Raw genomic sequence first — 70,136 nt, 5'->3', positions numbered from 1 at the left:
GCCCCAGGGGAGCAGAGCTCCCCCACCCCCACCTTGGCTAATGCTCCTTTTTATTAGCTCTACCGCCTTTCCTCTCTCACTCTCCTCTCTCTCTCTCTCTCTCTCTCTCTCTCTCTCTCTCTCTCTCATGCTCCCAAGCACACCACCCACACCTACGTCCTGCTCTCGAGTTGTCCTTTTCAGGGATCCTAAACTAAGAAGCCTCTCCAACCTATTCCCACACCTCTGACGTGCGGCATCTCTGGTCTACCAGGCACCTCGAGACAGGTATGTTCCCATGGCACAGGCACAGAGCCCAGGGTCACGTGGGGTAGAGGTGGGGAAGAAGACAGTGCCCCCCACCCCGGAAGCTGACCCTGCTTTTTCTCCAACTTGACCACAGATAGTGAGGTGTGGGGCTCAATGGACAGAGGACAGGGCTCAACACCCACATCGCCCCTTTGACCTTGGACCAGTCGCTGAGCCTCTCCGAGCCCCATTTTCCTGTCCGTGAAGTGAGGATAACACCACAAGGAAGTGGCGTGTGGAAGTGACAGCACTGCTCAGGGAAAAACCATGGATCACTGTTTGTATACATTTTATCTCCCTAAACAGATGGTCAGTTCTTTGAAGGCCAGGCCTCCTCCTCCTCCTCCTCCTCCTCCTCCTCCTCCTCCTCCTTCTCCTTCTTCTCCTTCTTCTCCTTCTTCTTCTTTTCTGTCTACCCCACAGCACCAGCATGGAGCTGGAGACACTCTCTGGGCAGAGTAGGGCCTGGCCCTGGACCCTGGACTCCTCTCAGATGGGCACCACTGAGTATCTGGATGACTGAGCATGCCCTGCACTGCATGGAGCTGGCTCAGCCCCCACCCAGTGCCAGCAGGAAGCACTCCAGGCTGGGAATGGAGGGTGAGCAGGCCAGAGCCTCAGGGAGGTGGCGCTGGCTGGCACAGTCATCCCCACCCTCCCAAGAAATCCAGATGACAGTGCAGGGCACTTTCCTCAGACCTGCGCTCTCTTTGAGTAAAGGAGAAAAAAAATTGGCTTCCACTCCAGGCCCAACCGTACCCGACATCTGGCAGCTCAAAGTGAAGTGACTCATGCAATCCTTAGATACTAAGGAAGGAGGGGAGGCAGGGAAGAGGAAAGATTATACAGGGAGGGCAGGCCGGTCAGCCCCACAGCCCAGACAAAAGGATCAGCAGTGGAGAGCGAAGGCTGGTCCCAGGCCCGGGTGACCAACAGGGATGGCCTAGCCTTTGTTCTGCTCACTCAGCTTTGGGCCTGTACCAGGCACTGCAGACACAGGCTCTGGCCAGACCAGGCAGGATATGAAATGACGCTACAAGTAGTGAGCAGCCTGTCACTTGAGGCCTATAAAAGAAGCTGGATGAGTCCTAGCGTTAAATGCTCTGGTCTAATGACCACATGTATTTGTCTGACCCTGAGACAATCCACTAAGGGCTTGAGAGGGGGCTGACCTAGGTGATGGACAAAGTCATACAGATTAAGGGACACCTAATCTTGTGTCTAAAGCCATTTCTCTGTTCATGAAGGTGACAGGGGCATCCATGAAGGATGGGGTGGAGTGACCCATCTCTGGCTTTCCCTACAGGCCAGGGCTTGGTAGCCTTCTCTTCTCCAGCATGATGTCTCTGGGGGCAGGTTGTGTGTGTAGATGGGTGATTGGAGAGCAACTTGCCACAGGCTCATTGGTGCTCAGAGTATGGCAGGCCTGTGGAAGGACAGAGGAGGAAACCCTGATGTCACACGATCCCATTAATTTCATCAGAAAAGATTCAGGCTGAGAGTTGGGGGGGGGGGTGAGGGGTCAGTGGGTGGGGCAGTCTTGGGAGACTTCTAGGAGGAAGTAGAAGCTGGAGGTGGGCCCAGCCGTATATGAAAGCCCAGCCAATAGAAGGGAGATAAGAGAGGTGGAAAGAAGGTTGGAGGTCATTCGCGGTGCAGGGAGCTGCTGAGCAGAGGCTGGAGTGGGAAGAGGCTGGCCTCCAAGAGGTGAAAATAGCCATCAGGCTGGGGGGGTCAGCCTCTGTCCTTTCTAGGCCTCAGTTTAAGCCACTTTTGCGGATCTATCTTTTCAGGATTCCTCCTGGATAGTTGGAAACATCCTACCTATTGCTCCCCTGGGAGGTAGAAAGGTCCACCCAGGCTGCCTTCCCCTCCTGGACCCCCCATGGACCCCAGCATGCACAAGGCAAGTTGGACCATCTGGCCTATTAAGGTCCTTCTAGCCCAACTATTCCCAAAGTCAGGACAAAGCAAATGTCACCTCTTGGCCAATTAACAGAATGACTACTAGCGTCTCCCCTTAGCATCAGCGAGACAACTTCCATTTGACAATAGTCTGGGGGTCCTCAGCACCGGTCCCTGACCAAACCAGAAATTCCCTTCCAGGCTCCTCTCTAGGAAAATCCCTCCAGTCATCCTCACAGCCAGGCCCCATTGTGCACTATTCCCCAACCTGATAATGCCCTTGCTCCTTATCTCTGACCAAACTACAGGTCCTCAAAGGACTGTCAGGAGACCGACATCATGTTCCTTCATTCAGCCTTCCTGGAGAGCAGAGTTGTGCAGGGCCCTGTGCAGGAGGCAGCCACCTACAGGGGTCTGCTCAACACCCGCCCCTGAATAGCACCCTCCTGTAGGTGCCTTTGCAGAATACCTGTCTATAGGGACCTTGCCCTCTGAGCACCGAGAAACTGACATGCTTGTCTTCCCTCTTTCCTTTTTAATTTTTCCATTGATTTGAAAGAGAGAGAGAGAGAGAGGAAAGGAGGGGAAAAGGGAGAGAAAAAGATAAAGACTCATCAACTCCTTGTTCTACTTAGTTGTTTTATTTAGTTATGCACTCATTGATTGCTTCTCAGGGTGGAGGGTCGAACTCATGACCTCAGTGTGCGAGGCAGACACTTTATCCACTGAGCAACCCCACCAAGGCCCATGCTTTCTTCTTGCTGGTCATAACTTTGCCCTGCTGCTCCCTGTTTATCTCTCAGGAGGACACAATGTGGGTTCCAGGAACCCCAGGCTGTGTGCAAGCTCCCCACCCCTAGTGGGATGATCATGGACAAGTGCGGGAACCTCCCACCCTTGTAAAATGGGACATGACAGAACCTACTCCCTAGGGTTCTCATGTTCAATAAATGGGTGATAGACATGAAGTGCCAAGTATCACATGTAGCATGTCTTAGGGGTTCAATGTCAGGTGCTATGTTCACATGGTACTGTTGTGAGGACCCAGCATCTCTAACTGGGTCACCCACACACCACCCCCACCAGCACACCTCCACCCTGTGATAGCATCTCAGCCGCAGTTAAGAATTTCACATTGCAATTAAAAATTAATTGGAAACTGTGGGTTGTTTATGCCTCTCTGACCTCAGTCATGGTTGGGCTAGGGGGTGGGGAATGAAGGGGAGAGGAAGGGCAGGGGAGAGGAGGAGGCCTTGGCAAAGCAGTGAGCCACAGCAGGAAAGAGCTCTCTGAGCTGGTCTAAGCGGCATAGGAGCAGATTTCCCCTGGAGGCTGGAAGGAATGACCTCAACCAGGTGGTCTTGAATGCCACAGTCCCCAAATTCTTTGAGAGTCCCAGAGCATGGGGGTCTGTGAGTGGGAGAGGAGAGAGAGTGGAAGAAGCTCATGGAAGAGAACTGATAGCAGAGTCAGGCCTGGAGGTGAAGGTCATGGTTGCTTTCTTGGATCCTGGCTACCCCTCCCAGAGGCACTGACAGCCAGTGAGGTGGGCAAGGAATTGGGACCAGGTAGTTTTTTCTCAGAGCCGAAAGAAAGGCGCAGGGTGGGGATGAAACATGGAGACTTCTAGTATCCAGTCTCTGAAATGGGACCCAGGCTCTCTGGACCCAGGTCCTTCTGGCCATGCCCATGGGCAAGGTTCTCTCTGATGTTCTCAGGCAAAGAGATTCTGAATTCATAGTTCTCGTTGGTCCCCCACCAGGGTTCAGTGATATGACTTCTACTTTCAGGTGAAGATGTTCCTCCTGCAGAGTCCCCAGCAGATACAGAAGCCAAAGCCCCATTTGTAGTAAGTGTCATCCTAGCCTCTGCCTTCAGGTGGCCTCTGTCCCACCTAGATGTCTCCTTCTCAGAGCTTGCTGTCCTCAGCTGGCCCTTCCAGGTCCAGGGTTCTTTCCCCCTCCAGAAAGTCCTCTCTAGTTTCTACAGGCCACTACCTTCTGTGAGATCCCAAGCAACTCATGGTTATGGGCCCCAGTGGGCCCAGATCATACCCTGTCTGTACTGATGATCAGCCAGGCTATGTGAGAGCAGGTCCAGAGTTCTCTTCCCCCCCAATGCAGTAATCTGATCTCACAGCACTAGAAGCAAAAATAAAGCAGGTTCTAGAGGCCAGATTCTGGATACGTGCCCCAAAGCCCCAGAAACAGGGAGCCATAGCAACTAAAGCCTGGGGTGGGGAATGAAGGAGACGGTTGGGCTCCCTACTTATAGAATGTCTCTGCTCCTGGCCAGTTGGCTCAGTGGTAGAGTGTTGGCCTGGCATGTGGATGTCCTGGGTTTAATTCCCAGTCAGGGCACACAGGAGAAGCCACCATCTACTTCTCTACCCCTCTCCCTCCCTTTTTCTCTCTTCCCCTTCCACAGCCATGGCTCAATTGGTTCGAGAGCATCAGCCCCAGGTGCTGAAGGTGATTCCAGGAGCCTCTATCTCAGGCACTAAAAATAGCTCGATTATGAGCATGGCACCAGATGAGCAAAACATTGGCCCCAGATGGCATTGCAGGGTGAATCCCAGTCAGGGTGCATGTGGGAGTCTGTCTCTCTGTCTCCCCTCCTCTTGCTTGGAAAAAAAGAAGAAGAAGAAAGAGAAAGAATGTGTCTGCTTCTCCCAGACTGAAGCCATGTGCAAAACAGTGTGTTTGTGTGTGTGTATTTGTGTGTGTGTATACACACATCTGTGCCTGCATTCAGGTGTATGTGCCTGTGGAATGGGGCCCAAAGGGGTTATTGCATTAGGTAAGATTTGCACTCAGCTACTAGTAATAGAAACCCAACTACAGTCAGCTTAAAAAATTAGAGATTTATTCTCCCTCAAAAGAGAAGTCTGGATTTAAGCAGTCCAAGGCAGCATAATAACCCCACGGTTATTAGGGATCTAGGTTCCTTCTATCTTTTGACCCACCATCCTCAGCACACAGCTTTCATCCTTGAGGACCCAAAATGGTTGATTGAGCTCTAGCCATCACATCCACATTCTAGGAAAGAAGTAGAAATCAGGAGGACAGTGCAATAGGGCATATGTCATCTGTCTATTTTCCTCTTAAGGAATATTCTTAAAAGCCCACCCTACAACTTCTGCTTCTATATCATTGGTGATCTCTAGCTGCAGGAAAGGCTGGGAAATATAGTCTTCTAGCTGGATATCTTGCCACCTGGAATAAAGCTGAGGTTCTATTACTAAAAACTTGTGGGGAGACTGAGTGTCAGGCATGTGATAAGTGGGCTATGTCCTAGACAGCAACCCCCACAAGCTGAATAAGTCCTAAGATATTGAGCTTGGCTGGCCTGGATCAAGATATTATCTCTTCCAGGAAGGAGATGGCCTCCACATAGCCCCAGGACCTGAGCCACCACCAACCTGTCCACAGATAGAGGGAGGACAAACGTTTACCTAAGCAGGTGCTCAGGAGAGCTGCCTCTCCGCTGGAGCTGTGGTGATCCAGGAGAGTTGATGGTGGGGGAGTGACCAGGTGAATCCTGGACCAGGAGGTGGAAAGACAGATCGGGGACTTAATTATTTCATTCTTGTATTTGCTGTTTCATCATGTGTCTAAATTGCAGGCTTCCCAATAACTCCCCTAGGAGGTGGTGGGTACCATGACCCCCCCCCCCCCCCCACTTTCCCAACTCTTTTCTAATGAAACACCTTTGCCTGCCTCTGTCTCCTGCCAGGAGAGTCTCAGGATGCTGCCTGGAGTATGCATCCCACCCGCTGTTTTAATTAGGAAAGAGGCACTTTCTGAGGGTGTGCACAGCGAAGGCTGGTGATTAGGGAGCAGACTAACTGCCTGCTCTTTCACAACTGACTGGGTACTCTGGAAGGGGCTGCCTGGCTGTGCTGCTTGGAGGTTCATTAACAAACTGATTTTGAGCACTTAAGATGGGTCAGGCCGGGGCTAGGTAATGGGGAAGGTATACCTCCCACCCCCAGCAAGTAGTTACAAATACAGTATGGGCTGGAAAGAAGAATGCAGGATGGGGCCCTGGCTGGTTAGCTCAGTGGATAGAGCATCAACCTGGCTTGTGAATGTCTTGGGTTTGATCCCCAGTCTGGGCTCACATGAAAAGTAACCATCTGCTTCTCTTCTCCCCCTTCTCCCCCTTCTCTCTCTCTTCTCCTCTTGTAACCAGTGGCTCAGTTGGTTCGATCAGCCCTGGGTGCTAACAAGCTAAGGACGGCTCAGTTGATTCAAGCATCAGCCCCAGATGGGAGTTGCTGGGTGGATCCCACTTGGGGCATATGTGGGAGTCTGTCTCTCTATCTCCTCTCTTCTCAGTTAAAAAAAATCAGGATGGAAGGGGCTGAGAGCATTAATATGTTGAGTTGACCAGTAGGATAGAGGGAGAAGGCTGAGGAGGAGGAGTCCTAGTCCCTCTCCTGGGAGTCTGGGCTAGGGAGAGACAGGGCTCAGCTGCATGGGACAGTAATACATAGATGCACATGTGTTTAACCAGTGTTCACTGACCCCTGCTGTGTGTCAGCTCAGAGGAGGATTGAACAGTGGGTGCACCCAGCACATGCCCTAGGCCCTGACTGCTGAAGGGCCCCACAAAATCCCAACTTTACACTTTTTTCTAATGACACCAAATTTGGTTTTATATGTGCAATTTTAACATTAATAATACATAACATTTTTAAATTTAAAAATATGGTTAACATGTATTTTTATTTTCCCTATCTCTCTCTTTTTTTTTAAGGGGTCCAATATTTTCTTCTGCGCCTGGGGCCTCAACCAACCTTAACCCTTTGAGTAGTACGAATGTTCATGTACGTCCTCATGCCTCCTGACAATCCAGAGTACGATCATAACAAAAATTTTTATTTTAAAAATGTGTAAAGGCCCTGGCCAGTTGGCTCAGAGGTGGAGCGTCGGCCTGGCGTGCGGGGGACCCCGGTTCGATTCCTGGCCAGGGCACATAGGAGAGGCGCCCATTTGCTTCTCCACCCCCCCCTCCTTCCTCTCTGTCTCTCTCTTCCCCTCCCGCAGCCAAGGCTCCATTGGAGCAAAGATGGCCCGGGCGCTGGGGATGGCTCCTTGGCCTCTGCCCCAGGTGCTGGAGTGGCTCTGGTCATGGCAGAGCGACGCCCCGGAGGGGCAGAGCATTGCCCCCTGGTGGGCAGAGCGTAGCCCCTGGTGGGCATGCTGGGTGGATCCCGGTCGGGCGCATGCGGGAGTCTGTCTGACTGTCTCTCCCCATTTCCAGCTTCGGAAAAATACAAAAAATAAATAAATAAATAAATAAATAAATAAAAATGTGTAAGGAAACATTAAAAAAAGGCAAATGCATGTTCTTTTTGTTTCCATATATTGGTTATCAAACAAACATGATTTTAAGTTAATAAAACTAACTGGAAATAATTTCATTTTTTGAAATAAAACTCACTACTTAAAGAGTTAATCTGCCTCTGGTCAGCCTCCATCATAGGCCTGGGAGGCCTCGGGAACACAGCCAAGGTCTGTCTGCCCTTATGGAACTTACCGTCTAGAGAGAGACAATAAATGAGCCATTAAATGCAAGCACCATGGAAAAATAAGGCAGGCTAAAGACAGGGGGAGTGATAAGGGGCTGAGAGGTTGCTATTTGCTGCTGGCTGGCAAGAAAGGTGCCATTTGAGATGAGATGGAGCAATGGTCACAGTGGAAGTCCCAAGGTCTGTCTAGGCCTCAGGGCTGGAAGAGCACAAGGAACAGCAAATACAAAGGCCCAGAGGTAGGGCTGTGCCCTGTATTTGTTGAGAAGCAGTAAGGAGTCCAGCGTGGCTTGAGCAGAATGAGGAAAGAGGAAAGGGACAGGGAAGGTAGTCAAGTTGGTGAGGGAAGGCAAGTCAGTAGTATGAAGAAGAGGCCAAAGAGGGCAAGGGCCCCTGCAGAAAGAACATTAGTCATCACAGGAGGTTGTGCCTGTTTTGGTCAAAACTGTCAAATACTTTATTAGGTTATAAAAACAAAAATAAAAAACCTCAAAATGGCCTAAGTGTGAACAAAGGAATTTACTGGCTCATGTAAAGGAATAAGTTTCAGGTACAGTTGAATCACGGGTCAACTGAGGTCCTCAGGAATCCCTCTGTGTTTCTCTGTAGTATCTCCCTTTGTGGTGGCAAACAGTCCCCCCTAGTCCCCAGTTTACATTCTATCAGCTTAGCTGATAGAGGGCACCTCTTTCCCAGTGGTACTAGCAAAAGTCCCAGAGCAGGACCTCATTGGCCTGAGATGGATCATGTGACCACTACTGTGAGTCTGATTGGCTAGGCCTGGGTGATGTGTCTATTCTTAGACACATTATGTGGTGAGGTTAGCACCTAGACCTCATGGACTGCAATGAGAGAAGGGGAGATTCACAAAAGGAAAAGATGATTATGGTTTCCAGAAGAAGGGGAAGCTGATGCCAGGAGAGCAAAAACAACAGGTACACAACATGGCATGCACAAAACAGAGAATCCAGCGCACAGCCATTATTAGATGAAAGAAAAGGAGGAAAAGAGGAAGAAGGTGGGGAGGGAGGGAAATTCAAACCTAAAAGAATTTGTTTCTCAGCGGTAGAGCGTCGGCCTAGCGTGCGGAGGACCCGGGTTCGATTCCCGGCCAGGGCACATAGGAGAAGCGCCCATTTGCTTCTCCACCCCTCCGCCGCACTTTCCTCTCTGTCTCTCTCTTCCCCTCCCGCAGCCAAGGCTCCATTGGAGCAAAGATGGCCCGGGCGCTGGGCATGGCTCTGTGGCCTCTGCCTCAGGCGCTAGAGTGGCTCTGGTCGCAATATGGCGACGCCCAGGATGGGCAGAGCATCGCCCCCTGGGGGGCAGAGCACCGCCCCTGGTGGGCGTGCCGGGTGGATCCCGGTCGGGCGCATGCGGGAGTCTGTCTGACTGTCTCTCCCTGTTTCCAGCTTCAGAAAAATGAAAAAGAAAAAAAAAAAAAAAAAAAGAATTTGTTCCAAGGGGAGATTATGGAGAACAGAGCCATCAGTGAAGACTTCCTGGAAGAGGAGAGACTGATTCAGAGGCAGAGGAGGATAGTGGACTGGGCAAGGGAAGGTGCAGACAGACCCATTTCACTGGGCAGTCACTTCTTGCAGCATGAAGACAGTAGGAAGGGTGAGTCTGCACGTGCCTACTCCATGCCCTTGAAATATGTTCCCCCAACTGCCTCCCTAGCCACTTTTCTATTTGTGGAGCAGTCATCACGCCCTGTGTTAGCCATGGCTGCCATGCCAAATGGATTATTATGAATGATTTAATCACCCACATTAGCACTCTGCAGCTCCCCACATGGGGGCCCTGAAGCTTCTCCTCTCACATTAGCCCTGGCACATGCTTCCTGAAGGGGCTGCCATCCAAAACACCACAATGTACACAGGCTGCTAGTACAGAATGTGGTTTCTGAAGTGCGGAAGTGCCATGCCTGCCCCTAGCGAGGGCTCTAAAGGATCCACTGGGTGTGGAAAGAAAGTATTAGAACTTCAATTTATGTTTGATTTTTTTTATCTTATCCTCCTATGTTGCTATTTTGTGTAAGTTTTATGACATACAGAATACATTAGAACAGAAATACGTGCACACAAATGAATCAATATCATGAATCAATATCTATATATCTTGGGGGTGTGAGTTGTCAGAAATGTTTGAGATCCACTGGGGTAAATAACAACAGTGGACAATTATGTGAAGTTTGCAGTGTTCTAGGTCCTGTGCCCAGTGATCATTTACTTCTGACAACAGCCCCATTTTACAGGTAAAGAAACTATAGCACAGAGAGTTTGGGTCACTTACCCAAGCCTACAGAGCCTGTAATACGCAGGGTTGGGAATCCATGATGCCTGCCTGATAAGATTGGGGCCCTCTGGACAGGACAGAGGCAGGAGTCTGAGATTATTGAGTTCATCTTTTGTTTCTTGACTAAGAGAATCTTAATCACTTTACAGCACCCCCTCAGAGGCTCAAATCCTACAGCATGGAGCTCCTGGATCCTCCCAGAGATCCGGAACAGGAGAGGAAAGGGCAGAGATGCCACATCCTGCTTCCAGATGAGGCAACTTGTATCTGGAGAGGAGAAGTAGCCCACTTATGTTCCCACCACATTTCTCTAGTAAACCTTTCGGATCCTCTCAGAGATCTCCATCTTTCTCCCTTTGATGGGCCACAGCCAGTGTTTCCCCTTTCACAAGGCCATTGTCTGTTAGTATGACCTCGCAGGCCCAGATGCTGGAGTCGGTGGCTGACTGAATGAATGAATGAGCCAGTGCATTCCTTACTGAGTGGCTGGCTTACCAAATGGATAGGGTCTGTGTCAACATCCCAGATCCAACAACATGGCTTGTGCATCCTCCCCAGGGGCCTGGACTCAGTTCTCCTCTCCCCTTCACTGCAGAGACCAGGCTCATCCCAGCTGCAGTGGAGAGGGTTGTTAAGCCCTGGGTGGCCTCAAACAAGCCATTGGCCTCTCCATGCAGTCCACCTCATAGTTTGCTGCAAGGAGGTACCCAGAGCTGTATGAAAAGCTGCTTATGAGCGAGCGGGATCAAGCAGAGCCCTGGGCACAGTGCCTGGCAGTTAGGGGAAAGTCAATCCAGCAGAGTACCAGTTTCCACCCTCTCCCTACTACTGTCCTAACTGGCAAGAAATGAGCTAGGGTGTCCTTGCTGGGCCAATCCTTTATGCCCACTTAATCTTCAGCCTTCTCTACAACTCACCACCAGTCCATTCCAGCATTTTCCACTCTGTCTTTCTAACCCCACCCTTCTGCTCCTGGAGTTGCTGGCTTAATGTGCACAATACAATTAAGACAAAATGGCTTCCAATCAACCCCCAGCAACTTCCCGTTCCCCAACCCACCCCAGCGTCACCAACCCTATTCCGTCCCTCCCTCCCTTGGGAACTATGGAGTTTAGTTTCAGGAAATAATTCCCCAAATGATTCTCCTCTGGGGAGCCTTGCACACACCCCAGAGAACCCTCAGAAGCCAAGATGGGGTTTTGTTTGACAGGAAGCACCAGGAATCAGGGTCAGTACCCTGTGAGAACAGAAATCATAGAAAAATTTCTACTGTGCAGCTCACTGTCTTAATGAGGGTTTTCTCCAAAACAGACCCTAAGACCAGGATGTGGGGGCAGGAGTTTGAGAGTGGGGGAGCATGCAGCATCCTCGGAGGGCCCCACTGCAGAGACTGGGGCTCTATTTGACCTCGACCTCTGAGAAGCACACAGGTCATCTCCAGAACTGTCCACCTGAAAGGAGGGGCTGGGACATCTACCCACTGGTTTCCATGTCACAACTGACTGAGGGTTGGCCTGGGGGTGTTAGTGTCCCTGCACTTATAGCCTGAGTTTGTTCAGAGCTCCAGCAGACTTCCCTGGTATTGGACAAGACCCTGAGGCAGAAAGCTAGCTGTCTCAGGGATGTGCTGGGGTTGGGGGTAGTAACACCAGCACAGGCTGAAACTGAGCTTACCTGGGACTGTGCACCACAGCTGTGGCTGCAGCTGGCAGCGAGCTGCAATGAGGGGCTGGGCATGGAGAGATTCACTCTGTAGGTGTCACCTTCCTGCTTTGGTTTAAATGCCTGTCTTGTCAAAGACCCTACAAGAGTGGGGAATCATATGTAGTTTCCCTCAACTGGAACCATCCTGCACAGTCACTTATTCATTCTGCAAACATCACTGGAGGCATAATGAACACCAGGCCTGTGCTTGGCACTCAAGTTATGGAGATGACTCAGGCAAGGGTTCTTCCTTCAATGCCTTCCCAGGCTAGGGGAGAAGGCAGAGCTGCATCTAAGGGATGCCACAGAGGTTTGGGAAAGTGGGAACACAAGCAGGTAGTTAGCTTGAAGGAGTCAGGGAGGGCTTCTTTGAGGAGGTGTTTAAATTGGGCCTTAAAAGATGAGTAGGAGCTCACCAAGCTGAGAAGTAGGCAAGGATTGTCTAAATCTAGGGCCTGTCCACAGAGTACCCCATAAGCAGCCAGCAGACCACTTGTTTAAGTTCCTCGTCAGTCACTTGAAGAGTTCCTCCCCAGCTCTCTTTGCTTTTCCACGAACCCTAGCAGGGCCTGTGCTGGGAATGCTTAAGTCAGAATTGGAGGAGGCTGCCTATGGGACCTAAGCCAACAGCTCCAGTCCCTCTCAAACACCTGTGCCAAACCCCACCCCCATGCCTACCAGGCCTCCCTGATTTGCTGTGTTGTGGCTCACAGGTCTCCAATGCCACCAGCCAAAAGGCCTCAAGCTGGAGTCCTGGGTTTGGACTCCACACCTGAACATGGTTATAAGGTCTGGGGCAAAGGACCATTCTCTGTGAGTGTTGTTTCCACAGGCTACAGGGTGAGGGTTGCGAGAGGTAATGCCAATGCACCCAGCAGCTCACAGAGAGGTGGAGGGGGGAAGGTGGAGGCAGCTGTCACTGTCAAGTGTCTGCATGGGGGGACTGGGGAACCTCCCCAGCCCACCAGGGGATTTGCCAGGACTGCTGGGTGTGGGACTGGAAACCCGTGCTGAGGAGGGGGGCCAGGTACTAAGAGACTGTGCTGGAAAGGACCCCAGAGGCAGGGTCTTGTCCCCAGGCCCAGGCACGGGGTGGATTTCCATAATCAGCGATCTCCCCTCAAGCTACTGCCAGCCTCTCTGTGTATTAGCATAAGAATGGGACGCCTGCTGGGACTAAAGGGTTCAAGGGTATTGTATTCCAAAGAGCTCCCTCTGTTCCCTCAAAGTCACTGCTGTTTGACCTGGTAGGCTGGCTGGGATCTAGAGGCTTCTTTGGGGGTGGGCAGGCAGGCAGAAAGAGGCCCCTGCCAGAAGGGGGCTGCTCTGGGCTCTTGCCCTTCTCTGCATTCCCCTGACCTCCCCACCAAGTCCCCTTCCAGACCATGGTCTTGTTGGCTCTAAGGGTCCTCCCAAGCCCGGTCCAAGCTATTCTTCCATTCCCCTCCACACCCCCAGAGCAAGCCTCAGCTGTGTGGGGAGCACTCTTTAGTTTGAAAATATATGTGCTGTATATAATAATTGATTTGTTTTTGGCCTCAACCTTTTATTATTATTTTTTTTTTTGACATTTTCAATCCTGTACCATGAAAGGGAGGAGTTTGAGATTTGTATGCTTATTACAAGGAAGCCTAGAATTCTTTGAAGTTGAGAAGCACTGCCCAATGGGATTAATAATAATAACCATAATAATAGCTAACAGTTGTGAGCATTTGCCCAATGCCACAAATTATGCTAAGCATTTTACATACTTTTTTAATCCATGTAACAAACTTGGGAGATGCCATTACAACCCTATTTTACAGATGAAGCAACCGAGGCTTAGAAAAATGAAGTGACTGCTAGTCAACAGCAGGGTGGATGCAGCCCCCTAGCAACCCCGACTCCTCCAACTGCTGTCTGGGAAGGAGCTGCAATGGCAGAGTAGAAGGGCACAGGAGTGTTCAGGGAACGGGGTGCTATTCCAGCTCTGAAGGTCCCACCAATCCTGCTCTGTCCCACTTCGCAAACCCCTCCAGCCTGTGTGACCCCAACAGGCAGTGCTACTGGGGGATTTCAGGCACCGGCAGTTCCAGGGATCTGTTTGCATCACACAAGGGCCATGGCTGCTTAAGTCCCACTGCAAACCAGGTACAAGGTCTGAACCCAGCCTTATGTGCAACCCTGGGCTCAGAGCCTGCAGTCAGGGTCTGTGCCAGGCTGAGCTCCAGGGCATTTCCAAGAAAAAGGCAGGGAAGTGTCCCTAGCCAGAGGCACAGTGTTCGGTGCCACCCACAAGGAAATATCCAGGATGACAGGTCTGCCCTGCAATGATGCCCAACTTCTCTTCCTCTCCTTCCCACCCTGCCTCCCTGCCCACTGGAGGGCACTTGGCCTCTCTGCAGTGGACAGAGGGGAGCTGCAGAGCCTGGCTGTGCAGTCCCAAATGCAGGACCCCACTGGCCTGTGCGATGCAGGCCCATGACCCCCACTGACTATTCTCAAAATCAGGATTCCAGCACACAAACCAGAAGCCCTCATGTCTGCTTTGTTACTTACTTCCTCCTCATCCACAGGGTCCCAGAATCCCAGTGTGATCCGGGCCACTGCTTCTACCCATACTGTGTAGTAGTACTCTGTGTGACCCCAACAGGCAGTGCTACTGGGATTTCAGGCACCGGCAGTTCCCGGGATCTGTGTGCATCACACAAGGGCCATGGCTGCTTAAGTCCCACTGCAAAGCAGGTACAAGGTCTGAACCCAGAGAGATGCAGCAGGCTCGATGCTGGGAGAGCGGGGCCTGAGGAGGGATAGCCTTGCAGAGTTTCTCACCTGCTTCTTATTATCCCTGGCCTGAGAAGGTAGTTAAGTCTCCCTCCCATCAAAGACTGAGGGCTGGCTGCACCCCAAGGCCTGGCTTGCAAGGAAAGAAGATAATAAGTGCTCTCATCCTGCCCCCAACCCCATCACACACATTCAGTAGACAGTTTGAAAGCCCTCCTGTGCACTCCTAAGGAAGTGGGAGACTGCTCATGGGGGTGTCCTGGAGGTCATGTGTGGGCTGTGTTGTCCTGGGCCCTGGGCAGAGAGTCACTCTGCTTATTTAACAGAGCACAGGACAAGGACCAATGGTGCGCTGGGAGTTCAGAAGAGGAAACCAGAGAGTCCCAAAGAAGGATGAAGGTGATGGAGAAGTTGCCACCATTCTACTGCCTATGTCCTCAGTGTGTGTGTGTGTGTGTGTGTGTGTGTGTGTGTGTGTGTGTGTGTGTGTGTGTGTGTGTGTGTAGGGGGCCATGGCACTGAGCCCTGGGTGTATACCATCTCACTTAGTGGAAGCTTCCCCACAGTCTTCTGGAGGCAGGAGGAAGATCCTTGTTCCCTTATTTTTCCCATAGGTACAATTGAAAGGTGGGAGAGGTTAAATCACTTGCCCCAATTATGAGTGCAGACTGGAAGGCGTCCTGGAGGAGCTCCTTTGGAAGGATGGGTGGATGGCAGGAAGGCCACAGTGGGGACAGTGGGGAGGGTGATGGCACAGGAGGGTGAGTAGTCCAGTCAGGATGAGGCTGGTGATGTGGGGAGGATTGGTAGAGGGAAGGGTGACAGTGGGTTATGGAGGTAATGGGGAGCCACTTAATGTTTAGGAGCAGGACAGTAAGAGGAAGACACATTAAGAACAGTGTTGTTGGGTGGAAAGAAAGGGCCAATGTGTACCAGCCTTGGGAGCCTGGTGTGGCTGCAGACCTCTGAAGCCCACACTTGGAGCTCCGATCCAGCAGGGGAGGGGCCCGACATGGGGGACTCTAACCAATGATGGGGTAGATGCCTGGCCACATGCTTGGCTACGCCACCTGACACTTCACATGATACAATAGGAATCAGACATACCTGTTTGAGTCTCAGTTTCCTCATCTGTGAGATGGGATAATGATAATTTTCATCTCAAGAAGCTAGAGAGAACAAACCTGCTCTGGGTGCCACTAGTTTCTTCCAGTCAGAGGAGGACCTGGACGGGCCCTGACCTCAGAGAGGGCTCTCAGACCTCCGGGATGAGCACAGGTAAGCAGAGTCTTTCCAGAGAGGGCTCTCAGACCTCAGGGTGAGCACAGGTAAGCAGAGTCTTTCCAGAGAGGGCTCTCTGACTCAGGGTGAACACATGTAAGCAGAGTCTTTCCAGAGAGGGCTCTCAGACCTCAGGGGTGAACACAGGTAAGCAGAGTCTTTCCAGAGAGGGCTCTCAGACCTCAGGGTGAACACAGGTAAGCAGAGTCTTTCCAGAGAGGGCTCTCAGACCTCCGAGATGAACACAGGTAAGCAGAGTCTTTCCAGAGAGGGCTCTCAGACCTCAGGGTGAGCACAGGTAAGCAGTCTTTCCAGAGAGGGCTCTCAGACCTCCAGGATGAACACAGGTAAGCAGAGGTCTTTCCAGAGAGGGCTCTCAGACCTCAGGTTGAGCACAGGTAAGCAGAGTCTTTCCAGAGAGGGCTCTCAGACCTCCGGGATGAGCACAGGTAAGCAGAGTCTTTCCAGAGAGGGCTCTCAGACCTCAGGGTGAGCACAGGTAAGCAGAGTCTTTCCAGGAGGGCTCTCAGAGCTCATGGATGAACACAGGTAAGCAGAGGTCTTTCCAGAGAGGGCTCTCAGACCTCAGGGTGAGCACAGGTAAGCAGTCTTTCCAGAGAGGGCTCTCAGACCTCCAGGATGAACACAGGTAAGCAGAGGTCTTTCCAGAGAGGGCTCTCAGACCTCAGGTTGAGCACAGGTAAGCAGAGTCTTTCCAGAGAGGGCTCTCAGACCTCCGGGATGAGCACAGGTAAGCAGAGTCTTTCCAGAGAGGGCTCTCAGACCTCAGGGTGAGCACAGGTAAGCAGAGTCTTTCCAGGAGGGCTCTCAGAGCTCATGGATGAACACAGGTAAGCAGAGGTCTTTCCAGAGAGGGCTCTCAGACCTCAGGTTGAGCACAGGTAAGCAGAGTCTTTCCAGAGAGGGCTCTCAGACCTACGGGATGAGCACAGGTAAGCAGAGTCTTTCCAGAGAGGGCTCTCAGACCTCCGGGATGAGCACAGGTAAGCAGAGTCTTTCCAGGGAGGGCTCTCAGACCTCAGGGTGAACACAGGTAAGCAGAGGTCTTTCCAGAGAGGGCTCTCAGACCTCAGGGTGAACACAGGTAAGCAGAGTCTTTCCAGAGAGGGCTCTCAGACCTCAGGGTGAACACAGGTAAGCAGAGTCTTTCAGAGAGGGCTCTCAGACCTCAGGGTGAACATATGTAAGCAGAGTCTTTCCAGAGAGGGCTCTCAGACCTCAGGGTGAACAAAGGTAAGCAGAGTCTTTCCAGAGAGGGCTCTCAGACCTCAGGGTGAGCACAGGTAAGCAGAGTCTTTCCAGAGAGGGCTCTCAGACCTCAGGGTGAACACAGGTAAGCAGAGTCTTTCCAGAGAGGGCTCTCAGACCTCAGGGTGAACACAGGTAAGCAGAGTCTTTCCAGAGAGGGCTCTCAGACCTCTGAGATGAACACAGGTAAGCAGAGTCTTTCCAGAGAGGGCTCTCAGACCTCAGGGGTGAACACAGGTAAGCAGAGGTCTTTCCAGAGAGGGCTCTCAGACCTCAGGGTGAGCACAGGTAAGCAGAGTCTTTCCAGAGAGAGCTCTCAGACCTCAGGGGTGAACACAGGTAAGCAGAGGTCTTTCCATAGAGGGCTCTCAGACCTCAGGGTGAACACATGTAAGCAGAGTCTTTCCAGAGAGGGCTCTCAGACCTCAGGGTGAGCACAGGTAAGCAGAGTCTTTCCAGAGAGGGCTGTCAGACCTCAGGGGTGAACACAGGTAAGCAGAGTCTTTCCAGAGAGGGCTCTCAGACCTCAGGGTGAGCACAGGTAAGCAGAGTCTTTCCAGAGAGGGCTCTCAGACCTCAGGGGTGAACACAGGTAAGCAGAGGTCTTTCCAGAGAGGGCTCTCAGACCTCAGGGTGAGCACAGGTAAGCAGTCTTTCCAGAGAGGGCTCTCAGACCTCAGGGTGAACACATGTAAGCAGAGTCTTTCCAGAGAGGGCTCTCAGACCTCAGGGGTGAACACAGGTAAGCAGAGGTCTTTCCAGAGAGGGCTCTCAGACCTCAGGGTGAGCACAGGTAAGCAGTCTTTCCAGAGAGGGCTCTCAGACCTCAGGGTGAACACATGTAAGCAGAGTCTTTCCAGAGAGGGCTCTCAGACCTCAGGGTGAACACATGTAAGCAGAGTCTTTCCAGAGAGGGCTCTCAGACCTCAGGGGTGAACACAGGTAAGCAGAGGTCTTTCCAGAGAGGGCTCTCAGACCTCAGGGGTGAGCACAGGTAAGCAGAGTCTTTCCAGAGAGGGCTCTCAGACCTCCGGGATGAGCACAGGTAAGCAGAGTCTTTCCAGAGAGGGCTCTCAGACCTCAGGGTGAGCACAGGTAAGCAGAGTCTTTCCAGAGAGGGCTCTCAGACCTGCAGGATGAACACAGGTAAGCAGAGGTCTTTCCAGAGAGGGCTCTCAGACCTCAGGTTGAGCACAGGTAAGCAGAGTCTTTCCAGAGAGGGCTCTCAGACCTCCGGGATGAGCACAGGTAAGCAGAGTCTTTCCAGAGAGGGCTCTCAGACCTCAGGGTGAGCACAGGTAAGCAGAGTCTTTCCAGGAGGGCTCTCAGACCTCCAGGATGAACACAGGTAAGCAGAGGTCTTTCCAGAGAGGGCTCTCAGACCTCAGGTTGAGCACAGGTAAGCAGAGTCTTTCCAGAGAGGGCTCTCAGACCTACGGGATGAGCACAGGTAAGCAGAGTCTTTCCAGAGAGGGCTCTCAGACCTCGGGATGAGCACAGGTAAGCAGAGTCTTTCCAGAGAAGGCTCTCAGACCTCAGGGTGAACACAGGTAAGCAGAGGTCTTTCCAGAGAGGGCTCTCAGACCTCAGGGTGAACACAGGTAAGCAGAGTCTTTCCAGAGAAGGCTCTCAGACCTCAGGGGTGAACACAGGTAAGCAGAGGTCTTTCCAGAGAAGGCTCTCAGACCTCAGGGTAAGCACAGGTAAGCAGAGTCTTTCCAGCAAGGGCTCTCAGACCTCAGGGTGAACACATGTAAGCAGAGTCTTTCCAGAGAGGGCTCTCAGACCTCAGGGGTGAACACAGGTAAGCAGAGTCTTTCCAGAGAGGGCTCTCAGACCTCAGGGTGAAGACAGGTAAGCACAGACTTTCCAGAGAGGGCTCTCAGACCTCAGGGGTGAACACAGGTAAGCAGAGTCTTTCCAGAGAGGGCTCTCAGACCTCAGGGTGAGCACAGGTAAGCAGAGTCTTTCCAGAGAGGGCTCTCAGACCTCAGGGGTGAACACAGGTAAGCAGAGGTCTTTCCAGAGAGGGCTCTCAGACCTCAGGGTAGGCACAGGTAAGCAGAGTCTTTCCAGAGAGGGCTCGCAGACCTCAGGGTGAGCACAGGTAAGCAGTCTTTCCAGAGAGGGCTCTCAGACCTCAGGGTGAACACATGTAAGCAGAGTCTTTCCAGAGAAGGCTCTCAGACCTCAGGGTGAACACATGTAAGCAGAGGTCTTTCCAGAGAGGGCTCTCAGACCTCAGGGTGAGCACAGGTAAGCAGAGTCTTTCCAGAGAGGGCTCTCAGACCTCAGGGTGAACACATGTAAGCAGAGTCTTTCCAGAGAGGGCTCTCAGACCTCAGGGGTGAACACAGGTAAGCAGAGTCTTTCCAGAGAGGGCTCTCAGACGTCAGGGGTGAACACAGGTAAGCAGAGGTCTTTCCAGAGAGGGCTCTCAGACCTCAGGGTGAGCACAGGTAAGCAGAGTCTTTCCAGAGAGGGCTCTCAGACCTCAGGGTGAACACAGGTAAGCAGAGTCTTTCAGAGAGGGCTCTCAGACCTCAAGGTGAACATATGTAAGCAGAGTCTTTCCAGAGAGGGCTCTCAGACCTCAGGGTGAACACAGGTAAGCAGAGTCTTTCCAGAGAGGGCTCTCAGACCTCAGGGTGAGCACAGGTAAGCAGAGTCTTTCCAGAGAGGGCTCTCAGACCTCAGGGTGAACACAGGTAAGCAGAGTCTTTCCAGAGAGGGCTCTCAGACCTCAGGGTGAACACAGGTAAGCAGAGTCTTTCAGAGAGGGCTCTCAGACCTCCGAGATGAACACAGGTAAGCAGAGTCTTTCCAGAGAGGGCTCTCAGACCTCAGGGGTGAACACAGGTAAGCAGAGTTCTTTCCAGAGAGGGCTCTCAGACCTCAGGGTGAGCACAGGTAAGCAGAGTCTTTCCAGAGAGAGCTCTCAGACCTCAGGGGTGAACACAGGTAAGCAGAGGTCTTTCCATAGAGGGCTCTCAGACCTCAGGGTGAACACATGTAAGCAGAGTCTTTCCAGAGAGGGCTCTCAGACCTCAGGGTGAGCACAGGTAAGCAGAGTCTTTCCAGAGAGGGCTGTCAGACCTCAGGGGTGAACACAGGTAAGCAGAGTCTTTCCAGAGAGGGCTCTCAGAACTCAGGGTGAGCACAGGTAAGCAGAGTCTTTCAGAGAGGGCTCTCAGACCTCAGGGGTGAACACAGGTAAGCAGAGGTCTTTCCAGAGAGGGCTCTCAGACCTCAGGGTGAGCACAGGTAAGCAGAGTCTTTCCAGAGAGGGCTCTCAGACCTCCAGGATGAACACAGGTAAGCAGAGGTCTTTCCAGAGAGGGCTCTCAGACCTCAGGGTGAGCACAGGTAAGCAGAGTCTTTCCAGAGAGGGCTCTCAGACCTCCGGGATGAGCACAGGTAAGCAGAGTCTTTCCAGAGAGGGCTCTCAGACCTCCGGGATGAGCACAGGTAAGCAGAGTCTTTCCAGAGAGGGCTCTCAGACCTTAGGGTGAACACAGGTAAGCCAAGTCTTTCCAGAGAGGGCTCTCAGACCTCAGGGGTGAGCACAGGTAAGCAGAGTCTTTCCAGAGAGGGCTCTCAGACCTCCGGGATGAGCACAGGTAAGCAGAGTCTTTCCAGAGAGGGCTCTCAGACCTCAGGGTGAGCACAGGTAAGCAGAGTCTTTCCAGAGAGGGCTCTCAGACCTCCAGGATGAACACATGTAAGCAGAGTCTTTCCAGAGAGGGCTCTCAGACCTCAGGGGTGAACACAGGTAAGCAGAGTCTTTGCAGAGAGGGCTCTCAGACCTCAGGGGTGAACACAGGTAAGCAGAGGTCTTTCCAGAGAGGGCTCTCAGACCTCAGGGGTGAGCACAGGTAAGCAGAGTCTTTCCAGAGAGGGCTCTCAGACCTCCGGGATGAGCACAGGTAAGCAGAGTCTTTCCAGAGAGGGCTCTCAGACCTCAGGGTGAGCACAGGTAAGCAGAGTCTTTCCAGAGAGGGCTCTCAGACCTCCAGGATGAACACAGGTAAGCAGAGGTCTTTCCAGAGAGGGCTCTCAGACCTCAGGTTGAGCACAGGTAAGCAGAGTCTTTCCAGAGAGGGCTCTCAGACCTCCGGGATGAGCACAGGTAAGCAGAGTCTTTCCAGAGAGGGCTCTCAGACCTCAGGGTGAGCACAGGTAAGCAGAGTCGTTCCAGGAGGGCTCTCAGACCTCCAGGACGAACACAGGTAAGCAGAGGTCTTTCCAGAGAGGGCTCTCAGACCTCAGGTTGAGCACAGATAAGCAGAGTCTTTCCAGAGAGGGCTCTCAGACCTACGGGATGAGCACAGGTAAGCAGAGTCTTTCCAGAGAGGGCTCTCAGACCTCCGGGATGAGCACAGGTAAGCAGAGTCTTTCCAGAGAGGGCTCTCAGACCTCAGGGTGAACACAGGTAAGCAGAGGTCTTTCCAGAGAGGGCTCTCAGACCTCAGGGTGAACACAGGTAAGCAGAGTCTTTCCAGAGAGGGCTCTCAGACCTCAGGGGTGAACACAGGTAAGCAGAGGTCTTTCCAGAGAAGGCTCTCAGACCTCAGGGTAAGCACAGGTAAGCAGAGTCTTTCCAGAGAGGGCTCTCAGACCTCAGGGTGAACACATGTAAGCAGAGTCTTTCCAGAGAGGGCTCTCAGACCTCAGGGGTGAACACAGGTAAGCAGAGTCTTTCCAGAGAGGGCTCTCAGACCTCAGGGTGAAGACAGGTAAGCAGAGTCTTTCCAGAGAGGGCTCTCAGACATCAGGGGTGAACACAGGTAAGCAGAGTCTTTCCAGAGAGGGCTCTCAGACCTCAGGGTAGGCACAGGTAAGCAGAGTCTTTCCAGAGAGGGCTCTCAGACCTCAGGGTGAGCACAGGTAAGCAGTCTTTCCAGAGAGGGCTCTCAGACCTCAGGGGTGAACACAGGTAAGCAGAGTCTTTCCAGAGAGGGCTCTCAGACCTCAGGGTGAAGACAGGTAAGCAGAGTCTTTCCAGAGAGGGCTCTCAGACCTCAGGGTGAGCACAGGTAAGCAGTCTTTCCAGAGAGGGCTCTCAGACCTCAGGGGTGAACACAGGTAAGCAGAGGTCTTTCCAGAGAGGGCTCTCAGACCTCAGGGTAAGCACAGGTAAGCAGAGTCTTTCCAGAGAGGGGTCTCAGACCTCAGGGTGAACACATGTAAGCAGAGTCTTTCCAGAGAGGGCTCTCAGACCTCAGGGGTGAACACAGGTAAGCAGAGTCTTTCCAGAGAGGGCTCTCAGACCTCAGGGTGAAGACAGGTAAGCAGAGTCTTTCCAGAGAGGGCTCTCAGACATCAGGGGTGAACACTGGTAAGCAGAGTCTTTCCAGAGAGGGCTCTCAGACCTCAGGGTGAGCACAGGTAAGCAGAGTCTTTCCAGAGAGGGCTCTCAGACCTCAGGGGTGAACACAGGTAAGCAGAGGTCTTTCCAGAGAGGGCTCTCAGACCTCAGGGTAGGCACAGGTAAGCAGAGTCTTTCCAGAGAGGGCTCTCAGACCTCAGGGTGAGCACAGGTAAGCAGTCTTTCCAGAGAGGGCTCTCAGACCTCAGGGGTGAACACAGGTAAGCAGAGTCTTTCCAGAGAGGGCTCTCAGACCTCAGGGTGAAGACAGGTAAGCAGAGTCTTTCCAGAGAGGGCTCTCAGACCTCAGGGTGAGCACAGGTAAGCAGTCTTTCCAGAGAGGGCTCTCAGACCTCAGGGGTGAACACAGGTAAGCAGAGGTCTTTCCAGAGAGGGCTCTCAGACCTCAGGGTAAGCACAGGTAAGCAGAGTCTTTCCAGAGAGGGCTCTCAGACCTCAGGGTGAACACAGGTAAGCAGAGTCTTTCCAGAGAGGGCTCTCAGACCTCCGAGATGAACACAGGTAAGCAGAGTCTTTCCAGAGAGGGCTCTCAGACCTCAGGGGTGAACACAGGTAAGCAGAGTTCTTTCCAGAGAGGGCTCTCAGACCTCAGGGTGAGCACAGGTAAGCAGAGTCTTTCCAGAGAGAGCTCTCAGACCTCAGGGGTGAACACAGGTAAGCAGAGGTCTTTCCAGAGAGGGCTCTCAGACCTCAGGGTGAACACATGTAAGCAGAGTCTTTCCAGAGAGGGCTCTCAGACCTCAGGGTGAGCACAGGTAAGCAGAGTCTTTCCAGAGAGGGCTGTCAGACCTCAGGGGTGAACACAGGTAAGCAGAGTCTTTCCAGAGAGGGCTCTCAGACCTCAGGGTGAGCACAGGTAAGCAGAGTCTTTCCAGAGAGGGCTCTCAGACCTCAGGGGTGAACACAGGTAAGCAGAGGTCTTTCCAGAGAGGGCTCTCAGACCTCAGGGTGAGCACAGGTAAGCAGAGTCTTTCCAGAGAGGGCTCTCAGACCTCCAGGATGAACACAGGTAAGCAGAGGTCTTTCCAGAGAGGGCTCTCAGACCTCAGGGTGAGCACAGGTAAGCAGAGTCTTTCCAGAGAGGGCTCTCAGACCTCCGGGATGAGCACAGGTAAGCAGAGTCTTTCCAGAGAGGGCTCTCAGACCTCCGGGATGAGCACAGGTAAGCAGAGTCTTTCCAGAGAGGGCTCTCAGACCTTAGGGTGAACACAGGTAAGCAGAGTCTTTCCAGAGAGGGCTCTCAGACCTCAGGGGTGAGCACAGGTAAGCAGAGTCTTTCCAGAGAGGGCTCTCAGACCTCCGGGATGAGCACAGGTAAGCAGAGTCTTTCCAGAGAGTGCTCTCAGACCTCAGGGTGAGCACAGGTAAGCAGAGTCTTTCCAGAGAGGGCTCTCAGACCTCCAGGATGAACACAGGTAAGCAGAGGTCTTTCCAGAGAGGGCTCTCAGACCTCAGGTTGAGCACAGGTAAGCAGAGTCTTTCCAGAGAGGGCTCTCAGACCTACGGGATCAGCACAGGTAAGCAGAGTCTTTCCAGAGAGGGCTCTCAGACCTCCGGGATGAGCACAGGTAAGCAGAGTCTTTCCAGAGAGGGCTCTCAGACCTCAGGGTGAACACAGGTAAGCAGAGGTCTTTCCAGAGAGGGCTCTCAGACCTCAGGGTGAACACAGGTAAGCAGAGTCTTTCCAGAGAGGGCTCTCAGACCTCAGGGGTGAACACAGGTAAGCAGAGTCTTTCCAGAGAGGGCTCTCAGACCTCAGGGTAAGCACAGGTAAGCAGAGTCTTTCCAGAGAGGGTTCTCAGACCTCAGGGGTGAACACAGGTAAGCAGAGTCTTTCCAGAGAGGGCTCTCAGACCTCAGGGGTGAACACAGGTAAGCAGAGTCTTTCCAGAGAGGGCTCTCAGACCTCAGGGTGAGCACAGGTAAGCAGAGTCTTTCCAGAGAGGGCTCTCAGACCTCAGGTTGAACACATGTAAGCAGAGTCTTTCCAGAGAGGGCTCTCAGACCTCAGGGGTGAACACATGTAAGCAGAGTCTTTCCAGAGAGGGCTCTCAGACCTCAGGGGTGAACACAGGTAAGCAGAGTCTTTCCAGAGAGGGTTCTCAGACCTCAGTTGTGAACACGGGTAAGCAGAGTCTTTCCAGAGAGGGCTCTCAGACCTCAGGGTGAACACAGGTAAGGAGAGTCTTTCCAGAGAGGGCTCTCAGACCTCAGGGGTGAACACAGGTAAGCAGAGGTCTTTCCAGAGAGGGCTCTCAGACCTCAGGGTGAGCACAGGTAAGCAGAGTCTTTCCAGAGAGGGCTCTCAGACCTCCGGGATGAGCACAGGTAAGCAGAGTCTTTCCAGAGAGGGCTCTCAGACCTAAGGGTGAGCACAGGTAAGCAGAGTCTTTCCAGAGAGGGCTCTCACACCTCCGGGATGAACACAGGTAAGCAGAGGTCTTTCCAGAGAGGGCTCTCAGACCTCAGGGTGAGCACAGGTAAGCAGAGTCTTTCCAGAGAGGGCTCTCAGACCTCCGGGATGAGCACAGGTAAGCAGAGTCTTTCCAGAGAGGGCTCTCAGACCTCCGGGATGAGCACAGGTAAGCAGAGTCTTTCCAGAGAGGGCTCTCAGACCTCAGGGTCAACACAGGTAAGCAGAGTCTTTCCAGAGAGGGCTCTCAGACCTCAAGGTGAACACAGGTAAGCAGAGTCTTTCCAGAGAGGGCTCTCAGACCTCAGGGGTGAACACAGGTAAGCAGAGTCTTTCCAGAGAGGGCTCTCAGACCTCAGGGGTGAACACAGGTAAGCAGAGGTCTTTCCAGAGAGGGCTCTCAGACCTCAGGGTGAACACAGGTAAGCAGAGGTCTTTCCAGAGAGGGCTCTCAGACCTCAGGGTGAGCACAGGTAAGCAGAGTCTTTCCAGAGAGGGCTCTCAGACCTCAGGGTGAACACATGTAAGCAGAGTCTTTCCAGAGAGGGCTCTCAGACCTCAGGAGTGAACACAGGTAAGCAGAGTCTTTCCAGAGAGGGTTCTCAGACCTCAGGGGTGAGCACAGGTAAGCAGAGTCTTTCCAGAGAGGGCTCTCAGACCTCAGGGTGAGCACAGGTAAGCAGAGTCTTTCCAGAGAGGGCTCTCAGACCTCCAGGATGAGCACAGGTAAGCAGAGTCTTTCCAGAGAGGGCTCTCAGACCTCAGGGTGAGCACAGGTAAGCAGAGTCTTTCCAGAGAGGGCTCTCAGACCTCCGGGATGAGCACAGGTAAGCAGAGTCTTTCCAGAGAGGGCTCTCAGACCTCAGGGTGAGCACAGGTAAGCAGAGTCTTTCCAGAGAGGGCTCTCAGACCTCCGGGATGAGCACAGGTAAGCAGAGTCTTTCCAGAGAGGGCTCTCAGACCTCCGGGATGAGCACAGGTAAGCAGAGTCTTTCCAGAGAGGGCTCTCAGAGCTCATGGATGAACACAGGTAAGCAGAGGTCTCAGACATCCGGGATGAACACAGGTAAGCAGAGGTCTCAAGCCTTAGGGATGAACACATGTAAGCAGAGGTCTTTCCAGAGAGGGCTCTCAAACCTCAGGGATGAATGCATGTAAGCAGAGTTCTTTCCGGCTAGCCTCCAGCTTCTGAGTACTAAGGGTCATGCCCAGAGCAGCTACTCAAGGACCTTTAATTTTTTTGATGGCATGGAGCTAGGCCAGTCATTGCAGGGGCCCCAACAAAGTTCTCAAGTTCTGTCTACAGGCTACACTATACCTAGCCAGCCCCCTGTAACCCCCAGACAGGTAGGTGGGGATGTAGATGGCTCAGGAAAGCTTTTCCCTTCTGCCTAAAACCATCTCCTTGTGCCAACGGGTCAGACCAGCAGGCAGGAATAGATACAGTTTGGGCCACATAGATCTGGTTTGAAAGTCTACCATTTGCTCTTGGCTCTGGACCCGGAAGGCCCTTCTCAACCTGTCAATCCCCTCTGGGCTCCCTCATTAGTCCTGAACAGCTGCCTCTTGGAGTGATTTTATTAGGTCCCTCTAACCAGCAGATCTGTGCATAGGAGCAGGTTTGGATGGTGGAAGAACAGCGCAGAGGCTGTTGGTCTCATGAGGCGAGAAGAGAAGCCAAGAACACAGAGCACTGACGACCAGCTAGGTTGGAGGCACTTATCTCAGAGCCAGCACTCCCCTGCCTTGTGGACTGGGTTTGCATTAAACGGATCCCATTGCTGGAGCCCCAGGAGGGCGTTCCCTGGGTGCATGACAAAATAAATACACACACACACACACACACACACACACACGCACGCACGCACGCGCGCGCTCGGAATTCTTCCTGGCTACTTCTGGGCTGAGTGAGACCCTACACCATGAGCCTGGTAACCAGGTGAAGCCTCACTCTGCTATGGACTCACTTTCTCTCTCTGGAGAATGGGGAGAATTTTCTGACTTCATGTGATTAGCACGTTCCTTCTCCTCACCCCTCCATTCTCTTCCCAGAGCTGATGAGAGTACCATAAAGGACAAGGCCCTGAGACCTGCAATTCAAGCCTGGAATACTGAGCCGCAATTCTTCCCTGGAGACATGTGGCTAGATCGTATCATTTGCAGGAGCGTGGACAGGAAAGGGCAGGGTCAGGTAGCTGAAGGCTGCCCTCTGCCATGAGGTTAGCAGGCCTGCGTTTGGCCAGAAAGGACTGGTGAGGGAGCCATGTGTTTTATTTTGTTTGTTTGTTTTTACCCAAGTGCTTTGATTTCAAGCAGAGGCTGCCACAAGGTGTCACTAAAGTCCCAGAAAGGTTGACTGACTTGCCCAAGGACATACCAGCCCTGGCCCTTTCTCACCAACCCTAGAGTGAATGGAGGTTGGACGGGAAGGCTGTGGGGAAGCTCGGAAGGACTGAAAGGACCTTGCTCTGGCTGTCATGTCAGAAGTTTCCTGGGCTCAAGGCTCTGAGCATGAAGGATGCCAGGCAACACCAGTGAGAAGATAGGCCTGCACTCTCTGACATTGGGGGCTGATCTTGCTGGAAGAGCAGTGATCCCCTCATGCTCAGTTCATGGTGCAACTCCCTTACCACCACTTGTCTACACATTTCTCCCAACTGCCAACGGAAGCCACTTCCTAACTGGTCAGCTGAAGAAGCCAGGTCCTTGCTGCTATGGGGATGAGGGCTTATTGAAACCCCTTTTCTTCAAAGGCGAGGAAGATTTGTGTAGGCTCGGGACCCACAACTGTCCAGCACTCCCCTTCCCTCTGGGAGAAACTCATTCTGGTCCCTCGCCCTCCTTTCTGCCTGGCCTTGCGTTGCAGCTCATTCCTCACTGTACTCCAGGGCTCAAGCGCTGGGCATAGTGGGCAGTCATCAACACTGGGTGAATGACTGCGCAAAGGAAGAGGCCATTTCTAGATTGGCCGGCTCCTGTGTCCCAGGGCTGAGGGCTACGTGTTCCAGTATCAACCCCCACCTGTAAGTGACACCTCTGGCTGGTTGACCCAAGCCACTGCACACCTCTTTCTCCCCAGCCACCTTCTAGGGATTAGTCTAGAGATGGCCGTGTGACCCACTCTGGCCAGTGAGATATAAGTGAGGTGCTGGGAGGAGTTTCAGGGTGCTCCTTTTACAAGCTGCAGAGCTGGCATTCCCTCTTAGCCTTTCCACATTCTTTCAGCCTGGGACAAGGACAGAGGTCTGGAGCTGCTGCAGCCATCCTGCTATTATGAGGAAACAAGTACGCACACAAAGGCTTTCACACTAAGGATGATGGAGGGGATGATGGAAGGGGCCTGGGGCCTGGATAGCCCAGTGGAATCTTCATATCAGCCCTGGACTGCCTGTCCCTGAATTCTTGCTGTACGGAACAAATACCACCCCTTCAGTGTTAGGACACTGGCCTGACCTGCAGTGGATAAAACACTGACCTGGAATGCTGAAGTAACCAGTTCGAAGCTCCAGGCTTGCCCCATCAAGGCACATAGGAGAAGCAACTACTATGAGTTGATGCTTCTTGCTCTTCCCTTTCCTTCCTCTCTTTCTCTCCTCTCTCTAATATCAATAAATAAAATTCTAAAAAAATTTAGGACATTGTTTATTTTGTTTTCTCTTACTTATAGCCATGTGCATTCTTAATTGTCACAGCACCCTCCTCCTGTTCTGAATGCTGAGCTTAAGTAGGAAAGGATCATGTTCCCTAACCTTGGTATCCGCAGGGGAGCTCAGGACCCTGAGCACCCAGTGCACAGTGAGTCCAGGACTCAGGCAGAGCAGCAAACACCCGGAAGCAAGCTGAGCATCAAGTAGCTTCGCTAATTGAGATCAGGACTCTCCCTGCCCTGTATAACTGCACGCGCACTTCTTAACTCCTGCACTGTCCCTGTTCCACAGACCTCCTGGCTAACTTCTACTTGTTCTTCAAAACTCAGCCCATGCCCCTCTTCCAAGAAATCATTGCTGCCCTCAACCACATCACCAGGATGGACTAGACGGTTTTCCTTTGTACCCCACAATCTCCTGAGCCACTCTGAGCACTGCATTTATCACCCAAAGATGTCATGCTACAGTGTGTGCTGCCTCCCTCTCCGGACAAGGTGACTTTTCACCTTTCAACCATATACGTGTTGGTACATGTCACAGGTGTACCTGAAGGCACTCGATGAGCCACCATTCATTGTCTCATTCATTTGTTCCTAGACATCCCAGCACCACATGGAGCAGCTCTGCTCTGCCAAACTGTCCCAGGGACTGGAACATCTTTGCATAGAGAATTCCTGCTAACAGTTCCCAGAAGCCCGGACTCGGGGATGGATAGTTCCAGTCCTCTTCATGGAGTAGAAAGGGGATGCAAGCTCAGAGCCAAGATAGCAAAGCAGGTTCCTGTTCTGGGCATTCTGCCACACCCCACTCAGCCCTGCTGTTCAGTGAGGAAGCTGTTCACAGGAGTGTGATGGGGAAGGGAGGGTGGGGCGCCGGTCCTGTAGCTTCGGCTCGGAGCTAAAGGGGTGGGCATGGGGGTATCCTGCAGGGTCTGCAATGATAATCACCTCTTCCAGGACTCAGATTTGGGAGCTGGGGATCCAGGAGGAGGCAGGGGCAGGAGACATCTCTTCTGGTTATAACCACCTGGCCCTGAAGGCTTCCTGGGGAGGGTAGCCCCTAAAACACTTACTGGCCCCCTTCTCTGGACCAAGAAACTTTTCCTCTGCACTGTATCCCCCCCCCCCATTCCCTTGTTTCCTTTTTCTCCCTCTATAAGCATCATGCAAGTGCCAGTCAGGTGATCAGCACTTCAAAAGCAGGGTGCCAGGCCTACTGATGTGGAGGGCCCGAGTGCTGTTCCCATTGGCTCTCCAGCCTTAGACAGCCCTTAGGGCCTCATGTGCCAAACTTTCAGGGACTTCCTGCCCTAACCCAGATCTCTCTGGCATTTTAGAAGAGCTCAGGCCCCACACCTAATGGGGAGGTGCTGGCCCCCACGCCAGCCCTGTCCGGTTCTGACAGAGGAAGCAGTAGACATCAGGATGCCCAAGTACAATGTCAGGAGCTATCATGTGTTCCCAGCCAAGAGAGTTACAACAGAGAACAAGTCATCAAGCGCTGCTTGGCCAGAACTGCTGGTATCTTCTCAACGAGGGGGAAACCTAACAAAACTGACACAGGAAGAAATAAGAATTCTTCCCCAAACCCAAAAGAACTTGAATTTCTAATAAAACTTTTCTCACAGAGAGAAAACTCCAGGCCCAGATTTTTCCTGGTGAATTCTATCGCAGATTTAAGAAAAACAAGTAAACTTTATCATACAGTCTTCCCAATAATATAAAAAGGTGGAATTCTTTCAAAGTCATTTCGTGAGGCCAGAATAACCTTGATATCTCAATTTCCACATCTGTGATGTGAGGATAATCATGGTACGGCCTAGCTCAGAGGTAGAGATAAGGAGTAAGAAAGATGTAGGTATAGCCCTTCACCTGATCCCTGGTCCCTAGTATGTGCTCAGTACATGGTCACTGTTTCCACGTGGCCAAGCCAGGATTCAGGCCAAGGCCTGTGTCATGTGTGCCCCACGCTGAGGCCAGACAGCATCCCTTAGACAAGGACAGAAAGGAGAAGAGAGCTGGAGAACCACCATGAACAGAGCCGCTGTCCTATGACAGCCACATAGCAAGCTTGGTTTCATTCAACCCTCACGGAAACTCTTCGAGGTCAGTATATCGATCCCATTTCACAGATAAGAAAGCTGAGGCTCAAAAATCAATGACAGGTCAAAGCCAGGCCTGTCCAAAAATAAAGCTCATGATTTTTCAAGCCTTGCCAATCAGGCAGGTGTATTAACAAACCAGCACTCTGACTCGGACTATGCTGTCTCTAGGCTTGGTCCTGTCTATCAAATGGGTAGCAGAGCTGCTTTTAAGTGTTGAAAGACAGATGAAGCACATAGTGTCCCCTGGCAAAAATGTGCCGTGTGTATCCAAAAAGTTTCCATGAACCAGCCCACCTGGGCTATTAGACCCACCCTCTCAAACCAGGGCCACCCCCAGGTCACCACCTGTCCTGCTACAGCCCTTATGTGACACTACTTAGAGCAGGGTGGAATCGTGCCTTCTGGGCACAATGTCTTTACTGCATAAGTAATACAAGAACAGATTCTCATTGTAATAAAACCAGTTCAGAACTACATTGGTTAATAGAGAACTTGCCCTCCTTTTCCCCATCTCTACTCCACTCCCCCACCCAGAGATGAACACAGTTCAAACAGCAGGACAGATCTCTCTCCAGACCTGCTCCTGTCCCTTCTCTCCCATATATACACACACCCATGCACACATGCCACACGCACACATGCACACTTTAGTCCGAGGTGGTTTTCTACATGACTGCAGCATCCTGTGTGTACTGTTCTGCAACGTGCTTTTCTTGCTTCACAATCCTATGCTATTTATAACTTCTCTACTTCCCAAGGATTTGAGGAGGATTACCAGAGTTCCAGAGGGTGGGGTACAAAGGGAGGTGAGAGCTGGGTCCTGACCTGGGCTGATGACCCAGCTCTGCCACCTGCATCTGGGTGGCCTCGGGTCAGTCTCTAAACTCTCTTGAGTTTCCTCATACATGCAACAGGGATAATAGCAACAGCAGTTACCTAACAGGGTTGGTGTGACGCCACTATGAGCAAGACAAAGAGGGTGTGCAGTCATTTCGCCTCCCCAGTGTCCCTAGGGCTTCGAGAACAAGGATCTAAGTGATCTGGAGGCTGGAGGTGGTCGGTCAATCTTTAAAGGTCAAGGCCTTGAGTCCTCCCCCTACCCAAGACAGAAGAGACAGAGAAGCCCGGAGAGCAGGGACTGAGCACAGCAGACCCGGCACTGTGGCCTCACAGCTCTCTGTCATGCTGAGTCTCTCTGGGCATATTGGGTATTTCAAGTTGGGGGGGCTGGGTATCCTGCTCTTCTGTGTCCCATGGAGGCAGCAGCTGTGGCATCAGCTTGGCCCTGCTTTTTCTAAGCAGGGGGAGAAGCAAGCTGTTAATGTTCTTTGAATGAGTCTGTCAACCACTTGGACGGTAGGAGGACAGAGGACAGGAAGCACAGGACCACTGTGCCCCTGGGTATCCTCTCGTCTGGCCTCCTCGTCTGACATAAGAAAGTTGAGCCCAGAGGGAAGAAAATAGCTGGCACAGGCAGTTCTGGTACAGTTAGCACAATAAATGGTCACCCTCCTTGGGCCAGATGCTTCCATTCATTCTCACCCAGCCTCGTGCAGCAGGCATTGTGGTTTCCAATTTCATAGGCCAGAAAGTTTAGGTCAATTTCTCACAAAAATGCCATGCATTAAAGCCCAAATTAGAGCTCTGTGTGGGAGTCCACCAACCTGCCCCCTGGGCTGCCCGTCAACATGGAGTGCTCTCTCCGCCTCTGCCCAACAGCTCCTGTGCTCTGCCCCACCCTTCCTCTCTGTGAGCTTCAGGTCTCCGAGGAAGTCTTTCCTATGTCATCCAACCTTTAGGACCCCTGAGCTTGCTGACTTAATGGCGAATCTGTCCTCCCCACCCCAGACCCTGATCCTCAAGAAGGGTCTGGTTCTGGTTCTGGTTCCCCTCTGTACCTCCCACACCAAGCACAGGGCCAGGCATAGATAGAGTGAGCCAAAACAGATGTTTCTAGAAGCAAAGGAGGGAGGAAGGGATTCCATGGTCTTTCCTCTACCCACAGCTTCTTCTGACAGAGTCAAGGTCAGGAGACAAGTCCCCAGGTTTTTCACCTCTTTCCCCCTTCTCCATTGCCCCTTCTTCCCTTCCCCAGTCCCCTTCTTCCATACACTAGTGCCCGCCACTGTCACACCGCCCACAGCCACCAGGAACTGCTCTGTCAACCTCATTCCCATGAGGGCCCAGGCCTCAGCCTCCATAAGGGATCCCTCATCAGGCTGCTTACCTAGCACAGATGACAAGGCCTTGACTACAGGCCAGAGGGGGAAGGACTTGGAGATCCAGCCTCTCCTGGACTTCTGGAGCCACTGAGAAAGTGGCATTTCCTCCACCAGTGCCACCTCCTGCTCACTGGGAGCTCTCATTGTCCACGCTCCCACTCTAAGGTGGGTAGGGGGCTGAGGAGACTCCCCATGTTTGTCACCAAGAGTATTGTCTTTGGGGAGGAATGTGTTTCCATGGATACAAGCCATGGGAGATGCTGGGAGATGGGGCCATGGTGTACACAGATGCAGATCCACCCAAACCCGCAGGAAAAATAGCAACAGATTTGCTGAGTCACTGGCCCCACATATTTATGGTTTCTGGCAAAGGCAAACCTGCCTATCAGAGGCTAATAATATTGCAGCAGCACGTTAATTGCAAAGAGTCTTCAAGCATCCATTCAGATTCCCGCAACTGCTCCTTAATAAGAAGCCAGACCCTCCCAGTGAGGCCAGCCTGTGCGTGCAGGCTTCGGATGCGTTCACGCAGGTGTGTGGAACCTGGCTCAGGTGGATAAAGCACGCTCAAACAGCAGCACATCAGCCCGTCTAAAACCACCCACAGCAGTGTTACTAAGTGCTCTGCAACCACCTAAGGGTGCCTAAGACTCAACCCGTGTGGAGAGGTGGGTAGAAGAAGAAAGGGCGCTGGTGGCTGTCTCCCAGGATAGGGGAATGGGTCAAGGTATGGTGTGCAACCCCAAGCCCTTCATCCCACAGCCCATGGGGACAGCTCTGGGCAGTTGAGTAGTTAGAAGAAAGAGAAAAAAGGACCTCTTTCTTCTATGAGGCCACCTTCGTGGGTCTTCTGACACACTAAGGTCATGTAGGAGCCACAATAAGGGCGCAGAGTCCAAGAAGATGGGTGCCCAGGAATCCAGGTACCATCTTAAATTGACAACCAAAGGCAAGACTCAGCTCTGGAGGTAAGTCTTTGCACTCTGGCTGCTGGGAGCTGGAAAACCCATCTAGTCCGACTTAAGGCACTCAAGCCCTTGCCTCCCTGGACCTCCAACAGGACCCCACGACTCCACTCTTGCAACTCTCGCTATGTTCCTGTCAGAGGTGAATTGAGGTCGGTTGAGGCCCTGGGCACAAAAGAAAATATCGGGCCCCTTACATTAGAAAAAAGTGTAAAGTTGGGGTTTTGCGGGGCCTTTCAGAAGTCGGGGCCCAGGGCGTGCACCCAGTGCACCAGCCATTAAATCTGCCTCTGGTTCCCGTCCATCCCCTCTGCTGCTGGGGGCTTCCTACTCACCGGCCATGCATCCCTTGCATCTGGCAGAGAAAGCCCTGAGTGGAGACGTGTGGATAAGACTCCAAAGCCCGCAAGTTCTTGGAAGGCAGGTCTCAGGTCCCCACAAGCCTTCTGAGCTCCAAGCCAAACACTCCCCTGCCACAGGTGCTGGCTCTTCACTGGCTCTGTTCCTCTTTGATGTGCTCTTCCTTACCTGGTGCCCCCACTGGATGCAGAGGGCAAAAGGGAGGCCCAAAGGGACCCTGTTCATCCAGATCTCCCACCTCTGCCCACCGTCTCCCAAACAGGACATACAAAGATTGCTGAATCCAGCATGCCCTTTGCTCCCCCTGGAACATGCCCCTGGCTCAGCCTAGGAGGACAGCAGCCATACTCTCCTATCAGGGGTCTGACAGCAGATGGGGTGGTGGCCTCCAGGGAGCCACCAAGGAACAGCAGAGCAAAGCTCTGCAGGGAGGAGGGAGGAGGGGTAACCAGGTTCACAGTGTGAGCTACGCTTCAGTTTCTCAACTCCAAACCTCAGACAGCTCAATCATTTGTGACTTCAGTTTACAGTATTCCAGGGAAGAGAGGCAGGAGAGGGGAGAAGGAGGGGAGGAAGGGGGAAAAGAGCGGGACATCCTTCCAGTTCTCACTGATCTTCAAGAGCAGGCTGACTCAAGAGCTATCATTAATAGTAAATTAAATAGTGCAGTTATTCTGAATAATAAAGAAATCTCCTGGCCCTGGCCGGTGTGTCAGTGACTAGAGCATCAGCCTGGCATGTGGACATCCCGGGTTTGATCCCAGATCAGGGCACACAGAAGACGCGACCATCTGCTTTTCTCCCCCTTTCTCTCCCCCTTATCTCTCTTTTTCTCTTGCAGCCAGTTGCTCAATTGGTTCGAGCATTGGCCTCAGGCACTGAGGATAGCTTGGTTGATTCAAGCATTGGCCTCAGATAGGGGTTTCCAGGTGAATCCCGGTCAGGGTACGTACGGAAATCTGTCTCATTATCTCCCCTCTTTTCACTTGAAAAAAAAAAAAAAGGACTCTTCTGTTCCAATTCTTTCTCCAGGAAACACTTGCTGTGGCTCGAGGTGTGGTAGCCAGTGATTGGCATTTGTGGGATAAAGCTGATAATCCCACTATGCCCAGTCACAGGCTGCCAAATGCCCCCAAGACTGAGTGTGGGGACACAAGCTTCAGGTGCCCAGGTGCCCTCTGTGATGCCACCATGGAGCCCTGTCTGTGTTCACCTGAGGGTGGAACCTCAATGATGGTGTCCCTGCTGACAAAAAATGGCCCTTCCACTTGCTAGCCAGGGACCTTGGGCAAGTTCCCTCGTCTGTAACATGAGGATAATAATAATAGTACCTACCTCGTGCTGTTGTTAGAGGATTGCAGTTAATAATAATAATATTGTTCTTATATGCGTAAATGTAATACACACAGAGAGCTAATACCACAGCTGGGCCCTTAGTGAGCACAGTGCCAAGGTTTGTTCTGTAGATGAGAAACGGCGAGGATGTTCATGGGGCAGAGCCTACCATCGAAGCCTGCAGGCATCAGGGTCTCTGTGATGGAATCCACTGCTCCTCACTAGACACACGCCCAGGCTGAAGAAGGAATTCAGAGACTTGGTGTCTTGCTCCCCTTTGGGCCTCAGTCTCTCCACCCACCACTGGGGGACCAAGCTGTGAGGTGTCACCTACTACATATCAGACCACATGCTACATACATATGCACTTTTCAGTCGGTCAGTCAGTCGTTTCATTTCATCCTCACAGCAGCTGTATTGGTGGGCACGCTGAGGCTCAGAGAGATTTAGAACTCTGCCTGAGATCACAAGGCTAGCAAGGGGTAGAGCTGACATTGGAACCTAGGTCCCCTAGTGATGGGGAAAGGCACCAGTCCTCGGTCCTTGTGAAAGGGCAGGGGAGACCCTGAGGGGCGGCCCCATGGAAAGGCAAGGCGGAGGCAGAGCTATTGCCCAGGCCCACATGAGGTGCCAGCAGGAAACTCAAGGAGGGGGATGCAGCCATCGAGCCCCTCCTGCAGGCTCCTTTCCATCTAGCCCAGTCATCTGGCCCCTCCCGTGCCTGCTCGGCTTCTCCCTCCTGCATCTCCAGTGGCAGTAGCTTTGGAGGGGGAGCGCTGTCCCCTGGGACCCAACTGTGCTAAAGTCTAAGTTGCTGTTTACGAAGAGAAAATAAGGCCAACTGCATTTTCTAAAGAGTCCCCAGGGAGCTGCAGTAACTTGTGAGGCTGTGGCTGGGGCCTCGGAACACTTAAGCACTGGGAGTTGGGACAGTGAACCCTGGGGTCATCACCAGCAGGCAGTGGCTGGGGGTGGGGAGGGGTGAGGGGGTGGCGCTTGGGCCGGGTGTGTTCAGGAGTATGAACACCTGCGAGTGTTCTTGGTTGTGTGAGGGTGTGTCCTACCCAGGGCTGGTGGAGCAGCACTTGCTGAGAGGCAAGGTTGGGCAGGAGATGCAGCTGGAGGGGACTACGGGGTGCTTGGCTTCCTAGAGCTCCTGGAGACAGATGCACACAGGACTTCTACCTGGTAAGCACCACACAGGTACTGAGCTCAGGGACTGGCACCTGGGGAGAGGTTCTCAACCCAGCCTGCTAAGTCAGAAAGGCTCCCTGGGGGGACCTATGAGTCCTGTCTGAGGAGAAAGAGTGCAAGGGCATTCCAGGCAGGGAGCCACATGTGAGAGGGCCCAGAGGCATGGGAGGTGACACAGGGTTGCCACCTGCCAGGATTTCTGTGTAGTTAGAGAGGAAAAAATGAGGTGACAAGGTAAGGTATTGGACAGGGCCAGTTGTAAGAAGCCTGGGCAATATGCCTAGAAGCTTGGATTTTCTGCTGAAGGCAGTGAGGAGTCACTGATGGGAGTCATCCGATCTGACTGGCCTTTCAGAGATCACTCTGGGACCAGCTGATACACTGTCCAGCTCTCCAAAGCCCCAGCCCAAGCCCCTAGACATCACAATGAGCCTGCCCAAGATGGCATCCTGCATGGAGGGCTGGGATGAAGGCAGGGCATAAGGCAGACCTGCTGGTCGACCAGATCTCTCTGGGGTATGCCTGCCCTTCCTGTTTCACAGATGGCTACCTCAGAAAGGCAAGGGGATGAAGATAGTTACATGTCAGAAAATCAACCCATGTAATTAATCATGTCATTTACTAGAACAGGAATCTCAACAGACATCAAAGACACATTCTGATAAAAAAAACACCCAGTAAAATAAAATGATAACATTTTCTCGACATGATAAAAAATACCTATGTGCAACCAACAATCAACTTCATTTTTTTTAGCAATAAAACAACCAGCAAGAGATATTCATATTTAAGTCAGGGTGGGACAAGCATGCCTGCTATTAACACAATTGCATCATTCTATAAATTCTAGCCAACGCAACAGTACATTTAAAAAAATAAAAAATAATAAATCGTGCAACTATAATAAAAACTATTATGTTGTAAAAGAAAGAAAGAAATAAAATAATAAAAATAAAAGGAAGCATAACATTCAGGAAGGCGGAGAAATTGCTGTCATTATCTGTGCAGGATACGATTGCTTTTCCAGAAAACTCAAGGGAACTGATTGAAAAGCTAATTAGAGACTATGGGAGAGGTCAGTGAAAAGGCCAGTATCAACATAAATGTAGTTAGAAAACACAAAATAAAGAAAAGAAGTCCCCAGTGTGGGTTTTCTTCAGTGATACCCCATGTTTTGGGCAAATGAAGTGAGGAAGGCACTCCAAGTTCACCAACAAGCTCCAACCACCAGCCCTGGTGAGGAAGGGTAGGAAGGGGGTTGAAGGGGGGGGGGGGGATGAGACAGGAGGGAGAGGAAGAGCCTGTCTTGGCACACCTTCCAGGGCTGGTGACAGTTACACTGAGTCTGGAGCTGCCGTGTTAGGAGACTCAGCCCTGTGGGCCTGGTTCCCAGGAGCTCTGGCACACAGCAGCCAAGGACAATGAGACCAGGGCAGCTCCCAGTGGTTCAGTGAGCCTGGGCTCCCTGAGAGGAAAAACCCAACCCCTGAGGTCTCCAGGCTGCACTGGCTATGGGGCAGGAGGACTACAGACCCTGCTGGGGAATCTTCATTCACTGCAGGGCACTGATTCCCAGAAAGTGAGGTTCTAGCTAAAGCATGTTGCTGAACCTTTGACAGGCTGATTACAGATTGCTCCTCTGGACTCATTACAACAGACTTCCTAAGAGAACCTGTCCCTGGCAGAGGCATACTCAGCCAACCTCCAAGCTCCACTCTGATGCCAGGGGCTCACTCCCCAGCTTTCTGCCTCCAGACTCCTGGCAACTGGGTCCTGTCTAGCTGGTGTGGCCTTATTCCCCTGGAGGGGCCCAGCAGGGTGGCAGGTGCAGTACTGGCTGAGTCACTCCAGGGACCTGTTCTTGGAAGACAGAGCTTGTGGATTTCACTCCCATTGTCCGTGATGTGAATGAACATGGCCTGCTGTGTATGCCTGGGTCCTCTTGGATGCTGGGTCTTCCTGTCACTCACCTTCAGAGAAACCCCACCGCAGAAGGCACGGTGTGACAGCTCACCAACATTTCAGAATAGGAAACTCTCTTGTCCCCCCACCTGCTTTCTCCTTCGCCCTCATTCGCAGGCTCTATCTGCATATAAGAAAAACACTGCCCCCACCCCAGCACTTCTGCTCCTTCCCCATGACAGGACAGTTACCACCCAGGTACAATGTTGCCATTTAGAGAGAGTTTTGGTGCAAAAGCAGTGCAGTTTCTGTGGTGGGGCTTTAGGCACTAAGACAGTGTACAGGAACATTTAAGTCACTGAGTTATGTGAGGATTAACTTATTGTGTGCCTGAAAGCAGGAAATTAATGAGGGGCAAAGTAGTGGGAAGGAAGGGAAGGGCAGAACGGAGGACACAAACTACACCTAAGCACCTGCTAGGATGCCTTAACTATGATGTCCCGTGAAGTCCACAACCAGGGGACCCAGGCATTATTTACACCTAGCTTCAAACCCCGGTCACTTAGATCCCACAGCTTGTGTTCTTCAGTGCTGGCCTCTGGCTGCTCCTCAGAAAGCCAAGCTTCAGATGACAAGCCCCTCCCCTACACACACACACACACACACACACACACACACACACACACACACCATTCCTCATCAGAAGCTAATCCCCTTGTGAACCCACCAACCTTGGTCTTCTTATCGGCTCGGAGCCTAGAATTAGCCCATAGATGCTTTCTACTCTTGGGATCAGTGCCCTCCTATAGCGCTCAGTGACCATCCACGTCTCCCAGTCCAGGGAGCGTTTCAGGCAGGACTGGGGTTGGAGGGAGGTGCACAGGAAGGAGAGGACAGCTTAGATTGCTTTTGTGGGTTCTGTCTTTGGGCCCCAGCCCCCACCCTTACTTCTTCTGCAAGTTTATCAGTTATTAGAGCCCCGTCCCCAAGCCCAGAGTTGGGGAGAAGACTTGAGGAGGGGTTGCTTGGCTTAATTCACCAAATCCTCCTTGGCTCCTTGGTTTTGTCACCATGGAAACCTTGTGAGGTCACCGGTATCACTAAAATGGGAGAAAAAAAATTTGTGTTTCTCTGTCTCCCAAAGTGAGTGACCACTGGGCCACAGTGGGATCTTTGTACAGGTGAGGAAGGCAGGGGCAGTCCAAAGGGAGAGACCTAGCCCCACCCTCAGGGGTGGGTTAACCCCTATGCCTAGGCTGCTGGCTGCTCAGACACCAGTTGTCTGCCTCCCTGAAGTGTTTTGGGCATCCTTGCCCAGGAAGAGAGAAGGCTGGAGCTCTGTGTGCATGTGAGCAGGCTTTGTGCTGCACCAGAGGAGTGGGACGATGCCTTCCAGGTGGTGGCTCTGAGTTAACTCTTGCACGGCAGACTTGGTGAGCTCCGGTGGGGGGAGGACAGGGACCAAAGTTCTGGACCACTATTCTAGATCCTTCTCCCTCTCAACCAAAGGTGAGAGCAGGGATTGCCAGAGGGGGTCAGGGATGTCCCCACATGGGGTGCAAAGGTTGGGTCATGTGCCACCCTTCACACCCTTTCCCTCCATGCTGCCCGCTTGAACACACAGAGAGCCCCTAAGCCACCGGCCGCTCCCCTTGGAGGCCAGCAGAGGGGCTGCCAGCTCAGCTCCTCATACCACCTCCTCTGTCCTGTAGACAGCTCAGCTGCACCCTATTTTCCTCCTAGGATCCAAAAAGTCTCCCTGTGCTACCCGCCCGGAGTCCTAATTCTTCTTGCCCCTTTCAAGACCCTTCCCAGTGCCCACCACTACTAAATTTTTCTCCAACCATCTTCTCTGGCAAGGGTGTCTCCGTGTTGTTCTGGAGTCCTGCTGCTTCCTCTTTCTGCCTTGCTCTCCACACCTAAGACCACCTGCCCCTTCTGGTATCTATTTGATCCTACATGATTTCTTCATCATCACCTACACCACTTCACCTCCATATTTCCATACTTCACATTCCCAGCACTACCACCAGGAATGTCTACAATGCTCCATCACACCCGACACTGTTCTCACCACCTCTGAGATGTCACCACAGCCCCTTCTATCCCTCATGCTGCCTCTTGCCACCATCAACACGCCTCCCAACTACTGCCAGGGCCCCATGGTCTGTGCTTCACCACCACCTCCACCATCCACACCCATTCCCCATCATCACTGCTGCTATCATAACCATTCTCAGCATTATGATAAATCATCACCATCAACAACAGCATCCCCATGACCACCACCATAACTGCCATTCTCCTGTCAATACCACCACCATTATGCCCATCACCAACACTGTACTCACCATCGCTGCTGTTACCTGCCCCCAGCACTGTCCTAACCACATGACCGCTCATCACTACTGTCACTACCATGTACTTATCACCATCATGGAAGGGAAATGATGTCTTCCTTCCTTAAATCAACCAGTTTCAAAATCTTGCAGTGAAGGTCATGGAAGAACCCACATGGAGGGCTTTAAATCACAAGACCTCCAGTCTTGCTCCCCAGGATTCCTCCTCCTTTGAAGAGTCTCTTACCAGTTGCTACTGTTGCCACCAAAGTGACCATGGGGACTCTTCCTTGATCACGTCAAGGCATAGCTGAGACAAAGCTACAACGTGTAGAGTAAGTGGGACAGGGACATAAGCTGCTGATTAAGGCATATATTGGTACAAACTTTCTGAAGGCTAGTTTAACAATGTGACAAAGCCTTTGGAAAGTGCATTCCTGGAAATTTCACTTCTAGGAAACTATCCTAAGGAGATAATTAGATAAATGTGAAAGGATGATGTGTGAGTGTTATAATAGCAATAATTGAAAACAGCCTAAATGCATAGAAAAAAAAAAAAGAGAGAGATGGTTTAAAGAAACTGTGTGAACTAATTTGCAGCCATTAATACAGAAAATATAGGTTTATCTATCAACATAAAAATATGCTGACTTTATATTGTTAATGAATAAAATGCAGGGTTCATATCAGCATTTGTAGAATAACCTCCTCCTCTTCCTATATCAAAAAAATATAAATGTGTTTATGAAACAAGGTGAAATCATTTTATCTTAACAGCTGGCACTCAAATCCTTCTTAGAGAAGAAATTGTCTTTGTTTTGGAAACAAAAACTTTCATCAACTGTTTAGACAAATGATGGTTGCAAACCACTCAGCATGAGACAAAGAGGGGAATTAATTTTGCTCCTGAGGAAGACGGCAGAGAAAATGGTGATCAGAGAAGTAAGAGGGGCAAAGAAGTCAGCATGGAAGGGAGAGGCAGAGGTGGGGGCATGTCAGGAAACCCCTGCTGGTGGGGGATGGGTGAAAGGTTTTTAACAGCTAGGATGCTGCCCTTTGCTGTGTGACTGCAGTTTGGGCCACTACTTCTTCTGCCCACACTAAATATTGAGTCCAGTGTTCCATTCATTCAAATGAAATTAGAGAAGGGAATTGGAGTTTCAGGTCTGACATACCTCAAAGTGGTTATTTCTGGTAGAGTAAATTATGAATGGTACATGTAATTTTTAGTTTTGTTTATTTGCATTTTCTAAAATGAACATCAAAGAGAAACTGTACGTTTCAGAGGCCACATTGGGAATACATGGAATCAGATGGAACCAGATAATCTGGGTATAAAAGTATGGCCTATGCCCTCCCATCACAGACCTATCTGCACATTGTGGACATGGTCTTAATGCCCCCCCCAACCAGAAACGTCCATCTGGATGTGTCAGCACTCTGAAGCCTGGTCTCACAAGAGCAAAGTTTTGGAGAGACACAGGGAATTCCCACTCTAGTGCTTAAACTTAGACTCATCTTCTCATACTGGTCTCTGCTCAAAGGACCCACACCTTTCTGAAGTTTGGGTAACAAAAGGAATGTTCCTCTCTACAGGGGATGTCCTGCCACTCACAAGGACATGGCATGTGGGCTTTCACAGATGCTTTCTTAGATAACACACAGCAATTCTAATAGTCATACAAAGACACACATACGCGATAGCAGGGTGGTCCTCTGTTTCAGTACAACACCATCACTTCTATCATCATCACCGCCACCATCACCATTACCAACTCACCACTACCACCATCACCACCAGCATCACCTCCACCACCATCACCACCATCACCATCACCTGCACCACCACCACCACCATCTCTACTACCATCACCACCACCACCATCATCTCTACTACCATCACTACCACCACCACCACCACCATCATCACCATCACCATCACCACCATTACCAGCACCACTACCATCAGCTCCACCACCATCACCTCCACCATGACCACCACCATCACCACCACCACCATCAATCACCACCTAACAACCAACACCACCACTATCACCTCCATCACCACCATCACCTCTACCACCACCGCCGCCACCACCATCACCAACACCACCATCACCAACACCACCACCATCATCACCTCCACCACCACTATCATCCTCACCTCCACCACCATCACCTCCACCACCACTATTATCATCACTTCCACCACCATCACCTTCTCTGCCACTATCATCCTCACCTTCACCACCATCACCGTTATAACTTCCAGCCTCCTTTTTATCCAAGCATGACATCCACCCAGATCTACCATTTTCAGGGTTAGCTTGAGGTGGATCTGAAAAGACACAAAGAAGAGGAGATTGGCAGGGGAAGGGCTGTTCTGTCCCTGTCTCCTGACATGCCCCTGGTCCACACAAAACTCTGTGCAGTTCAATCACTTGGTATTTGTCGGGAGCCGATTCACTAATGCTGGCTAACTAGGTCACAGCAGAAGAAGATCCACAACTGCTGGCTGACAAAGTCACAGCAAAAGAAGATAGAGTCACCGCAGTAAGACCAACAGCTACGGGTTGACAAAGTCACCGCAAGGAAAGGCACAATGACACTTCCCCCTTTAATCTTTTGAATTAATCTGGCCTTATATCCCCCCTTTTTCTGGGTATGTGCTATTATTTGTGGCACAGGGATAATAGTACCGTACTTTCCCTGTAGATTTGTAGTAATTTCTTTGGAAATGAGACAGAAGGTGTAAGTTCCACAGAAAAGCCTGTAAGCCCCTTGATCTGGGCTCATAAACATAAGAGGCTGGCTATGATATCCCTCGTAAAGGGTTAAGTTTGTAGGAGAATTTCTTATTAATCATGTTAGAAAGAATATAGTTAGAACTTAGCTAGTATATGAATATAGTAAATAAATAAAGTTTAACTAGACATTAGAATCTTAGGTAAAGTGTAGTGGAGTGGCCTGTTGCATGGCCTTGGATAGGAGTGCAGCTGGCTAGTAAAAAATGTTTTGTTAAAAGACTTGTTTTATCACTAAAGGCAGTTACTGGGCTTTCTCAGTGAGACATTCTCATGAGATTTATATACTTTCCCAAGGTTTTTCGTTCAGATAATAAAGAGGAATATAGAAGAATCCATAGAAGCAATAGCAATTAATGCCTTCTGATATTGTGTTGCTACTAAGCTATCTTGCAGGTGCACTCTATATATCTTTAAGCAAAAGTTACTCTTGATGTTATGACAATTTCTTAATAAGCAAGCTTTTTGAAGTCTTGTGAGAAAAATTAGGACACTACATGAACTCAAGGCCATTTGCCTGAGCAAGCGGTGGGCCTTTGCTAGTCCTTAATGATTTCGTCTGCTAATCTCTCTCTGCGCCCTTAACTCACAACAACAGTAGAGTTATTAATTAGTACTAATCTTTTAGAAGTTTGTACCAATATTGTTATTGCTATTGTATAACTGTACTTTGAATAACTTACCACCTGATTTATAGTTTATAGATATGAATTAACTGTTATCTGGAAACATGTAACCATAGTGAAACAAAATACCATGTGATTGTAACTTAGTGTGTGTGCATAAAAAGAAAGCTAGACCAGCATTTGGTAGAGATGCCTGGCAGTAAATGCTAACTAGAGAATAAAGAGAAAGAAAAGAATTCGGCTCTCTCGCTCCATTTTCGCCGACGCCGTCTCCTCCTGTGGGACCCCTGGATCCCCCCCGGGGCTGGACCCCGGCAGGTATTCAATGGAATAATGTAGCTGGTAATGGATTTGCTTTGCATTCCGCTGGATAACACGGTTAGTTATGAATTTATAATTTGCAGAGGGGTCGGCTTCCCCCCCCCCCCCCCAGGCATCAGAGAAGCTGTTGCTTACAAACTTGAAATTTGCTGCCACAGATCCATCTGTAAATGACACCACTGCAGGCTGAAAGTCTCCCAGGCATGGGAACACTGTTCAGAATTAAACTGTGTTTGACAAGCACCCACTGTTCTGTCCTGCCCTGGCCCTGGTGGGCCTGCCCTTCCTCCTGGGTTCAGCCTCAGCCTTGCCAGTTTACCTCTCATTGTTTGGCCCCACCACCTTCCCCCACCAGCAGTCCAGTGTCCTGCCCCTGCTCCTCTCCTTCCACATCCAGAAGGGGGTCACTGGTCCAACCAAGGTCACACAGCTTTCTGCCAGAAAGTGCAGACCAGCTCAGCTGGCGTGGGCATAACCTGGGTTGTGGGATGAACAAGGAATCCCATTGTCCACTTCTCCTAACTCTCTCTGGGCCTGTGTCTCCCCATCATTAATGGGTCCCCAAACCACCTTAGATGTGTTCTCCTCAGATCTGTCATCCAGAGTGTGGATAGGCAGAGCCCACTCGGGAGAGTGCCCCCCTATCCAGGCCTGAGCCTAGAGGAGAGGGTAATAGGGGGGTGAGTCACAGAGCCAAGGCCCCAAGGGCAGGACCCAGCGGGGGTAGTGTTTGTGAGAATGCAGAGCACAGACTGCAGGGGCCCAAGCCTCTTTACCTCCGCTATTTCTAGGCACTTGTCCTTTATACCTTTTTCTCTTATTTATTCTTATGCTTCTCTCAATTATTTGCCAATTTATTCTTTGCTTTTTTTTTTTTTTTTAGTAAAAGTTTAAAGACTTTTACTTTTAGTAAAAGTCTTTAAACTTCTTTGTTGTTTGAACTTAGGATGAAAACAAAAGGGAGGCTCAGTCCATAGCTGGGCTGCAAAGTAAAATTGGTGCTTGGTAGGAAGGCAGAGCTGGAAAAGAATTTGGGGAACCTGTCAACAAAGAGCCAATCAACAAACATTTATGTGCTGCCCTCCCCACCAAGTGCCAGACACTGAGCCCTCACAGATAGGGACACAGGGACAAGTAAGACAGCGCAGTCCTGCCATGGAGGCTTAGCACAGAGGCAGGCCATGGTGCGGGCAGCTAGGATGAGGTGTGGTCAGTGCTCTGATAACGGGAATCTCTGTGTTGTGGCACCCCGCAGCAGAGGCACCAAAACTTGTCTAAAAGAGTTTAACCTGTGACATGCTACTGACAAGTTGTGTGTCCTCAAGCAAATGGTTTATCCACCCTGACTCTCTCATCAGTCAGTGAGTACTTGCTGCACATGGGCGTGTATTGTAGCCAACAGGAGGGCTGTGATTCTTGCAAGAATGCAGACATAACTTCCCAGGGGGCCTGGTCTAGTCTTGGGGAGGGCTCTGGGAAGGCCTTCCTGAGGATTGAATTATAAACCAAGGCCTCAAGGGTGAGCAGGAGTTACCTGGGTGAAGAAAGGGTAAGAGTGCCAAAGTTCAGAGGCAAGAAATGTATGTGTGTCTGAGGCACAGAAAGGTCAATGTGGCTGAAGGGCAGAGACTAATGGGAGGTGAAGAGAAAGGGGAGCTGAGAAATTTAAAGGGACCAGACTATCCATGAACTAGGGACCTGATGAGAATTTGAGACTTTAGGAAAATGTGGACCACTTGAGGGATTTTAAGTGAGGGAGATGATATGTCCAACTCAAAGCTTTTTGAGATTCTTGTGGCTGTTGTGGAGTGAATAACTTGGAAAGGACCAGAGAGCTCGTGTCAGGGGCTGGATTTCCTTGTCTGGTGGAGTGAGGATGCTGCCTGAGCCACAGGAGTGATGGCAGAGCATCAAGACAGGACATGTATTCAGGGGGAGGAATGAGAAGACAGGTAGAGTCAATGCCAGAGGTGATGAGAAAGGAAAAAGGAAGAGCCCCCAGAGTTTCTGTAAGAGCAGCTGAGCTAGGGGACACGGGGGGAAAAATTGTTTAGGAAATACCCCAAATTCAGTTTTGAATCCAGCTGCCCAGGAGGCAGGAGGATCTAAGTATCTGGAACTTGGAGAGAGTCGAAGCTAGAGACGCATTTTTGGGACAAGGGGCCGTACAGGTGTCGAAGGCAACCATGAGGAAGGAGGGAATGATGGAGGGGAAAGAGAGAGTGGTTTGAATGGGAAGGACAGAGAACTGAGCCCGGAGCAACTCCAGTGTTCAAAGATGGGCAGGGCAAAAAGCAGGCAGAAGAGGCAGAGAGCCCACGGTGAACATGCCGCAGACAGAAGCTAGGACACCTGGCACCCCTGACAGTAAGTGTGGGGAAGCGGCTAGCTGGCTGCACAAAATACAGCAGGAGACAGGTCAGGTCAGGACTTGTGGACTGAGCATCCTGGAGGTCACCAATGACCTTGGCATTTACAGTTTTGTTAGGTCAGTAGTGGAAGTGGACTCCAGACCACAAAACAGAGAGGAACGAGTAAGAGCTGGGGAAGGAGAGGCAGGAAAGGCAAACAACTCTGGGGGTAAGGCTGGCTGTGGAAAGAAGGAAGATGAGACAGTCCTCAGAGGGGAGAGGGAGGTCTTACTTTTAAGATGGAAGAGTTTAGAGAGCAGGTTTAGATGATGATGGAAAGGAGGGGAGGGAGGAGAGGGAAGAGTGAAGCGGGGGGCTCGAGAGGAGATAATGGACAGTGTACCATTCCCCAGAGGCAGGAGGAGATGACAACATCGTTGTCCCAGGCTGGAGGGGACTAAATGAGGATGTGAGTACTCTGCAAAATATCATCTTCCTGTCATATCCCTATATCCCATTTTCAGAAGAGGACGCAGAGGCACAGAGAGGGCATGTGATTGGTCTAAGTCACACAGAAGGGCTCTGTATACAGGGCTTTCCTGAGGAGAGCAAGGACTGAGTGTCAGAGGTTCAGGAGAGGGGTGAAGGCTTGGGATGTGTCTTGGGGTGCACCCCTGAGCTCTGAGACCTGCCTCTTCCCTCCAGCTTTTCCCATCTGCAGTTCTGGTAGGGGAGGGCTCTAGTGGTACAGAGAGGGCCTCACACACTGGAGAGGATTTCAGGGGGTTCTGGTGGCTAACCTGTAGGGGATGGGGAGAGGGGAACATCCCAGGCAGCAAGGAGAGCAAGTGTAAGGAGGGTGGTGGGGAGAAGCTGCAGGGAGCTCAAGCTGACAGAAGCATGGGGAGCAGAGGCGGCAGAGAGGAGGCTGGAGAGACAGACGAAGGCGAGCTTCTGAAAAACACAAACACCAAACCAAGGAGACTGGGCTTGCCTTGCAGGGCCTGGGAGCCATGGAGGGTCACAAATAGGCAGGTCAGGAAGCTGATGCCAACTGCAATGGAATTTGCTGGGTAAGTCTGAAGGTGGGCAGATACATTAGTTGGCCATCAGCTAATACAGGCACCAATGGTACAAGCAAAGAAAGAACCTGGTCATCAGTAGAGAAAAGAAGCCTGTCTATACAATGTCCAGAGGGTAGAATCAACAGGATTTAGTGACCAATTAGATGTGGGAGAATGGGAGTTTAGGATAATCTCAAGTTTCTGGCTTGTGTTGCAGGGTGGCAGATGACACCATCTTCTGAGAAAGGGGAAGAGAAAAGGAAATTTGTTTGAGGACACAGTGCCCCATAATGGGTTCTGGCTTGGGCACATGAAGTTTGAGATAGCTGAAGGACATTGCCATGGAATGTCCAGCAGGCAGGCAGCAATGTAGTCTGAAGCTTTGGAGAGGTCTCTTCTGGAAATAGCAAATTGGAAGTCAAGAACTTTTAGGGAGTGTGGAAGAGTTCAGCTGGGGAAGGGGTGTGGAGTGAGGAGCAAGTCTAGGTGAGAACTGCATGCATCGCTACCCTACGAGGGACTAAAGGAAGAAGAAAGAGCCCTTGCACCCCTCTGAGCAGCAGCACTCAGGGAGGTGGTAGAGAATCGGGAGTAATGACCTGTGATGTCACAGAGGAGAAGGTGCCTGGATGCAGGACAAGCTTAGCAAGTTCAGGTACCATGAAAGGGCTGCCTTGGACACAGGAGGAAAAGGGCCTGCCAGTCCTAGCAGGAACAAGGTCTTGCCCTGTGAGGGCACTCAGTAATGAAGGATGGCCGAAGCCAGGCTATCGGCTTTGAGGAGTTAGGTAAGAGGTGAGCAAGAGGAAGCAGCCAGGGCAGGAAAATCTGAGAACCTTGCCTCAGCTGGGGAGATGGCAGTGATTAGGAAGATGTCCCCAGATGGGGCTTCCCCAATATGAGCCTGCTACCATGCAGCTAGCTTGTCATTTCCTCCTCATGCTGAAGTGGACTTTCCTGGGAAACTCAGATATAGACTCCCCTTTACTTGGGGTTTTTTCCCATGAAAAACTTGCCTATGGTGCTATCCCACTCACCCACCCTTTGTTTGGAAAATTTCTCTAAGCCCCAAATATCAATAACAGTAGCTAATATGTATGGAATACATGCTAAGCCTTGTGCTGAACACATTACATGGAAGAAAGTGTTTAAGTAACACTTTGAGACAACGGTCAGGAAGGTATTTGCAAAGAGGAAACTGAGGCTTGGGAAGAGTTAGTGAGTCACATGGTCAGCGGGGAAGGTGGTAGAGGAACCAGGTTGTCCCAATTCTCCCACCTAAGTGCTAGCTTCTCTGATGTCTCCCTCCTCTCTCTCCAAAGCTCAAAAATGTGCACTCTGGCTCGGGGACTGCAAGGACCCACTTCTTCCGGTTCAGCTTGTGGATTGAATCTTTGTTCTCTCCTGGCCTGCATGCCAACCTCAGCCCTGCACTTCAGCCACCATGGATGGCAGGCCAATAAAAACAGCTTCCATTCTTCCAGCTTCTGTTTCACCTGCCCTAACCCGCGGCACTATGTGTGATGCCTCTTGTCCCTTACTTCACTCCAACCTCAAGGCAACCTTATACAGTTACGATTATTCTGCCTGCTTTACAGATAAGGAGCCTCAGATTCAGAGAGGGCAAACAACTTTCCCAAGATCACAAGGCTGATGAATAGAAGAACTTGGACCTGATGTAATAACCCCCCAAATACCCACCCTCCCCTCTGGTTTCAGGATCTTTGGACATCCCTTCCACATCGAAGTCCTATCATTTAGTAGATCACCTGTTTATTCAGTATCCCCCTAGTGTATACATCAGGCTCCCATTGGTTGCATGAGACAGAAACTCACCAACTGGAGCAATGAGGAATCCACTGGCCCTTAGAGATGGGCAAGATGTTGTTGCAGCTCCCAGGATTGAAAGAACAGCAGGAACAAAGGCATAAGACCCAAAATTAGGACTCAGTGCTGCCATCGTGCCCATTAAATTTCTCTCCCATCTGTTGCTCTGCTTAGTCCCTACATTCAATGGGAATGATGCCTTGTCCAAAGCCTCTGGCTCATAGCATTCAGCAGTGTGCTCAGTAGGAAGGCTTCCTCTTCCTGGCATCTACATATCAATCTCAGGGAATGCCTCTGATTGGCCCTGCTTGAGTAATATGCCCACCCCTTGAGCTGATCACTGGTGCTGGAGATTGAACTTCTGGGATTCTTGCAGTGTGGGTCATATACCTGCCTGCTGGCAATGAGCTGAGCATGGGTGGGAGCAGCGGGACTTTTAACAAACAACCCATTGGGCCTATATAGCAACAGGGAATAATTTCCAACTATAGAAATGATCCCTGAAAGTATAGTCTTAGGGAGTAATTTCCTAAAGGAACAGTATGCCAGAAATGAGTTGATGGAAAACAGGCCAAAGTCAAAGTCACTAGCCATCACACTCCACTCTACTGGTCCATGTGACAGATAGGGCAGACACAATACAGATACTCTCTTGGGAGCTCTCAGCCTCACAGGGACATAAGCCTTATAGACACGAAGCTGTTACATAAGAGCCAAGACCAGCTACTGTCTACGAAGCACCTACCAGGTGCCAGGCTTTGGGCCAAGCATGTCCATGTTCATTTTCTGATTCCATGTTCACAATGACCCTGGAGAGTAGGTCCTCTTAACCAGCTCTATTTTTCTGAGTCAAAATGACAGTAGAAAATAACATTTTTTTGTTTCTTCATATATATATATATATATATATATATATATATATATATAAAACTTCTATTGAGACCCAAGATCAATGAAGTATTAAGCAGTCACATCCCATCCTCTCAAACTGAGTTGATTGTCTCCTAACACTCCCAGTTCAAACACCCTCCCCCATTTTGGAGGTAGGCAGGTGGTTCCACGGACTTGAAACTAGAAACTCATTTTACTTCCTCAGGCTGAGCCCATTTTGATCTTGGTCATCCACTAGCATCACAGCTTCCACGGAAGTGTTTAGTGGGACTGCCTAATTTCACTTTCTGAGACACCTACAGTAGTCACATTCTCAGGCACCGAAAGTGAAATAGTAGGAGTCAGGGGTGAGCAGGAAAAATGAGCAGTTATTGTTTAACGGGGACAGAGTTTCAGCTTCTCATGATAGAGTTCTGGAGTGAGATGGTGGTAGCGAAAGTGCAACAATCTCTCTCTCCCAGGAGTTCAAGCCACCCCTGCACCTGTGGGCTAGCGTCAAATCACCATCCAGCTCCAGCTCCCTTGAACCCTCATCCACTTCTAGTTCAAAATTTGCACAACCCTGTCGTTTGAACTTTTAACAATCACTAACTCTGATTGATTCTTCACCAACCACTCAGTTCTCAATGTCCAACAATTTGCTCCTGCCAGTTTCCATCCTCTATTCCCCCCCACCCCAACCACAAAACTTGCCCCTGACTCATCACCAGTGGCCTCCTATGGACACTTCCCATTCCTTCCCTTACAGCTGCTTGCTGCAGCCACTGACATTGCTGAGCACGTGCTTCCAACAAACCCTCTCCTGCAGGGCCTGACTTCTCTTGGTTCTCTAATCTCCCTGACCATGGCTGTCCATCTCACTTGGGGACTCCTTCCCAGGGCTCTGATCTGGACCAGATACTTTCATTACTAGTTTGTGTAGTCTTTCTGCTCAATCTCATCCCCTGTAATGATGATCACACACACACACACTCTCTCTCTCTCTCTCTCTCTCTCTCTCTGGCCCAGGCATAGACCCAGATACCTGTCTTCAGGATATCTCCACCTGTTCCAAATTGGACTCCACTTCCTCATCCCAGACCTGTTCTCTAACTGTTCCCTAACTCAATTGGTGATCCAGCCATCTACTCAGGCTGCCAAGCTATAAGTCAGGGGCCTCCTGGACTCTCTGTCCTTAAAGTTCAACCAAGTCCTACCACATTCTCCTAAATTATTTCTCAAAGCATCCTCTCCTCTCCTTCACTGCTGCTGCCCTACCTAGCTCCTCCTTCTTTCTCAGCTCCATTCAAGTGATAGCCTTCTAATTGGTCTCTGTTCTTCCGCCTAACCAGCAGGCCCCAGGCATCCCCAAACTACGGCCCACGGGCCGCCTGTAGCCACCTGAAACCATTTATATAGCTCCCGCCGCACTTCCGGAAAGGGGCACCTCTTTCACTGGTGGTCAGTGAGAAGAGCACTGTATGTGGCAGCCCCCAACAGTCTGAGGGACAGTGAACTGGCCCCCTGTGTAAAAAGTTTGGGGACCCCTGCCAGGGGAATCTTCCCAGAGGGCAGGCAGTACCAGGTTCCCCTCCGCCCCAGAATATAAAAATCTAAGCTCCTAAACCGTGGCCTCTGAGTCTCTCCGGGATCTGGTCTTCCTCTAATCCACTCTCCACCAAGCTCTAAAATGCCACAGTTGGCTTAAATTCGCCCTCCCATCACTTCTGCATCTGAGCCCTGCTTTCTCTCCTCCTCACTGCCTGGAAGGTTCAGCCCCGCCTCCCTCACACTGACTGTCACCCGGATAGCCCAACATCCCTGAGCCTTAGAGCTCAGGGTTGACTCCCCGAAAGGCTGTCAGCCCCAGCCTGGGTTGCTCCCCACCCTCCCTGTCCCTCACCATTGCTTAGAACTTGCCTTTGTCCTATACTTACCACCTTCGGTTTACTCAGGAGTGTCCTCCCAGCACCCCCCACCAGCTGTGAGCTTCCTGAAATGCTAGTTTTTCCTAACTCTACCCCAGAGTCTAGCATGGAGTCTGGTAAACAGAAATGCTGCGTAAATGTTGAATGTGATTGAATAACGTGGATGAAGTGACCTGTGTCTAAGGAATACCTGTCATCAGAGGAGCCTCCAATCCCCAGCCGCTCCCAGCCCGGAGCTAGGCACACCGAAGGTGCTCAGTAAAGGTTGTCTATATTTTGTTTTCTCAATTAATCAGACTTACGGTAAGGTCTGGGGTAGTCTGAGGTATGATGGGGAGAAGAAAAAGGTCTGGATGCGGGCGACATCGCCAATAGCGACGCGTGGGGTGCACCGCAGTGGAGTGAGGAACAAAAGGGGTGTCTGGAAGGTGGGAAGAAACTCAGTCGGTAGCCTGCTGTCCGGTCGCGCCCCGAGGTCAGCGGAGTCCGGCCGGGCTAGTCCGCCTCCAGCCCCGCCAGCACAGGGCAGCTTCCTGCACCGGGTGGCGACAGCTCCGCTCGGCGCTCGCGGCCGCACTGGGAGGCGTGTGTGTCGCTTTAAAAGCTCCCTCCCGGAGCGCAGGGCCGGCCCTTTCCTGCCAGCGCCGAGCTCGCTTAGACGCGGAGCCCAGCGGCCTCGGAGGGAACAGCGTCTGGCCGGGCTGCCAGTCCGGCGGGGGCGCAGGTGGGCGGGGGGCGCGGGCGCGGACGATGCGGCGGCACGGGAGCGGGCCCAGGCCCCTGGAGCCGGGCGGGTCCCGGCGAGGCCGCGGATAGAGGCCCAGCCGGTGCCGGCGCCCGTGCGCCCGGTCCGCTGCTACCTGGAGCCCGAGAGGCGGCGAGCCGGGGAGCGCTGGCGGGAGGCAGCTGCCGGGGAGCGGATCCTCTAGCCCCACGCTCCCCGCCGGACCGGACCGGGCCGGGCCGCGCGCCCTCCCCCATCCTTTCTCCCGTTGCCGCGCCTCCTCCTCCCGCTTGTGTCGCCTCCTCCTCTACGCCCCGCGCCGCTCCGGCCCGCGCCCGGGCCGCGGAACGTAGCCGGGCCGGGCCCCCTGCCTCGCGCCCTCGCGGCCGGGCCCGGCGAGGACCAGTCCCGCGGCCGACGCCGCCCTCCCCTGGGGTCCGGTTGCTTCCGGACCTTTCCGACCGTGGACTGAGCGTCGACTGCGCTCTCGCCTCTGACCCAGCACAGGGCTGGACTGCGCCGACCCTCGCGGCCGCTCCGGACTCCGCGGGTGCGGTAGTGCGAGCGCGGACATCCCGAGTCCGGGCTGAGTGCGTCCGGGGTGCCTGGCGTTGCCGGCTTCTTCCAGGCAGGGCAGAGCCCGCGGGCCGCGGCTGCGCCAGCCGCTCCGGACTGAACTGAGCCAAGGCCAACGGTGCCGAGCCCGGGGAATGCCAGTGCCCCGCGCGGGCGGAGGGGATCCCCGCGCCCTCGATCCCTCCGACTGTGGCTCACGCTCTGGGATCGGCCCTGCGTCGCCTCGGACGCCCTGCCCCGGGTCTCCTGTGGTCTGAAAACCCCGGGCCCGCTGGACCCTCGCTCCTTCCCCATCCGGAGCCTCTTGGAGGTTGGAAGAGATTTTTCTGCCCCCCGTTCTCCGAGCGCGGAGGCCCCGCCCCCTCCCACTGCCCAGATGTCTCCCGGGGCGGCTCTGAGGACCTCCCTGAGGCCAGGGGCTGAAGGGTCCAGAGAGAGAAGCCCGCCCTAGGGAGCCCGGGGGGGGGCCCCCAACCTCAATCTTGGGGCTTGGCCCCCAACGCTGCTCGGAAGGCAGGCTGGTGCCCCCACCCTCGGTGAGTCCGGAGCAGAACGGGATTCTGAGGGAAGGCGGGGCTGGGAAAGCAAGGGTCTGCTGGGAACTAAGGCACCCTACGGGGACTACGAGGGGAGGGCAGAAGACTGGAGAGACCCCCTGGTGAACAAACGGGGCAAGTCCTGGGTAGGGAGGGGGCTTGGAGGGACCTGGGGCACAGAGCCCCATGGCAGGCTGAGGACTTCTGCCTCTAGAGCAGGGCCTTCCTCTTTTCCTTCCCAAAGAGGGGCTGTGATGTACCATCTGCCTCTACCACCCCTCCCCACAAAGAAAAAATTTAATAAATCCCCAGTGAGAAAGGGTGCAGGCTGCGGAGAGGAATGAGGCAGCAGCGTTGACCAGCCGGTGCTGCAGCCTAGGAGTGCTGATGCCAGGCTTGATCTCTCTGCAGGGGGTGCCCTCCTCCAATCCAGCTCCCTTTCCAGAGCTGTTAACATCTGGAGCCCCCTCCACATCTGGAAGACCCCGGCCACCATCCTTCTGCAGGTGTCAGTTGCATCCAGAGACCTCTGCCTTTGCAACGGCCCGAGAGTTGTGAGGGGATTGCTGCTGCCTTCCCCTATCCCAAGGGCATCTCTTACCCTCAGTCCCTGCAGAGTCATCCCCCTGCCTTGGTGTCCAGGCTCAGCCAGACGTCAGCCCAGTACACCTACAGGCACTTCAAATCCTAGAGCCCACTCCTGAGGTCCAAGGCCCCTCCCCTTGCCCTCCTGTGTCCTCACCTTGACCCCCTGTCAGATTCTGTCTCCCTCCCAGTGTCCCATTCCCCATCCAGAGGCAGAGAAGGCAGGGTGGCAGGGGTCAGGGGCTGGGTGAGGGCCACCCAGGGCCAGGGTGGGTTGGGGGGCCGTTAAGATGTGGAGCTCTGCCTGGCTGAGGGGGACTCTGTGGAGGCAGACTCAGTGTGTGCCTGGCTGGGGGGAGTATGGGCAGGCCTGCGGCCACGTGGTAAAGGATGAACATTCGGGGCACCCCGGACCTCGGGCAGCCCAGTGACAACCCAAGCAGTGGTGGGGGCCAGCGTGAGCGGATTCGACAGCGCATGAAGATGGTCATCGGGCAGCTCGAGGGCATCCTGAGGGAGCTCAAGGAAGTGGCCAGGGAACTCAGGGAGGTAAGTGAGGGGGCCAGACGGACTCTAGACCAGTTTTCCTGGGCCTGTCACAAGAATGTACTCTCACATGCATGTTCGTGTGTGTGCGCGCGCACAAAAAGCTGCATGTACATGTGCCACTCTACTGAATACTTCCTTCTCGTTTTGCTCTTCCCAAATCTGCTCTGCTAAAAACCTCATGGTAGTCCAGGGCTGGAGGGGTCCCCATGTTGCAGAGACTGCTTGGTCCCATGACTCTGTGGTTAGCGCTCACGGCTGCCAAGGTGGCCAATAAGGACTGAATCCCAATATAACTTCTTTGTGGGATACACTCCTCTGGAGCCCAAGTGGACCTTTGACCCCACCATCTGCCTCCCAGGCCCTGAGCTGGCCACAGGGGTCCCTGGGAGGTTATGGATGGCTCTAATGAGGCAGTACCCCCTGCTTGGGGTCCAGCTTAGAGCATTCCCCAGATACTCAGAACCCTTGATTCTAGAAAAATTAGAGCCAGCTAGGCCTATCCTGCCCTGAGGTGGGAATGAGTCTGGGGAAGTGCTGGTGGGTGCCAGAGTTCCTGTGCACAGTGGCAGGGGCAAGGACATCCTCTAAAGGGATGTATTCCCATCCCACAGTTCTGAATGTTCTTTTACTAAGGCTGAAAAGTCACTGAGAGACCCTAGAATATGTGTCCCTCTTTGTCTCTCTAAATGGAGCCCAGTTTAATTACCACTTCCCACAAAGCTGGGGTAATGAGGTACACGTGTCCTTGGCCCTGCCCCCTGGGTTCTGTTCGAGCCCAAGATGCATGACCAGCGTTCTGAGCCACTGGCCTGAATTTGCCCACTGAGTGCCATTACACCAGCCAGGTGGGCTTTAGGCAAATTTCAACTCCTTGTAACCAGAGCCCCTGCAGAGAAGGCAGGGAAAGTGATTGCACTGGAATATTGGCTTACACTCTCCTCACCAGCTATGCAGGGAGGATGGGGGTTCTAGCAAGATTGAGGAGAGTGGGTGATGGTTGGTACCAACTCCAGACTGGCAGTGGCATTCTATCCTGGCCTGAGAGCCAAGGAGCAGGACATGTTTGAAAGGCACTGTGTCCAGAGTGGAGATGTGGGATAGGAGCTGAGGTTGGGCAGCTGCTCCTCTGCCCAGAGTCAGCCTCATGGCACCTGCCAGGAAGTCCTTCCTTGGGAGGTGAGAATGACTGTTGCTGCAGGTGCTTCTGTCCAAGAACTGGGACGACCATTGTCTGGGCTGAACATCTATAGGAAAGACAATTTGGTGGTCAAGACCCCTGAGCAACCTCTCCTCCCCCAACCTCATTGGTCCAAAGGACTGCCAATCCCCTCCTCATCCCTCCCCACCCCCACCCCCCATTCATTCCAGATGTTCTGTGGTTCCATCAGAGTCATGGGAACTGTCCAGAGTCTCTTGAGTAGGGACATGGGACCTATGCCCCAGAAGGCCTACTCAGAAAGAACCAGATTGACTCTAAGCCTGGAAGTCAGCTTTGGTATATAGTACAAAGCCTACTCCTAACTGACCAATTGAGCACCTTGCAGGCATCCGCTCCCCCCTCTAGCCCCCCCCCCCCTCAGAGCGATTTAGAGCTTGAAGGCATAACACAGGTCATCCAGACCAGCCCTGTTTATTACTGTTGAAGAAACTGAGGCCCAGAGAGGGACAGGGGCTTGTCAAAGGTCACAGAGCCTACCAGGGGCACTCAGTAACAGTCAGGTCCTGATGCCTTTCTGGGCCTTCCACAGGTAGGCTAATGGGCAACCTCTTTTCATTTGGTTAGGGACCTTCTAGAGTTGAAGCCTTCTGCTCATCCTGTGACACTCTGAGAGGGTGCCCTTTGGAGGACAAGGCAGGATGATCAGAAGCACTAGGGTTTGTCTACAGATCTTTGAGACGGCCTCTCCCTCCCTTTTCAGGACACATGCTCACCCACTCCCATTCCCTGAACAGCAGAGCTTCAGGCTCATGGACTGTACAGCCCAGAGGCCTGTGCCAGGATGGAGAAAGAGGAGTCCCCTCCCCCTACAGCCCCTATAGGCCATGTGCCTCCACACGAGACTTTGGCATGTTGCTATGGCAACCAGAATCTACCCTGTATGTCACCACCTGCCCCCTGCCAATGGTACCCAGCTGGGAAAGGGGGGCAGGCCTCAGAGCTCCCCAACTCCCCAGGGTAGGTCTGGATATGGAGTGATGGGCAGAGGAAATGTTGGGAAAGCAGGTAAGCTCCTAGAGGCCCAGGCAGAAGAGGAGATGCTATTCCCAGGGGGTGGGACTTGTCAGGAATGGGGTTACCACTTAGAGGTGCCAGGCTCCAGTTTGAGATAAAGGGTTGCAGCCCCTTTCCCCCCATCCCTGGGAGCCTGAAATCTTGGCTCCTGGTCCTCCAAAGAGGCTGTAAAGCTGCCTTTCCATCTCAGGCACTTTGTAGGGCATTTTTCAGTGGGGGGCACGGGTAGGCCCAAGGTTGAGAGGGCTCCCTGATCACACCCCACTTTCTAGGCAGCACCAGCTCGGAGCTCGCCAGCTGGGTTCTTGTCTCTGAAGCACTTAGCTATGAAGCCAAGATTCATATACAAGACTGCCAGGGAGAGCACAGGGTGTTTGATGAAGGAGCAAGGCCAGCAGAGAGGAAGGGCTTCACTGTACCTCCTCTGCTGTGCCCCTTCCTTCTCCATCTGTGCTCCCTTCCCCAGAGACTGTGGGTCAAAGCAAAGCCTCCTCACTCTCTTGAGCCCGCAGCCTGAAATTCATAGAAAAATGAGAAGCATAAAAGCACCGCCCCAGGCTATTCCGCCCCGGAGCCTCAGTCTGCTTATCTCTAAAATGGAAATGCAGATAATTCATAATTCATACCTCAGAGTGATCTCCAAGGATTTATATGAGGATTGGCACACTGTAGGGGGGCCAGCACCTACTCACACCCCTACAGGATTTGGCATTCAGTCTCCCATATCTTCCCTGCCCTCCCCTGCAGCTTTACCACTGCCCTCCTCCCAGGGAGATAGGGGACAAGTTCTGTCTCATGGGCGAGGAAGGTAGTTTTATGAACTAAGTGAGGTGAGAAGGTAAAAGTGTCTTGAAAGCAAACATTGTGCTGCAGAGGGAGGTGACATCAATCATTAATTAGCTCCAGTCTCTCCTAGGTCCCCCAGTCGTCCGGGGTGCCAGGCCAGTCCCCACAGGCTCTCTAAGTTCCACAGGATTTTGTGGATCTTAATGCAGAGAAACAAGGCAGCCAAGGGGTTAGGAGCACAGACTCAGGCAGCCAGATGTCTCCAGTTCACATCTGAGCTCCCATCCCCTTCCTACCTAGCTGTGTGAACATACGAAAGTCACTTGACCTGTCCGTGCTTCCGTGTTGCATCTCTGAAATGAGGGTATAAGACTTTATGCCTCCTTCTCCCCATCAGCACGGAGGTGGCAGTTAGGATTAAATGTGATAGTATATATAATGTCCTTAGCATGGTAATGGTCACAAAACTAGCTCTCTAGCTGTTAGGTATTGTTGGTGAAATATTTTAGCACTGGCCTGCTCCTCAGCTCCACACGAGGCCTTGTTCTTTTGGAGTCACATTGGCTTCTCTGCCACCACAATCAGGGAGGTCAGAGCAGGGGCCCTACAGTGGGCAGCCACTCTTCTGGCTGGGAGAGGGGAGTGTGATGGGGGTGGGAAGCAGGTCTCCAACGAGATAGCTTTGGATGGAGACTGAAGGAAGGGAAGTGAGAGTACACTTTCAACGCATAGCTGGAGAGGAGCCTCCAAACAGGGGTTCAGCCAGCACAGAGGTGCTGGGGAGGGTGTGTGCTCTGCACAGTCAGGGATCAGGGTTGGCAGGGGAGCTGGCAGGGCCCAGTGGAGTAACCCAGAGGAGGAGAGCGGGAGGCAGGGGCACATGGAGCATGCAGGCCGCAGAACGGAACTTGGGTCTTTTCCTCCGTGGGAACCCCACTGGCTCCCCAGGAAACTCCTTGTTTCTGAGTGGAACTCTGCCTCCTCCCCACTGTTCTCCCTGCTCCCTACCAAGCGGGAGCCCCCAAGGGCAGCAGTCAAGGCCCTTGTCCTTGGCCCCCCAGATGCTGAGCTTACCTTCAGTAGGTATGTGGCCTCTTCCTCCTTGGTCCCCCCCCCCAAGATGTCACTCAACATGGGGGCTCAAATGTTCCTGTGCTGACCACTGGTATCCCTCACATCATCACTGGCCACTGGGTAGGCTATAACTAAAGAGCCTAGTTGCCCACCGCGGCCTGAAAACCTCAGGAAGATGGAGAGGTGGGCAAAACCCTCTTGCAGCCTGAGATGTGAGTGAGGATCCCCCACCTGATTTTTTTAGGGACCAGGCACGTGGCATTTGTGCCATCCATTGGCAAGATGTCCTGTCTGAGGGGCCAGGAAAGCCACGGGCTATAGGGCATGAGGTAAATGTGGCCCAGTCGGGAAGAAGCTGGAGCAGGAGAGGCTGGGGACCACGAAAAAAGTGGGTCAGCTCCGTCACCCGCAACTTAGCAGGAATTGTGCGGATTTTTCTTTTTTTTTCCTGCCTCCCTTTTTCCTTTGTGTGCCCCTCCTCTGGATAGATTCACCAAACTTCATGGCCAATTAGACCAAATTGCAGGATGGGAGTCATGAATCATGGTCAACTCACTCCCCCCATCCTCAATGTCACAGCCCCCAGGAAGACAATAAATAACATAATCACAGAATTAAAAAGTAATCAGTGGTCATAAATAATGCAGAATCCCCAGTTATGTAACCAGCGACCCAGAGCTGGGAGTAGGGGAGGCAAGGAGGTAGCAACTTACCAAGAAAAGTGAGGGGACCAGAGGTAAAGGGATGACAGAAGAGAGAGTTGGGGGGACCAGAGGTGGGGAGAAGTCAGGAGAGGTAGGGGAATGAGAGGAGAGAGAGGTAGGGGGACGAGAGGTGGGGAAAAGACAGGAGAGAGAGGTGGGGGAAGACAGGAGAGAGAGGTGGGGGGATGACAGGAGAGAGGTAGGGGGACCAGAGGTGGGGGGATGACAGGAGAGAGAGGTGGGGGGAAGACAGGAGAGAGAGGTGGGGGGATGACAGGAGAGAGAGGTGGGGGATGACAGGAGAGAGGTAGGGGGACCAGAGGTGGGGGGATGACAGGAGAGAGAGGTGGGGGGAAGACAGGAGAGAGAGGTGGGGGGATGACAGGAGAGAGAGGTGGGGGGAAGACAGGAGAGAGAGGTGGGGGGATGACAGGAGAGAGAGGTGGGGGATGACAGGAGAGAGGTAGGGGGACCAGAGGTGGGGGGAAGACAGGAGAGAGAGGTGGGGGGATGACAGGAGAGAGAGGTGGGGGATGACAGGAGAGAGGTAGGGGGACCAGAGGTGGGGGGATGACAGGAGAGAGAGGTGGGGGGAAGACAGGAGAGAGAGGTGGGGGGATGACAGGAGAGAGTTAGGGAGAACAGAGGTGGGGGGATTATAGGAGAGAGAGGAGGGGGGGGATGACAGGAGAGAGAGGTGGGGGGAAGACAGGAGAGGTGGGGGGATGACAGGAGAGAGAGGTGGGGGGAAGACAGGAGAGGTGGGGGGATGACAGGAGAGAGAGGTGGGGGATGACAGGAGAGAGGTAGGGGGACCAGAGGTGGGGGGATGACAGGAGAGAGAGAGAGGTGGGGGGATGACAGGAGAGAGAGGTGGGGGGATGACAGGAGAGAGAGAGAGGTGGGGGGATGACAGGAGAGAGGTAGGGGGACCAGAGGTGGGGGGATTACAGGAGAGAGAGGTGGGGGGATGACAGGAGAGAGAGAGAGGTGGGGGGAAGACAGGAGAGGTGGGGGGATGACAGGAGAGAGAGGTGGGGGATGACAGGAGAGAGAGAGAGGTGGGGGGATGACAGGAGAGAGGTAGGGGGACCAGAGGTGGGGGGATTACAGGAGAGAGAGGTGGGGGGATGACAGGAGAGAGAGAGAGGTGGGGGGAAGACAGGAGAGAGAGGTGGGGGGAAGACAGGAGAGAGAGGTGGGGGGATTACAGGAGAGAGAGGTGGGGGATGACAGGAGAGAGGTAGGGGGACCAGAGGTGGGGGGATTACAGGAGAGAGAGGTGGGATGATAGGAGAGAGAGGTGGGGGGAAGACAGGAGAGGTGGGGGGGATGACAGGAGAGAGAGGTGGGGGGATTACAGGAGAGAGAGGTGGGGGATGACAGGAGAGAGGTAGGGGGACCAGAGGTGGGGGGATGACAGGAGAGAGAGAGAGGTGGGGGGATGACAGGAGAGAGAGGTGGGGGGATGACAGGAGAGAGAGAGAGGTGGGGGGATGACAGGAGAGAGGTAGGGGGACCAGAGGTGGGGGGATTACAGGAGAGAGAGGTGGGATGACAGGAGAGAGAGGTGGGGGGAAGACAGGAGAGAGAGGTGGGGGGAAGACAGGAGAGAGAGGTGGGGGGATGACAGGAGAGAGAGGTGGGGGATGACAGGAGAGAGAGGTGGGGGACCAGAGGTGGGGGGATGACAGGAGAGAGAGGTGGGGGGAAGACAGGAGAGAGAGGTGGGGGATGACAGGAGAGAGAGGTGGGGGACCAGAGGTGGGGGGATGACAGGAGAGAGAGGTGGGGGGAAGACAGGAGAGAGAGGTGGGGGATGACAGGAGAGAAAGGTGGGGGGATGACAGGAGAGGTAGGGGGACCAGAGGTGGGGGGAAGACAGGAGAGAGAGGTGGGGGATGACAGGAGAGAGAGGTGGGGGGAAGACAGGAGAGAGAGGTAGGGGGACCAGAGGTGGGGGGAAGACAGGAGAGAGAGGTAGGGGGACCAGAGGTGGGGGGAAGACAGGAGAGAGAGGTAGGGGGACCAGAGGTGGGGGGAAGACAGGAGAGAGAGGTGCAGGACTGCCCATCCTCATTCTGGCTCTAGGCTTTTGTGGAACGCAGCCATGTTTCCCTTGGAGCAGCAGCTCAGGGATGGCTAGAGGGAGGGCTGGGGCAGGCAATACTGGGGTGTCCAGGACCAAGGAAAAGACCCCCCTAGTAGTTTTTATTAAGATGTCTCAACTAATCTACATATTCAACAGCTGTATCTGTGAAGTGTGCACCAATCCCTGGTCCAGATGGGATGCAATGTTGCACGAGGCATTCCCTGGCCCACATCTTGTGGGGAGAAGGTATCAACCACATTATAATCTATATGCTCATCATAGTGTAGCTGTGATAAATACTGGATAATATTTTAAGGAAATTTGTCCTCAACTAGGGATGAAGGAAGACTTCCTTATGGAACTGAGTTGGAGTGAGTAGGACAGGAGCCAGGCCCTCAGGTCAGGCCCAGGGTTAAGTAAGCTGCTAAAGGGGTGTGTAGGAGTGGGGAGGAGGCAGGCCTGGCAGGTGCAGAGCAAAGGGCCCTTAGCCCAATTTGGTGCGGGGCGGTGCTTGGAGGCTCAGGAGTCCGGGGAGCATGGAAGTGCTGGAAGCGGAAGGGTGCTGGGTCCCATGGGCCCATTAGGAAGTTCCCTGGATGCAGGGGCAGCAGGAGCTGGACAGGAAGCTACTGCCGGTGGAAAGGCCTAGTGTGATGAGTGTGAATGGTGTTCAGGTGTGGGGAGCTGACTCTGTGACTAGGACAGAGGTTGGGGGTACCCTTGGGTCAGGGCCTGGGACCCTCAGAGGACTCTGAGTCAGTCCTCAGCCCTGCCCTTCCTCTCCTATGCTCCCTTATACCCCCCCCCATATGTCATTTATCTTCTTAAGGGACCATGCCCAGGAGTCAGGACTTAGCTGAGCTCTGTCCAGTCTCTGGGCCTCAGTGTCCCTATCAGCAAGTCCAGTAAGAAGGATGGAGGATTCAACAGTATGTCCAGGCCCTTCTGGCTTTGAGGTTCTAGGATTCTGTGATTTTTATGGTTTCATTTCTCTCTCTGTTCTCCCTCTCCTCCTCTCTTTTTTTCCTGTGTATATAATTATTTCCCCTGTACTCCAAAATAATCTCAAATTACATGCAGGCAAAATGATTATTAAACCTCAGAGCACAATCACACATTTCAAGACATCCACAGCAGCAAGGCAGGTAACATGGGGCCCGCCCCACACCTGCCCTCCCAGTGGCCCCATGAAATGAGGCGCAGGGTTATGTACTGACTGGGCCTTGCATACAATCTGAGTACCCTTTGGTGCCTCACTTCCCTTTCGTGATCCTCGCTTAAGATCATTCAGGTGGTTGATCTGGCCCACCTAAGGGACAGGGCCAGGTTTGCTCGTGGGCCTCAGCCGTTTGGCTTTTGTAACTTCTTTTGCTCCTGAAGTTTCATCTGGAAACAGCCCTACCTTGGGGAACATAAGTGCCACCTGTGTGCTGGGGTTTGAAAGGCCCAGCCTGTCCCATTCTGCACAGGCGCCAGAAGCACCCCCATCAGAGTGTCATTCCTTCAGTGAAGAATTGACTGCCATCAGCTGTTGGGCCTGGTGCCAGGAGCCTGGTCACATGTTAGTGCCCAGTGTGTATTGTGGATACTGTTCTAGATGCTCTCCATGTATCCAGTCATTGAATCCTCACAACAGCCTAACAAAGTAGGTTCTACGAGGGTTCTCCCCTTTGGTGATGGAACTTACACACAGAGACACTGTGTGACTTGGCTAAGGTCATGAAGCCAGTAAGCTGCACAGCGAGTCGGACCCCAGGTGTGGCTCCAGAGCCAGTGCTTGGGTATACTGACCCTGCCGTTTAGTGCACGTTCATATCTATTTCCCCGTCACCTGGGTGAGGAGAAGAGTGTCATCCCACTCTACAGGGAAGGAAAACGGGATTACAGAGAGGAAAGACTTGGGGCTCAAATCCAGGCCAGCCCTTTCCCCTTCCCTCCACACCCCCAGGGTGGAGCCAGAGCCGGGTTCTAAGGAAGAAGGGGAGGGCCTGAAATTGAAGGCCACCTGAGGTGTCTCACAGGGGCCTTGCACAGGGGGAGTGTGTTTAGGCCTGAAGGCTTCAGGAATCCTGCACTGTGCACTCTGGGTCTTTCTCACAGGAGGTGAGGAGCCCAGCCTCTAGGCCTGGCCTGACCTCTGCGACTCTGGGCCATCACATCCAAATAGCTGAGCTCTTATGCTCTCGTTTCTCTTCAGATCGCATAAATCTTTCGCCTTTTACCAAATAGCTGAGCTCCGATTCCTATTAGTGTTGCCCTCTTACTCAGCAGTGGACTCTCAGCAGCCAGCTTGATCAGAGGAGTCTAACTGGAGGGCGTGGCTTCCCAGAGGTGCAAGGCCACTCCTAAGGCCAGCAATGCCCTGAGCTGCTATTTTTTCATCAGCCTAAATCCCAGGCCTCTGGCCAGTGGTACTCAAAAGTGTGTCCCAGGCTGACAGCTGCAGTGCAGGGAAGCCTGTTGGATCTGCACCTTCTCAAAACTAACCTAGAACCTGCCAAATCAGGACCTTGGGGGTATGGGTGGAGGCAAACCCAGTCTGAGAGCTCTAGGCCAGAACCTCCACCAGCCCTCAGGTGGGGCTTGGGTTGAACAAGGACTTCTGGAGGATATGAGCTTCTCTGTGGTAGGGGGAGACATAAACAGCAGTGGCCAGATTGGAGGGTGGGCCTCAGGCCTGTCACCTGCCCAAACCAAGAAACCACAGTGGCACGCAGAGCAGTGTGCAGTCTTGCAGGGGCGCAGTGACGGCAAGATCTCAGCCTCCCAGTGACTGGTGTCTCAGCCCATCATGTTTGATCTCATAAGGTGACAATCTCGTGGCTGGGGAGTCTGATGCACGGTCGATGCTCAGAGATGGGAGATGATGTCACTTTGTCACCAGTGCCTCACAGGATCCCTTCATTGTTCCTCGTGAAGCTGTGGTGAGGTTGACAGGGCTGCAGTTATCAGGGCTACTTGATGGTGAATGTAGCTGAGTTCGAGAGGAGTTATGTGACTTACCAGAGACACAAAGAGCAGTCTAAACCCAGGTGTGTTTTTTTTCTTTTTCCAAATGAGAGGAGGGGAGATAGACTCCCACATGTGCCCTAATGGGGATCCATGGGGATCTATCCAGCACCCCCCATCTAGGGCCAATGCTCTGCCCATCTGGGACCATGCTTGCAACCAAGCTATTTTTAGTACCTGGGGCCAATGTGCTTGAATCATTGAGCCATGGCTGTGTGTGAGGATGAGAGAGTGAGAAAGAGGGGAGGAGAGGGGGAGGGGTGGAGAAACAGATGAGTCACTTCTCCTGTGTGCCCTGGCTGGAAATCGAACCCAGGACTTCCACTCATCGGGCCAACGCTCTACCACTGAGCCAAACTGCCAGGCCCTGGAACCCAGGTTATCTTAACTCCCTTCAGCTCTTCTTCAGGCCTCAGCCAAGTGTTCTGGCCACCCTTGACCTGGGGCCATGGCAAAAGGGCGTCCTTAGACATCAACACCTAAAACAGCTTCTCCAGTCACTCCTAGCATCTCAGAGATGAAAGGAACCTTGGAGACCAACCCACTCACCCAGCTTCCCACTTCCAGACTGAGAAACTGAGACCTAAGTGGGACATTCACTGACCAGGTCACCTGCACGGAAACCCCTCACTCCTGACCAAGCAGACATCCCACTGACCCAGACCCCTCCTGACCCCTCTGTTATGTCTTTCCTTTTTAACTTTGGGACACTTCTCACCCCCCACTGCTCACCAGACACCTAGCACATGTCTGTCTGCACAGCAGCAGTCCTCAGTGAAGTTTTGTCGATTAGGAACTGCATTACATAATCAGTTAATTGACTGACCTGACTCCAGGTAAGAACACTGGAGAGGTGCTGGCAGAGGGCCCCAGGCTTGGTGACTCACTGTGTATGGCTTTATCTCTGGGTCTCTTGGTTCCCCTGCTTTGCTTTTGATGTTTTGCTTGTTTTTTTGGCCTGAAGCCTCTCTCCTCCTCTCCACTGTCCTCTCCCTCTGTCTCTGATTGTGTCTCTCTCTTTGCCTCACCATCTTCATTCCTAACTCATGCGCTGACAGTAGCATAGGCCAGGGGATGTCCTGAGGCAGGGCTGCCCACATGGTCAGAATTTCAGTCCTTGTGGGGTGGGCAGGTGCGGTGACCTTGCCAATGAGTGGCTCCCCCTCCCACCCCAACTGCATTTAACAGGCAGCTCTGGGCCCAGGATGGATGGGGTTTTTGATTGCATACCAAGTAATGCTTGTTTTATTCCTTCCCCAACAAGCCAGATTGATCTCCAGTCAGCAGTGGTCAGGGAAAGGAAGGAGTGAGAAAATTCTGGGGTGCGTAGGGGTGGGGTGGTGGAGACCCTTGGGACAGTCGCCAACCAGCTGCACAGGCTGGTCTGGCATGCTTCCTCATGGTCACCCTGTATCATTTCTCTGCGAGGGTGGGTACAACTCTCACCTATCTTGCCCTCTTTAAATGCCCCCCTACCTCAGTCAAAGGAGGATCAAGTCTCCAGAGCAGCAGCTGACCATGGGGGAGAGAGTTGTGTGAATGGACGGAGTGTAGGGCTGGAGGGCAGTTCCCCGCCAACCAGGAGACTGAGGAGTGGAAAACTGGAATGGCTGGAACAAGGTCTGTTCCCCCCAGCCCAGTCTGGGCCTCCACAGGGCAAAGAAGCCTGTGACCTCACCATCCTATAGGGTCACCAGCTGGGGGATGTGGGTGGGAGCATGATCACACCCAAGTGATGCCAGATCCCACCTGCCCCTCTCACGCCTCATGCCTCTGCCCTTCCCGGCCAGGTGGTGAGCCAGATAGATAAGCTAACCTCAGACTTTGACTTTGAACTGGAGCCGGATGACTGGACCACAGCCACTGTGAGCAGCACCTCCAGCAGCGACAAGGCTGGTGTGGGCGGCCCCTTTGACTTGGGCCACCTGGACTTCATGACAGCCGACATCCTCTCAGACAGCTGGGAGTTCTGCTCCTTCCTGGATGTCTCTACCCCGCCAGACTCCGTGGATGGCCTTGAGCCAGCCCGGCCAGGAACTGTCCCTGACTACCGACTCATGAACGGCGGCATGCCTATCCCCAATGGGCCACAGGTGGAGACCCCAGACTCCTCCAGTGAAGAGGCCTTCAGCACCGGCCCTGTTAAGGGCCAGCTGCCCCAGCGGACCCCAGGCACACGGGAGAGAGTGCGATTCAGCGACAAAGTGCTCTACCATGCTCTGTGCTGTGACGACGAGGAGGAGGATGGCGAGGAGGCAGCGGCAGAGGAGGAGGTGGGCCTGTCCCCAGAGCCTTCCCATACAGAGGCCCACGTGGGCCTCCTCAAGACCTCCCTGACCCCCAGCAAGCTGAAGCGCTCTCCACTGACTGGCCGACACTCAGGCCCCGCCTCGGTTCCCGAGCAGACTCGAAGGGTCACAAGGAACAGCAGCACCCAAACAGTGTCAGACAAGAGCACGCAGACGATGCTCCCCTACACGGCCACCAGACAGAACGCCAAGGGGAAAAACTAGGGGCCAAGGAGGGGATGGGGTGGCGGGTGCATAGAGTTATAAATATATATATATATATGTATGTATATATATATTTAAACAAACATGGTCATAATAAAATTTTAAAATGCTAAGAATCCAGTCCCACAGGCCCCAAACCTTTCTTGGAGCTCATCTTAGGCGGAGATGCCGGCTTGCCTCCTAGGGCCCAGGAATCATATCCAGAACCTCCTTCCTTTCCTTCTCGTCACAGTGCTCCTGAGAGGGGGCAGTGTCCCAAAGTGGATCAGTCAGGTCAGGCAGGTCTAACCTGGGACTCTTCTCAAGTCTGACTGCTGACATGGGCCAGGTCCCCAAGGGATTCAGCTGCTGAGGCAGGCTGTCAAGGAGCAGCATGCAAGGCTAAGGCTAACTGGGATGCCAGGGAGACCGGAGGCCTGAGGGCCCAGGGCAGGTGTCACTCCAGGCTGGGCCGACTTTGCCTCTCCTTTCCAGAGGTAAACCTAACTGGATATATACAGCCCTACCCCCTGCCTGACTCCATCTCAGGGTCACCCAAGACACGGAGAAGCAGCAAGCTGCTCCCCTGGGCCGGGTGTGCATGCTGGGAAGCTGGGCTTACACAGACCCTGGAGGACCAGGCTGGGCTGGGCAGGTGTTTGGAGAACCTGGACCACTCCCATACCTTCAGGCTCCATGCCTACCCAGCCTTGTCCTCTAGGGTTCAATGACTCCCCGTAGAGCCTCAGCCAGCCCCTGGATCAGCCCTGAGCACTGCTTAGATCCCTGTGGGAGAGCCAGCAGCAGCTGCCATGGGCCAGACAGGCCCTTGACCACCATCAGCAGGCAGGCTGCTCCTGAGAAGAATTTGATGGCCTTGCTCTAGTGCGGCTCCTTCATGCTGGGGCAGGTTATGAATGACACCCACAGAGATAACATGGGAGCCTGGAGGTACCAGGGCTTCACTGGGAACATGGTCCCTCAGACAGCATCTGAATATCCTTGGGCTAATCATCCCAATTGCTGCTCATGGTATTGAGCTGATCTCTGTGCCACTCCTGTGCCAAATACATTGTATAGCCTAATCTCATCTGATCTTCACCTGACAAGACAGGAACTAATGCTATCCCCATTTTCCAAATGAGAAAACTGAGGCTCAGAGAGGTTAAGTGAGTGGCCCAAGGTCACAGAGCCTGTGCCCCTCTGCCCCCCTGAGCATGTAGTTTCCAGGTTATACCTGGCTCTGCTAGCTATTAGCTGTGCGATCTTGGTCAAGTCCATTTGACTCTCTGAGCCTATCTACCTCACCTGTGAAATGGGTCTGACAGTGTTCATTTATCTCACCAGCTGCTATGGGGATTCAGCAGGGTGGGGACTGTGAAAGCACTTGGCAAATGCCAACCACTGGACAGGTATTGTGGTCAATGGGACCTCAATTCAGATTCTAGTTTTTTCCAGAGCCGGGAGCCCTAAGCTGGGAGGGAAAGAAGCCACTGCCATCTGCTGGGAGCTGTCCCTGGGCCACAGCTTGATGGTCTCCCTCCCACTGGCTCAGAGGAGGATGGCCATGGCAGTGTAAGGGTCACTGCTTAGGGTGTCCCTACTGCACGTTCAGTGAAGACAGAGGCACAGCCCACTGAAGACTGTCAGGGATCTCTGCTCCACGCTTGGGATCCTGGGAGAGCCCATCAGAAGGGAGCTGCCCAGCCCTGAGGTAGGAGGCAGACTGTGCCGGCCAGTCTGGGGCTGATGCCGGAGACAAGCCTGGCTTAGGAGGCTCTGCAGTGTTGGGGTCACCCCTCGGGCCTTAAAGAGCCAGCCAAGGTGCAGTATCTAGGGCAGAAATCCAGAGCAGGAGATCATGACTAACTGGTAATGCTCAGGCCTGAGAGCAAGAGGTCTGAGCTCCCCTCTCAGCCCCAGGACGCTCTGGGGCAGTGGTGGTTATGAGCGATAGGACCATGGCTCAAATGAGGAATGCAAGGGGCTCCCTGAGGGATGGCCAGCTGGGTCCTTCCCTGCCTGACCATGACAATGGGCAGGCCAGGCAGGCCCTGCCCAGGTATGGGCA

General features: G+C 52.7%; 1 protein-coding gene across 2 annotated transcripts; it reads left to right on the top strand.

Annotated features, from left to right (window-relative positions):
- The first annotated feature begins 53,039 nt into the window (after window positions 1-53,039).
- Window positions 53,040-68,129, top strand: INSYN1 (inhibitory synaptic factor 1). 2 transcript variants are annotated; one of them, XM_066341887.1, is made up of 3 exons: window positions 53,040-54,541; window positions 54,953-55,675; window positions 67,364-68,127. In XM_066341887.1, exons 2-3 carry the CDS (start codon window positions 55,517-55,519, stop codon window positions 68,084-68,086), a joined length of 882 nt encoding a protein of 293 aa, XP_066197984.1. In that variant the 5' UTR covers window positions 53,040-54,541; window positions 54,953-55,516; the 3' UTR covers window positions 68,087-68,127. The 2 variants fall into 2 exon arrangements, with proteins under 2 accessions (XP_066197984.1, XP_066197985.1); XM_066341888.1 differs by lacking the exon at window positions 53,040-54,541 and adding an exon at window positions 67,055-67,193 and having other exon boundaries at window positions 55,548-55,675; window positions 67,364-68,129.
- Window positions 68,130-70,136: the final 2,007 nt, after the last annotated feature.

The sequence above is a fragment of the Saccopteryx leptura genome, chromosome 6, assembly GCF_036850995.1.
Source record: "Saccopteryx leptura isolate mSacLep1 chromosome 6, mSacLep1_pri_phased_curated, whole genome shotgun sequence".
In the NCBI taxonomy this organism is placed as follows: Eukaryota; Metazoa; Chordata; class Mammalia; order Chiroptera; family Emballonuridae; genus Saccopteryx; species Saccopteryx leptura.
Note: the sequence above shows the minus strand (reverse complement) of the source record. Positions and strands in the feature narration are given on the sequence as shown.

Bases quoted from the DNA above. Each gene is read 5' to 3' on its own strand.
- INSYN1 (XM_066341887.1), top strand. From the start codon at position 55,517: ATGAACATTCGGGGCACCCCGGACCTCGGGCAGCCCAGTGACAACCCA. The intron at 55,676-67,363 runs GTAAGTGAGGGG...CTTCCCGGCCAG, and splicing joins TGGCCAGGGAACTCAGGGAG to GTGGTGAGCCAGATAGATAA.